General features: G+C 44.1%; 1 protein-coding gene across 1 annotated transcript; it reads right to left on the bottom strand.

The window, feature by feature from the left end:
• Positions 1-13,214: 13,214 nt before the first annotated feature.
• Positions 13,215-68,248, bottom strand: LOC310792252 (uncharacterized protein; the record flags this gene model as incomplete). Its single annotated transcript, XM_083653977.1, has 10 exons — positions 13,215-13,274; positions 31,573-31,677; positions 33,773-33,886; positions 44,434-44,547; positions 48,304-48,344; positions 48,491-48,613; positions 49,948-50,161; positions 52,399-52,463; positions 66,588-66,812; positions 68,239-68,248. 10 exons carry the CDS (start codon positions 68,246-68,248, stop codon positions 13,215-13,217), a joined length of 1,071 nt encoding a protein of 356 aa, XP_083510103.1.
• Between the last annotated feature and the right edge of the window lie 3,841 nt (positions 68,249-72,089).

The raw sequence follows: 72,089 nt of genomic DNA, 5'->3' as shown, positions 1-72,089 counted from the left end.
CATAGATTTACTCAAACCCACCCCCCCCCCCCCGCTCGCTCTCACCCGTTATATACGTGAGACAAGGAAGCGAGGCTTCATAGATTTTAGCCTCATTGGTAGAGCATTTGTCTCGTAAACCGAGGATTTCGTTTGTTTCTGACTCCAGGAAAGTTGGAAAAACTCAAATTCCCCCAAAATACTGTATCTCTGAACGATCTCTTTAACCAAATCACACACAACATTACGCTATCTATTCTATGTGCTCTCCTTTTGATGATAACAATGTAATAATGACGAATGATGAGGGACTTTCCCCCCTGTAACACTGCATTATGTAGTAGCCTAGCCTACATTTTAATGCAATTGCAGTTGACCCTGTGCACTAGACAACTGACAGACAGGCTAACAGTTGAATAAGAATCATGTTGTAAAAACACTCACGCTGTCTCGCGCTCAGCCCGTGTCCTCCTCCTGCTCTGAAAATGGAGGCTGTTTGAACCTAGTTTGAACCGGTTTGAAGTAGCCTAACTGCTGCACATTTTACTTTCACTTTCAGTGAGCAGTCTGCTCCGCCTGTAGGCTATAGGTTGAGGCGATGTCTCGTCATACACGCTGGGATAGCTGGCTCAGCCTGGCTGGGGGCGTGGTCAGATTGGGGTAAATCTCCCGTTCTATCTGTGCTGGTTCTATCCCATGGTTCTATCCATTCAGCAAAGTTAGAATTTAGCTGATAGCCCAGCCCAGGCAGACACGACCGGGGATTTGACCACCGCAGTAAACGCACATCTGAGCAGACGTCTTGTGTTCTGCTCTAGAATCCCCAAACCTGTAGTTTAGAGCCGCAGCACCGTCCTTTGGTGAGTCAGCCCATGAGGTATATCGGCGGTTTTACTTCGTTTCGAACTCAAGCTCTCACTAGTGCCTAACACGCTGCGTACGCAGCCCTATGGAAGACTGTCATTTTGCTCCAAAATTACTTTTCATTAAAACCGACCACCGTAGGTGGCGTGGATGATGGCGTGGATGATGAGTGGCTATCCCTGGGCTGACAGGACGTGACGTAGTCACGTCCTGTCAGCCCAGGGATAGCCACTCATCATCTCTTCCAGCCAGTGAGAGGATGTATTGTCTAAAGCTCCGTGTTAGCTCAAAGTTAGTGCTCTCAGTAGCTGTAGAATTAAGGCTTGTTCCGTCTAAACTTGCCCACCTTGAGAGGTTTGCGTGGACGGGGTAAAGCAGGCTTCGGGGACCCGAACCTGTTCTCTTCACCAGCGGCGTCGGATCAAGTCATCTAAAAGCTAAGAGTGTCTTTCTTACAGTTAACACCTGTATTAGCTACCGCCGTGTAGCTTATGTAAAACGTTTCCCCGGCTGGGGTAGCGTGTATCGGCTTGAGAGCGGACTAAGGTCCGCGCTCAAAACTGTCACTGTCACTGTCACGCTTGCTTCCCCGTGTTACTCAGGGTAGAGACTCGCTGCACCGGCTTGTGCGCAGGCTTGTGTTAGCGCACGCTTGTCTCTCAGTGCTTACGCTAGCTTAGCTAGTGGCTTCACGCCTGTTCTCTCGGGTTAACAGGTTGTGGGTATTGTTGCCTTCCCTTCGGGCTGGGCTATTGCCGCTTACGTTACCGTTGCACGCGCACGTTCGCTAGCCTCCGGGTTGCTTACTGTCTAGCCTGTGCTTCTTGCTAGTCTGCTAGCTTGCTTAAACGGTACTCCCGCTAACAGGGTGCGGCCTGCGGGAGCTTGCTATTTAGTGATTAGCGTCCTGCTTTCTCTTGCTACTGAGCAGGGAAAGTCAGCGAGGGGATGGGCCGTGTGTAAAACTACATTGGCCGAGTATGAACCGGCACGATAAATGCGTGTTCTGCCTTGGGCATGAGCACGCTGCACAGGCGCCTTGAACCCTCAGTCTTGCAGCTGCTGGGCTATCTTCACGAGCGAGCCCTCCAAGGGAGCAGTTTGTGGGGCGATGCCCAGGGCCGCAGCTAAAGCTCTTGAGAGCGGACCAAGGTCCGCTCTCAAAAGAGTGTGAAAGCTAGCTTGCATACGTGCAGATAGCATTAGTACTGTTTAGCACAGAACGATAGTATTGTTGCAGATAGCTGGCGTGCACCCGTGCAGTTAGTATCTGTGTGCTAAGTACATTATGCGCGAGCTACCTCCGCTACAATAGACGTACCGCCCCTTGCTGGCGCTACGCGTCCAGCAGGGGTTACAGCTCGCCAAGGTCTGGGCTCAGTGCCAGCCTTTGGCTTGTAGCTCTAAGGACAAGCCCACCGCCCTTGGTGTCCAAGGCCCGGGGTGGTTGGGAGCTCTCCATGGGTCGCACTCCCTTGTTGGGGCGCCCCCTGCAAGCGCAGGGAGCCTGGCAGGGGGCACAGCGCACCTTGGTCCATGGCCACGGCCTGGCCTCGGTTGGCAGCGCTCAGGTCAAGCTCACCGGTTGGCTCACCAAGGCTGGGCTCAGTTCCAGCCTGCGGCTTGTAGCTTTAGGCCCACCGTCCTCGGTGCCCAAGGCCCGAGTTCGGTCGGGAGCTCGCCCAGGGTCTCATACCCATCATCAAGGCTCGCCTTGGTCCATGGCTACGGCCTGGCCTCGGCTAGAGGCTCCTAGGACAGCCCACCATCAATGGCACCGAGGGCCCATTGCTGGTCGGGAGCTCGCCTGGGGGCCGCACTGTCGGACAAGTCCACGTGCGGCAGGACTCGAGAAAGAACGTTACCTCCGCAGTCCCCCCAGCCTGCGAAAGTCGCACGGCAGGGGGGGGGGGGGGGGTTACTTCGATACAACGCACCCACGGGGCGTGTCAGTAGGCGGAGCTTGCGTAAGAAGTTCTCCCCCAGCATGCACAGCTTCTACGGAACTGACCATGCGGCAGGGGGGCGTAGCCTCTCACGTCCCGCCCCCCCATCAGGGTACCGGATCAAAAGGTCCCGGTGCCCAACAATATGCTCATGACGGGTTCCGCTCCTTTGGCCACAAGAGACCATCTTGTCCAACAGGCTCGATGCCTGGGAGCATCTATGTTCCCCGTCCCCATTGCGGCGCACCCTCCAGAAGGGATACGCTCTACAGTTTGCCAGGCCCCCACCCACGTTCGACGGGACCCCCGATCCGGCCGTGGAGGGGGAGGCCATGGACATACTCCACAAGGAGGTTATTCGTTCCTCGCCAAAGGGGCAATTCGCTCGGTTCCCAAGGCAGATGTGCGCTTGGGTTTTTCTACCAGAGGTACTTTGTCGTGCCCAAGAAGGACGGCTCCATGCATCCAAAATTGGACCTTTCCCGTTCCGAATGCTCTCTTTCCCCACCTGTTCAACGAGCTGAGACAGGGGGATTTCTTACTTCCGGGGATCTGAAAGATGCGTTCTTCCATGTCCACGTGGTCAGGAGACACAGGAAATACCTGAGGTTCTCCTTCCTGGGGAAGGCTTACGAGTTCTGTGTCTTGCCATTCGGCATGTCTTTGAGCCCGCGAACCCTCACGGTGGCCGTGGAGACAGCCTTGGCTCCCCTCCGCGCGAGGGGGATCCGTGTCTTCCTATATCTCGACGACGTTCTCTTAGCGGCCGACTCGAGGGTCCGTGCCACGGAACATACCAAGGTGGTGACCTGGCTCTGCTTCAGGACAAGCCCACCATCAATGGCGCCGTGGGCCCATTGTTGGTTGGGAGCTCTCCTGGGGACCGCACTGCCGGACAAGTCCGCGTATGGCCAGACTCGAAAGAGAACGTTGCCTCCGCAGTCCCCCCAGCCTGCGGAGGTAACACTTCCAGCGGCTCACACATGGGCACCATGTTCTGATTCGCTCGGACAATATGGCAGCGATCGCCCACCTGAACAAACAGGGCGGTGTGCGGTCGGGGCGCTGAACCATAGCGGGGATTCACCTCTGGGTGTATCCCCGTCTCCTTTCAGTGTCAGCGGTCTATCTGCCGGGACGGCTGCGTTACGACCGACCTGCTGTCTTGAGGCAATCCCCGTTATACGGAGTGGTGCCTCCACCCTCGGGTGATGGAACAGGTTTGGGCCAGGTTTGGTCGCGCCCGCGTCGATCTCTTGCATCGCGGCGCGCGACACACTGCCCACTGTGGTTCTCGATCCAGGAGGACAGCCCCCGTTAGGTCATGACGAGCTAGCGCACGCGTGGCCGAGGGAGGGGCTCTATGCGTTTCCCCCGACCCCCCTGATCCGTCAGGTGTTGGACAGGGTGAGGGAACAGCGCCTCCGGCTCGTTCTAGTGGCCCCGTTCTGGCCCAGGCAGACATGGTTTGCGGACCTGGTCTCCATGGCGCAAGATCCGCCCTGGGCGTTGCCGGTACGGGCCGATCTCCTATCCCAGGCGGAGGGGCAGGTGTTCCACCCCTCCCCAGGCAGGTGGAAGCTAGCAGTCTGGTTCCTGAACGGGACCAGTTGCTAGCCCAGGGCTTGCCCGATAATGTGGTATGCACTATGCAGAGTGCTAGGGCTGCTTCGACCCCGAAGTAAGGGCGTGGATCCAGTGAACTGCAGTGTGCGACCAGTTCTCTGTTTCCTTCAGAGCCTGCTTGACGTGGGTCAGTCCCCGCAGTCGCCTAAGGTGTACGTAGCCGCGATTTCTGCTTGCCACATGGGAATTGAAGGGAGCCCCGTGGGGGCGTACCCTTTGGTCTCGCGCTTCATGAAGGGGGCGCGTAAACTGCGCCCGCCGTCGCGGTGCGTTTTTCCCAAATCGGACCTGGTTACGGTGCTGGACGGGCTAACGGGTCAAACGTTTGAGCCCTTGGACTCCGCCGATTTAAAGGTTCTGTCTTTAAAGACCGCGCTGCTGCTGGCCTTGTCGTCAGGAAAGAGAGTTGGTGACCTGATTGCCCTCTCGGTGCAGCAGGCCTGTATGGTTTTGGGAATGATGGGCGCAGGGTTACGTTGCGACCTAACCCGGCTTACCAACCTAAGAATATTAATGTCAGCTTTAGGTCTATGGTCATAGACTTATCAGCATTCTGTCCCCCGCCGTTCAGTTCGGGTGAGGAGAGACGCTTGCACATGCTGTGCTGTGCCCAGTTGTTGGTCTGCTTTGGGCAGAAGGCGTGCCTGGTGCGCGGTTCGCGCACGCGGTGCTGTCGGTGGCAAGGAAGTAGTATCGTTGCCACTCTAATATGTCAGACGGTCAGGCATGAACGTTGCCATACGGCCGTGGTTCACCGGTGCCTTTCGGGTCGCCCTGTGGGGTGCTCCCGGCAGCAAGGTCGGTTGAATTAAGGCACTAGTGAGAGCTTGAGTTCGAAACGAAGTAAAACGTTAGGGTTGTGCTACAACCCGGGTTTTACGAGTGAGAACGAGAGCTCTCACTACCCAGCCTTGCTGCGTCGATGCGTCACTGGGTGCGTCGGATCTCAGCTGGCTGGAAGAGATGAGTGGCTATCCCTGGGCTGACAGGACGTGACGTAGTCACGTGGATCCACGTCAGCCCCAGGGGGGCACTACGCCACCTACGGGTGGGTGGTCGGTTTTAATGAAATGTAATTTTGGAGCAAAATGACAGTCTTCCATAGGGCTGCGTACGCAGCGTGTTAGGCACTAGTGAGAGCTCTCGTTCTCACTCGTAAAACCCGGGTTGTAGCACAACCCTAACGTTTTACCCCACTCGCGTGCCAGCCATATAACATTTTGTGGGCGTTCCCACACATGCCAACTGTCTCTATGGACTAGTGTTTTTGTGGCATTTGGTCTAAGTTGGTAAAAGGAAATGCGATAGCCTATTTTGCACGTTTCCACCCACTACTGTTATGCGTAATATCAGGAATGGTGAAGAAGATTAAAACATTGCCAGAAGCCAGTCAAACCCTCAAATGGGGGAATTTAAACCTTCTATAAATGTGATGTAAGACAAAAACATCCTGAAGTGGAGGAAATCATGATGTGGGAAGCTCAGGGTTGCCAACTTTGGGTATCTGGATGAGTGAGATTTTGATATATCCCGGACCGCAGCCCCCTTAGGGGGATCTGGGAGCATGCCCCCCCGGGCGAAAAAATTGTACATTTTAAAGTAAAAATGAATCAATCTGGTGCACTTTGAGAGCAAAATGCAGAGACTAGAGAATAAGAAACACTGTGACTTTAACTAAAATAATAAAGTGCATTAGTTAAAATCTCCCCAAAACACGTGTGTGTTTGGGACGTGATGCTGTGTAACAACTTTTGAGAATTGGAGATTTGTGCGATTTTGACAGTGTTGACGATTGGATGACAAGCACTATTTTCTGAAAATGGCTCAGAAAAATACACTTCAATGTACCTGGACATCCCATACATGTTATATCTACATTCTGGGTCTAGAGAGTTTAACAAGGCTTTGATTATAGAGCTCAGCTCACAATAGGGCATTTTATATATGACTTGTATAAGGTAAAGTAAGAAAAAAAATCACATTTTGAAATGGTTACTATGAGGCCATATTTCATCACACATTAATGTGATTGGGCTCTTTGGATTCACAAGAGCTTTGTAGCCTTACCAAATGTAGGCTATACAATTCCATGACTTTCATGTTTTGGTCCCACAATGTGCAGAAATAGGGAAACCCACCATAGTAAAAGATGAACCACTTCAAACAAACTATTTAAAACAGTTTAATTTGATAGAGATATGCTAAAGAGTTGCTGTGTTGTTATAAAAAAAATCAATCAATCAATCAATCAAACCTTTATTGACAGACAGTCCATAGATGTAACATACACAATTACAAAGGACACAAAGCACGTAAGAGCACAATAAAAGAACAAAAACATGGTATCTCACAGTGCTTAGCCCAGGATCAGTGAGCAACATTCTGAGACATGTTCAATCTACAGATTAATCTGTACCTCAGATTTCTCAGGAGCGCCTGCCTTTAATAGGCATTTTATCAATGCAGGCTTAGACACTGTTTCAAGTCTCCCTGTAAATATTAAAGGCACTGTAGCCACCACTTTATGTTGCCCTCGAAATAGTTTTAATTTTCTCTTAATTTCTCCCACTCAGGTGTACAAAGCAAGGGTGTCAATTCAGTATGGCAAGTTATGGCAGCCGCCATACCTTGGCTTCTGCCCCCACCCCCCCAAAAAAATGCGCTAATTAATGATCCTCCTGTCCTCTCACCTGACAGCCCCCGACGCAGCACGTTGGTTAAATATGTCATGTCGAGTCCTGAACATGTTCTTATGTTATTATTCATTACCTGTTGTTGGTATTGTGTGAAATTATGTTTTATTATGGAGCAAGCCTCCCGAAGTGATTATTAATCCCTGCGTTTATATCGAGGTTAAGCTAAGATAGTTAACTGCAACAGGAAGTGTGGATTTTCACAATAAAAGCTTCGCTAGTAAAACGTGAGTTATAAATGACCAGTAGTTAATATGTTTGTGGAAACCTGTTATTAAGTGAATGGCATTTATTTCTGGCTCTGTAATAGTAAGGGGAATATAATTGTAGCATTTGATTTCATCCTGTTATAATTAATGTTATGGATCAGTAATAGTATATTTATGCAGATGGGGATATTAATGGGATTTATTTATGTTTGATCACTCATTGTATTTTTGTTATTCTTTCTTTATAGAAAAACCACAACTATCCACAACTGTTCACAACTATCCCAAACTCACAACCTGTATGTGTTGCTGCACAGTGCCAGTAAAGAAAGACAGAAACACCATCCTCTCTCAGCTTTTTACTCCTCATACCTGGAGGCTTTAAGTGGTGTCCTGGCCGACACACCGTCATGAACTTGGTGACAAACCCCTAACTAGCACCTATTCCATTGTTCTCTCCACTACACACTGTATAAATGCCATACCACTGTTTATTCAAATGTAACATATTCATGAACAAGTGCATGTCATGTCAATACAAACATGTTATATATATTATTTTAGTGAAAAACCAGACTTAATGTCACCCGCGATTGTGAAGTAAGCCAGCTATTTAACACTGCCAGGAATGCAAACTAGTCACCTTTAGGTGACAGACCCCTTTTTCATTCCAAAATAGGAAACTAAAAGTGAATGGTTTTTGAGTGGTTTTATGTCTGCCCTGCAGTGCCCTGCTGTCACATTTTTCACTGTCCATGGGTCTGCATCCCTGCAGTGCAGATTTGTTCAGCATTCATAAAATGCACTTGTTATATGTTAGTTTTACAGTGACTGGAATAAAGAAAATATGTTTACTACTTAGTTGTCTCCTTAGTTAACCTTATAAGGTTGACATTATGTCATATAAATTAATTGCATAGAAACAACTCATGAAAATTTACTATTGCACAACTGGTTTCACAAAAAATCTTCAAGCCTGGGGGGGAAACCTCCCTTCACCCACCCATCGTAAACCTTGCCATACCTTGGCCTTTACTGAACTGACGCCACTGGTGCAAAGCTCTATCAAGTCTAGATTGTAAAAGATCTGCTGGTCCTGACCAAATTGAGCCATATTTCTTAAAAACAGCTGCCAATTTGATTGCAAGGCCCATTGCCTCCATTTATAATCTTAGTCTAAGCAGTGGTGTGATCCCCAGCTCTTGGAAGTCAGCGTTTGTCCTTCCTTTATTAAAAGGTGGAGATCCTTCTGTTCTTGATAACTATCGCCCTATTTCTAGACTGTCTGTTCCAGCTAAAGTGTTTGAATCCCTTGTGAATGAACAGCTAAAGCATTTTTTGTCAGATAATAATATTTTAGGTCAAACTCAGTCAGGTTTTAGGCAAGGGCATAGTACTGTAACTGCAGCTATATCGGTCACAAATGATATTATTACTGCTCTGGATGATAAAAAATCATGTGCTGCACTTTTTATTGATTTATCAAAAGCGTTTGATTCAGTGGATCATGGTCTTCTCCTTCAAAGACTCAAACAGATTGGTTTTAGTGTCCCTGTGCTGAATTGGTTTCTAAACTATTTGACTGGGAGAACTCAATGTGTGTCTGTAGACAATTATAACTCTGCTCCCTCAATAGTAAAGACAGGGGTCCCTCAAGGATCCATTTTGGCTCCAATTTTATTTTCTATTTTTATTAATGATCTTGGTGTTGGTTTAAATCCAGCAAAGGTGCACCTTTACGTGGACGACACTATTATTTACACCCTGGCACCATCTCTAAAAGTGGCAATGGACTCCTTACAGACTGCCTTTAATTCACTGCAGTTGTCTCTTGTTAATTAAAAATTGGTTTTAAACGCAAAAAAGACAAAATTTATGGTTTTTACACGTTCCCGTTCATCTCCTATTGACTGTATGGTTCTAACACTAGATAGCGGTCAACTAGAGAGGGTTAGTTCTTATAAATATCTTGGAATATGGCTTGATGACAAGCTGACTTTTGGTGTTCACATTGATAGCCTCTTAAAAACACTTAAACCAAAGTTAGGTTTTTATTTTCGTTTAAAAAAATGTTTTCCTTTTACTGCCAGAAAGAGGTTGGTTCAAAGTACCTTTCTGTCAGTATTAGACTATGGTGATGTCCTATATATGCATGCTGCTTCTGCTCTTCTGAACAAACTGGATGTAGTCTTCATCATGGTGCCCTGCGCTTTGTAACTGATGCAAGTTTCCGCACACATCATTGTCAATTATATGAAATGGTTCAATGGACTTCTCTGAGTCTAAGGAGAAAAACCCATATGTTAATTTTTATTTTAAAAGCTTTATTAGGTAAGTTACCGCTGTATATTTCTAGTTTATTGACATATCGCCACAGCCGATTTAACACTCGGTCATCAGAGAAAATTATTCTCTTGGCCCCCAAAACCCGAACAGAGCTAGGTAAATCTTCCTTCTCCTTTCATGCACCACATGCCTGGAACGAGTTACAAGGTGTTTTAAACATGAAATCTTTACCCCCTCTTGACATGTTTAAAAATACTCTAAAATCTGTTTTTACAGAACAATGTCATTGCATGTGAAATGTGCGATTGTCAAGTTAATTTAGCCCTTCTTTTTAGCCTTTAATCCTTGTATTGATAGGTTTTCTTTTATATCAGACACAGGTTTGTGTTCCTACCTGACATGTAAACAACATCAGCTGTTAAAGACACGTCACACACCATCTAGTGACACCTCTGAAGAAGACGGAAGTATTACCGTCGAAACATGTCAGGTAGGAACACAAACCTGTGTCTGATATAAAAGAAAACCTATCAATCTAAGAAAAGTATAGACACTATGAACCTTTTTGGATTGTTTAATCCTTGTAGTTTGTGTTTGCTTGTTGTGTTTCTGTTTGTATTCTGTGATGTTATGTCCCTGTTTGTATTTTTTATATGAAACCTTTTATTTTTGCTGTCTTGACCAGGACTCCCTGGCAGAAGAGATATATCTCAATGGGACCTTCCTGGTTAAATAAAGGGTAAATAAATAAAATAAAAAAAGTGGCCACCCCGCCTTACAGAACAGTTCACTAGCACTGCTCCACCTGGGCTTTTTCAGCAAGATGCGCATGCAGTCAATAGGCAACCTGAAGTTTATGGATCCTCGCCTTCTTAAATTTTACCCACAAAGGGGCAGTGGGGGGGTTAGTTTCACTAACAATGAAACAAAAAACGGGTCTGCGATAAACATGTTTTAATAGAGTAGGGGTGACACCGTCAATGTGGACGATGCATGTAACCTGGTGGAAACTGGATACAGCATTCATATAAGGCAAGTACCTCGTGTCTCACTGGGCGCAGGGGAAAACAGGTAATTCTTCTACCCATGCGTATGTGATGGGGCCAGTTTTTGACTTTCTTCAGATTATTTGTAAACTTAATGCTTTGTATGTTGTGTCTGACTGTCCCTGAAGGCCACAGCTACCTGTGGCCGCAATTACAGAAAGTACCCTCACCTGTGCTCACCTGTGCACAACAGGTGAGGCATACCTCACCTGTGCAGGCAGCACTCACCTAAAGCAGCAGGAGACACAGACAATGGGGAGGCCAGAGGGGAAGGACGATGGCGTGCTGACAGCAGGAGTTCAGAGGAGGAGCGGCTGAGATGGGGAGCCGTGTGTAGCCCTGCCCGCGGCTTGGGTAAGATGCAGGTGTGTGCGGCTTCGGCTGGGATGGCCGCCCCCTCTCTCTAGGCGTACCTATGGGCGCACCGTGGCGGATTCATGGGGGAGAAGGAGAGAGGGGGAAGGCCCGGAAGCCGCTCCACCTGGAACTGGGAGCCGTGGGCGGGGTGGGGCTCCCCAGTCTCTTCAAAGCTGCCGTTCCTCCTCCAAAACTGAGAGCGAACCCAGCCAACATGAGGCGGAGGGAACCGACGGCCCGACGCAATCCCGGACGGAGGAGCCAGCAGCAGGAGACAGGCGAGGTGTGTGGCACCGTGACGAGGACCTGGGATCCGGGCGAGGTGTCGGTGGAGCAGAGCATCTAATCATCGGTGAAAGCCAGGGGGAAGCCATTGAACCGCAGCAGAGGGGTGGCGTTTCGACGAGCCTCTCGCTCGAGTTAAGTACACGTTTTTACCCCTGGCTCCTTCCTCCTCCTTCCAGCATACTGTTTCGAATATGGCGATTGCCAGATTTTAATCTCCTTTTAACGTTTTAATCTTAGACATTTTTTCCTTGTTTTACCTTAGTGGGCCCTTTTATCCCCAGCCACTTTTAATTGTCCCACCATCCTATTTTATTTGTTACCCCCTTGCCAAGGCCACCGGGACTTTTGTTGGGCTGTTAACAGCAGATCACCCCCTAATCTCGATCAGAGTGCTGTGTTTTACTGCATGTGTTTTTGAGCTTACTACCTACGGGTGCGTCTTTCACAAAGGGTGCAGTGGATACTTGTTGCAGTGGATTTTGTGTGAAGTGAGTGGCGGTGGCTGACGCTGTGTCTTGGTCCCTTAAAGGAGAATGGAGGACCGAAGCGGGAGGACCAAAGCGGGAGGACGGGACTAGCGGACTTGATTCCAGCAGTGGACGTGGGGCTGGGCCGGGACAACATTTTAATATTGGTGTAGTAATAAACATTGTTATTCCTTTTTACCTTGGTGGTCAATTTTTAACTCTGCTCACTCCTGATTTTAAAGAACCTGTGCAGCTTTTTTATTTGAGTCCTAGGCTCTACCAAACAACCTAGGTGGCGTTGTCGGACAACACTTTTATTGGTTGGACACCCTTGAACAGTTTTAATGTGGTAAAGTGGGCCACGTTACACGTAATTACGCACAAACTGGTGCAAAATAGAGAGCCGCAGGGATGACGTATTTTTGTATTCAGAACGCGGAAGTCCCGGACTTCCTGGTTTTTCACTGTTTCTGTCTATGGGATTTTTGAATGGGTTTTTGCCGCGATGCTTCAAATAAGGTCTCTGGGCAACGCAAGCTTAATCAAACGCGAATCAGTGTTCAGCCGGATAATCTTCACACATGAGGACCATGTGTGTGGCTATGTGTATATAGTGTGTACACGACATGTACTGCAACAGACGTGTATGACTACCACCTGAGTTTCCCCTTGTGGGATAATAAAGTTGACCTTGTACCTTGAGGACCACTTTAATGAGTTTTGAAGCGTAAATGCGAGCCCTATAATTAAAAAGCTTGTGCTAAGCTAATCCAGAACTACACACAGTGTCGCATAGGCTTCCACGTCACGTCACCAGTCAACCTGGACTGTTGTTGATGTGTGCGCTGCTGTGCAGGGCACTGATTACCCTGGGCTGAACCAGGTGAGGGAAAGATCATTTCCGTGTCCGTCCTTTGAAGTGATGACGTTATTGATGTATATATCCACGTCGACTCAACAGTGTAGTCTCATTTAGCTGTTTGCTAGCTAGCCGCCCTTTTAACGGCACGTAAAAGCTTCAAAACTCAGATAGATAGATATTTTTATTCTCATGCACACAGGGTGCTCAGCCCGCATGGGCTTATAAGACACTAAAGACAACAATCTTGCATGGTGTGTAAACAATTTGACACAAACATACAGTATGTATGCATACATACACACACAGTGTGTATGCATATATAAACATATCCACACTGGATACATATACACAAACGTACATATTATAGAACTCAAATCAAATATACAGCATATTTTTTCTCTTTTCCCAGGCTTTAGAAATGAAATTGGCTGCATGGAATGTTCCCTTTCTAAAACATAATCCAAATTTTTTGTAATCATCCAAATAAAAAAGAATCATTATATAGCAAGCTCATTTTCTCGAAAAGCACATGTCTAAATTCATCATACAGAGGACAGAAGAACCTAAAATGAATCTCATTTTCAATCTGTTCTAGATCACAGAACAGGCAAAGTCTCTGTTCCTCAGGTACACCGCTAAACCTACCTGTCTCTATGGCAAGAGGCAAGGTAGCTGGGCACAGAGAGATCTTTGTGTTTTGGATAGATTTTGTTCCACATATTTTTCTACTTCATAAGTATTTTTTATAAGACAATAAGTTCTTAATTTAGGCTTATTCCATATTTCTATAGTCCATTTTTCTTTATGTAATTGGAAGAAAGCTTTTTTAATTTCTTGAATATTACAACGTAGTCTATTGTGAAATATGAATGACAAATCAGAAATGTAAAAAAGATTTCACCTCACTGGCCCAGGGAGATAGTTTTGATGTTTCCCAATTGAAAATCTTTCTCGTCAGCCTATAATCAGGCATATTTACCAGTCTGTTCCATAAACGAAGCATTTCACATTTATGCCTGACATTTGACGGTTCCCAGCCCATGTCTCCACAAATGGCTGCTATTGGAGAACGTTTATGAACTCTCAAAAAGGAGCGAATAGCCCTGTATTGTACTGTATTAGATTTGGTCTGTTCGTTAAAGCCCCAGACCCCAGCTGCATAGTCTGAAACGGGACATACACAGGATCTATACAATTGAGTAAATGACTTAAAGCCTAGGTCTCTACAGTTTTTGACTTTGCTCAGTACAGAGCCCAAAGCTCTGCCAGCTGAGTCTGATAGAGTGCCTATAGCTAGGTTGAAGGTCAGGTGATCGTCCAATGTCAGGCCAAGGTACTTATACTGATTTGCATAGGTCAATGTGTTTGATCCAAAATTAAATACAAATGAACTTCTTTGTACAGAGTGTTTTCTGAAATAAACAATTTTCGTTTTCTCCTGATTTATCACAAGTCTCCATTTTTTACACCAATCTGAAACACCAATTAACATTCTGCAGATCTTGTTCACATTCGGCTAGTAAAACAATATCATCAGCATATAAAAAAATACCTACAGTCATCAATTTTAATACCCAAATTAGAATTTTTGATTTGAATAGCCAGATCATTAACATAAATTGAAAACAACGTTGGGGACAATACGTCGCCTTGTTTCACCCCGAATGGTGTAGAAAACCAGCCTGTTCTAAAGTCATTTAGCTGCACACAGGCAGTGGGTGCTCGATAGAGAGACTTAATTGCTGTATAAAGTTTACCATTTATTCCTGATTTTATGAGCCTGTACTCTAAAAGTTCTCTGTTGACCCAGTCAAATGCCTTTTGGAAATCGATAAAACATACAAATGTTGGCTTGTTTTCATGAAGTCTAGCTCTGATAATAGAAGTGACTGAATATATATGGTCTATGCAGGCCCTTTGTTTGCGGAAACCATTTTGCTCATCTACCAGCAGTCCAGACCTTTCTAAATGACCAACTAATCTATTGTTTAACAAGGCAGAATATAGTTTATAAACGTTACTAATAAGACTTATACCTCTATAACTAAGTGGAGATTTGGGGTCATTTTTAGATGATTTAGGGATAGGCTTTATAATAGATTTGTACCACTGAACAGGGATGATGCCATGATCAAAACAAAATTGAAATAACTCAGACAAAACTCGAAATAATCTTGGAGCCTTTAGGACTTCATAAGAAAGCTCATCTATTCCAATTGCTTTCTTTAATTTGGCCTTATCAATGACTGTTTTAACCTCCGCTGCGGTGAAATTCGCATTCAAATATGAAATTACGGGGTCATCCCTATGTTCCCCGGGTCCTATGTTCCCCGGGTCCTATGTTCCCCGCTTTTCCCAAATAGGGTCCTATGTTCCCTGCTATGTTCCCTGGGAGAGGTTAGGTTTTGGGTTAGGGTCTGGGGGAGGTTAGGTTTAGGCGTTGGGGGTGGGAGAGGTTAGGTTTTGGGTTAGGGTCTGGGGGAGGTTACGTTTAGGGTTAGTGAAAAACGGGGAATATAGAACCCGGGGAACATAGAACCCGGGGAACATAGACATGATCCCGAAATTACAACAAAAAGAGTCAATGTTCATTTCCTCCTCCAACTTTGCTTTTGAATCTGTTATAGTCTTAAGAAAATCATCATCAAGGGATGAATGATTAGTACCAGAAAATAAATCGCCAAAGTCTTTTTCCCATTTCTCTATTACCACATTGATGTCAGAGCTATACTCTCCCGTTTCTAATCTAACCTCCATGGGTATTTCCATTTTCTTCCTAGGGCCCATTTTGTTGATTTCATCCCAAAATTTCTGCGGGCACTGTGTTTGTAACCGTTCAATATATAGTGTCTGGCCACGATCAAATTTACTCATAAAAGTGGTCCTCATGTGTGAAGATGATATTACTAAACACTAGGGGTGTCACAATATATCGTCCCACGAAATTTCGCGATAGTAAAACGTCACGATATGTATCGTTGAGATGAAATCTCATATCGCAAAAAAAAAAAAAAAAAAAAAAAAAAATCTTTTTTTTTTTTTTAAATAGACTAAGAAACGTCTTTGTTTGTTGAAGTTCAATGTGTGGAAAGTAGTTCAGTTGAACAAGTCTCTGAAGAGACACATGAGAAGTTATACAGGAGAGAAACCATTCAATTGAGTTTCTGGCAAAACTGTTTACTTGACAGGAAAAACTGAAGATGCATAAAAAATAGATTAAGAAAAGTCTTGTTGTTTGAGTTTGAAGAAAAACTGAAGATGCATAATGAGAATTTATACTGCTGAGAAACCTTTTAGTTCAAAGTAAATCTAAGTGACGGTGTAACTCATTCTATTTCAAGATAAGCCTTACAGTATCTCCAATCTCATGTTTTTTCTAGTTGTTATTGTAATAACAATTTCCCACAACAGCATGTTTTGTATTTGTGCATTTCAAATAAAATACTACTTTTCCAGTCATATATTGTCATTATTCAAGTTTAAAAAAATATTGTTAAAATCGTATCGTATCGTATCGTTATCGTGAACCCAGTATCGTGATACGTATCGTATCGTGAACTGAGTGTATCGTGACACCCCTACTAAACACTGGTTCACGTTTGATTAAGCTTGCGTTGCCCAGAGACCTTATTAGAAGCATCGCGCCAAAAACCCATTCAAAAATCCCATAGGCGAAAACAGTGAAGAACCAGGAGTGTTAGCATCGATGATTTCCGGACTCGTTCCTGCGGCTCTCTATACCCCAGACCCAAGGGAGCGGGAAGGTGGGTGCTGAGGGTGCTGCAGCACCCCCTGGTGGCAAGATATGGGATTTTCGAAATTGTTGGATTTGGTTGTCTTGTGTTTATACCACCAACAAAATGCATTAAAAAACAGTTTGTGTTTCCCAGCTCTAATCTTATTTCATACGCTCTCTCTTCAAAAGTGTTTGATTTTCATCATAATCTGGTTTTCCATAATAATAATAATAAGTTCAGTGTTTATGCCTGTGTTGCTGTCTGTTGTAGTGTAAAACGACTAAAGGGAGAGCAGGTGCTTACATGAAAGTGAGTGAGAAAAGGAGAAGATACTGAATAATGACATCACAACAGTATAATCCTAATGTTAACTTAAAATTAAATATTCTTCTAAATATGGATGCAAGTCCAAAAAACGTCAAATTTTCTTTGACGCTGCAGCTTGCGGGCAGCGCCGAGATTCCATTCCTTACAGCACCCCCTATAGTTCCAGCGCAGCTGGACCAGACCTTGCCTAAAACATTATGAAATTGACAGGGGCTTCTTAACACATTGAGTGCCACAGCGCTTCAGTAAAATTGTCTGGAGCCTGTGCCAGGTTCACTTCCATTCAGTTGAAAACAGCTATAGAATTTTTTCTATTAGGGCTATATTGACAGGGCTGGACTCTAATGAAACATTGGACACTCCTGCTTCTCTCAAAGAAGAAATTTTGTTTCTAGACAGTTCCATTATGAAATGACAGCCTCTGAAGGAAGAGCACTTTCAAGGGTTTTCTGCTGTTTTTTTTTACTTTTCGAGATAAACACACTTTTATGTAAACAAAGGTCACAGAATGAATTCTGCTTCAAGTGTGATAAAATGCTATACCTAAATGAAAGGTTGGAATGTCTACTTTACCTTGGGGGAGAAAGTATGTAAAAAGAATGTTTCATTTATTTTTTACAAATATTTGAAAACAGCTTAGTCCAACTTCAAGACGCTGCTTTTTATGGCATCAAGGTGTATGTTGCAGGCCATCTCTCCATAAAGAAACATGATATCAACTTCTTTTTTTTTTATGATGAAAGTACACTTCCTAAGCTTTCATTTGGTGTGTAACAATCAAATATTCCACCACAACATTTCATGCAGTGTATTCTTTTCTTCAAAAAAACCTTCAAAGTAGTTTCCAAATAAAACACATTTTTATGCATAGTATTTTCATAATAGCCCACAGAATGAATTCTGCTTAGAGTTGAACAAAATGCAATACCTCAAACGAAAGGTTGGAAACTCAACTCAAGTCAATAACAAAAAGTATGTGAAAAGAATCTTCCATTTATTTTCTACAAATATTTGATTACAGCTTTTTTTTTTTTTTTTTTTCAAAAGAACCAACACATTTTATGAAAAAAAGGCATACACATGACTGATGCTATTACTGTGTTACAACTGCTACTATTCTTGTTACAGTAATGACACTGCTATTGGACGGCTTGACAACAGTCAGACAGCAGGCAGTTTGTGTTTGGAGGTAACGTTACTGTAGTCTTGAAGGACTGAATCCCGCTACAGCTTTCTCTCCAGTGTCTCTACTTTTCAACTGTCAAAGCAAATAAACATACTAAAGCTTGATGGACTGCCCACACACTCGTTGACACTAACTAAACTAAACTAAACACTGCATCACTGGCTGAAGCGGGGGTGGGGGGTGGGGGTGGGGTGGGTCGGAGGAAAGTATCACTGTGAGTGATACTCGAAGTAGCACGGGTACAGGCAGAGAGGTACGTGGTCACAGCTTGGGCAAACATACTTGGTCTCTTTTCGGAGTCCCTTGGATGCGCAGTGAGCACATTTGCAATACATTGTTTTTGTTTTGGTGGCTGGGTCTGCCACTGGCAGTGGCACATGCCCCGCGAAGTCCACATCCAGCCTCGCTGAAGCAGACCTTTTGCGTGGGTGGACTGGTGTTCTTCCTGGAAGAGGAGGTTGGGGAGGGGCTGGAGGAGGAGGGGGATCTGTGGTCCAGGATTTGACCACAGACAGTATGAAGTCTTTCAGGGTTCTGCAGCTGGTCGTTGGGTTGCGTGCCCTGTACACAATGAACGCATTGCTCATTGCGATCTGCATCAAGTACATTACAAACTTGGAGCTCCATTTTGCAGTCTTCCTGATGAATGGGTAATATGAGATCTTCTGGTCCAGGCGATCCACACCACTCATGTACTGGTTGTACTCGACCACGCATGCTGGCTTCCTCTGGGGGACTCTCTCACTGTTTCCTTTTTGTCTCACCTCCACAGTTGTCATCTCATCCTGGTGGACGTAGAAATCATCCGGATGATGCGTTTGTCTCGCCATGCCAGGACCATCACTGTGTCATTGTGACGAGCGCGTTGTTCACCTACTGCCAGGTCAGACGTGGTTACCTCGCGGATGGACGGCGGTTCTCCCCTGTTCACACGGAGTGTGCCAGCTGAGTGGATCTGGAGGCCGAGGAGAAGACGACACATTGACTCGCTGTTGTAGAAGTTGTCCATCCACAAGCGATATCCAAAACCCTCAAGGCCGGCAATCAGGAAGCGCACGGTGTCCTGCAGGGTACTGTGAGTTCCACAGTATGGCTTCATGGCGTAGCAGTAACCATTGGCTGAATCACACAGAATGTAGCTTTTGATTCCGTACTTGGTGGGTTTGGCAGGATTGTATACACAGAAACGTAATCGTCCTCGAAAGTGCAGCATCCCTTCATCCACCGAGATGTTTTGTGACGGCTGGTACAGCTCCTTGAATTTGGAGAGGAGCAGATCAAGGACAAGATGAACCTTGTGGAGCCGGTTGCTGCCATCGACCTCCCGATTGTCGCTGAAGTGGAGAAACCGCCAAATGAGCTGGAACCTGTTGCGTGGCATTGTGCTCCCGAAGTATGGTGTTTCAAGCGCCACATCAACAGACCAATACTCTGCCCAACTCGGCTTCTTGATGATGCCAGTAAGGAAAAGCAATCCCAGAAACCGCTTCAGCTCCACCAGGGTCAGCGGTTGCCAGGCGTTTACCCTGGAGTATGGCAGACACAGCTCATCTACGACAGCGATGCACTGTTCCGCGTACTTGTTGGTCTGATCGACAATGAGCAACAGCAGCTCGTCGCAGAGGAACAGTTCCACAAAGTCGACAGGCTTGTCGGACTCGAGTGATGCTGCCGCACTGGGACCTGGCACTGCGGTGAATGGCAGCGTTTTGGGGCTCCAGTCAGCCATATCCCGCCAGCTCGGAGGATCCAGGGAGGGACGAGACTTGCCCGCTAAAACAATGAAATAAAAGGTTTTTCTTCAGACAATTGTGATATGTAAACAAGCTGTCTTTTTGACAAAATCCAATAATCTTCTCACCTCTTTTGCTTGAAGATGCCGGCAGATGCTGCTCTTCCTCCTCCTCCTCCTCCTCCTCCTCCTCCTCCTCCTCCTCCTCCTCCTCCTCCTCCTCCTCCTCCTCCTCCTCCTCCTCCGACTCTTCTGTATAGTAAAAGTGAGTTTATAAAAATATATTGACATTTCTTGAAGGAAAAAAGTTTGTTTTCAATATCAGATGAATAATTGTAATTCTAAAATGGCCTTCATCTCACCGTCATCACTGGAGGTCAAGCGCGCACGACGTGTGAAGCTGGGGGGACGTGTGAGGGGACGTGTGACGTCGTCGTCATCTTCCTCCGAGCTGTGCTCCAACTCTGAAATTGAATATTTTACATGGTATTATTAGTATGCTAACTAATTGCAGGATCGTTATTCTTACCAAGCTTTGTGTTGACGAAAATAAATTGATGAATAATAAAAGGTGTGTGGGTGTGTGTTTATTTTATTTTTTACATTTCTACCTCCTCTATTTTTCTCCTGCTTCTTTTTATTATTAGACATTACATTACATTACGGCATTTGGCAGACGCTTTTATTCAAATCGACTTACAGTATCAGAACTTACAATATCACATTTTTGTCAACAATCGAGAAGTCATCTATGCATACAATCGTCTGGCATTTACAGCTTTAGTAGTAATAGTTTCCTGTAAAGGATCAATAAAGTAGGCTATCTGTAGGTTCTAACCTCTGGAAGCCGCCTCGTCCAAGAATGTTCGCCTCTTAGGTCCAGGGCCAGGGGGCTGCCATTCCTCATCTCTGGCGTCGTCAGGAGATGATGAAGCTGTCTCCTCGGGCTCATCGGTGTCCGTTTCCGGGAGATCTCTCTCCCGAACAGCACGGCTGAGAGCCTGTTCCAGTGTGAGCTGCCCAGGCCCTGGGCGCGGCCCACCACGTTTACGCTTGGCCTTGGGCATGACAGCTAAACTAACTAACGCTAGTCTAACTGTACACTAACTAAATCTAAGACTAACGCTAGTCTAACGCTAGTCTAACACTAACGCTAGTCTAACAAAACAGACACACAAGACAGACAGACAGACAGAGACACACAGACACTTTTTTTTTTTTTTTTTTTACACAGATCCTATCTACCCTGACCTAACGCTAAATGCTAAATCTAACACAGGCACACTCGCTAGCACACACTCACACACACCCGACACAACCCACCCACGCACTCACCTCACACCAAGCACTCGAATCCACTCACTACACAATCTCACAAACTAATCTACTAATCGCTATGTTACTAAATTCTACTAAATGCTACTAAATGCTATAAATCTATTCTCTGCTACTGCTACTGATACTGCTATTGCTACTGCTACTAACCACTCCTACTCTACAAGGAGGCTCTGAGCGCCGCAAGGTTTTAACGTGGCTGCGCTGCGCAGCTGCGATGTGATTTTTAAGGTGGCGCCGTGTGATCCCTTGAAGGGATTCATGCTCACTGGCTAGGTACGACCTTAAACAGTAGAATTATGGAATAATATGAATTATGATTTTAGGACGTCCACAGACGTCCTTGGCACTGAACGTTACTTTTTTTAGGACGTCCACAGACGTCCTTGGCACTCAATGTGTTAAGAGAGAACCCCACTGTCCCTCCTCCCTAAAGGGAAAAGAAGGCCGGGCACTTTACGCTTGCCCTGAGGCTCCCCGTTTTCACCAGGAGGTTTTTCCTCTCCCTTGAATAAATATTCACACAGGGGAAAGAATAGAGCACATAGGTCCCCAGGACCATAAAACCGTCCTCATGGGGGCTTATGGCTCTTCATAACATAACATGCTCTGGGGGAAGACCTCCTTCCCCAAAAGCATGATAATAGGCTAGGAAGTTTTCATTCTCCCTATTATACGCATGTTACTGTCTAAGGTCCCCCCCCCCCCTTCTCGGTAAACCACGCTTTGCTTTGCTTTATTGCTTTATTGCATTTAGCAGACGCTTTTTTCCAAAGCGACTTACAAGACATAAAATTACAATTTATGAACATATCAGATAAGAACAAATTAAAGAGAGAAACATGGGTAACAGTCAAATGTAAACATTAAGATAAGTTAAAAACAACAAATGTAGCAGTAACCATTAGCCATTAACCATTAAGGAGGACCCAGGTGAAGTCCAAACAGGTGGGTTTTCAGCCTCCGGCGGAAAATAGGAAGGGTTTCGGCCAGCACGACCGAAGGGGGAAGCTCATTCCACCATTGTGGAGCCAGAGAGGAGAACAGGCGGGAACGGGACAGACGACTACCAGGCGTCAGAAGTGGTGGAGGGGCGAGGCGAGCGGTGGAGGTGAAGGAGCGGAGGGAACGGTGAGATGTTTGGAAGGTGACGAGGGATTGTAAATAAAGGGGGGCTGACCGGTGGACTGCCCTGAAGGCCAAAACCAAGGTCTTGAACTTGATGCGTGCAAGGACAGGGAGCCAGTGAAGTTGACGGAAAAGAGGGGTGACATGGGAGAATTTAGGGAGGTTGAAGACCCGTAACGGGACAAGCCCCGTCTTTTATTGTCACACAAACACCACAACACATGCATGCGGCCACAACACACTCATGCTGATGGTGGCCGGTGAAAAGTGTCCTCTGCATTTAACCCATCCAGGCATGTCCTTTCCTCCGGGGGGCAGGCCAGGAGCAGTGGTCGCTTTCTCGTACAGCGCCCGGGGACCAACTTCGGATGTTGTCGTCACTGGTCGGATGACGATGACGATCTGATCTTCTGCATGTTTTTAGTGGGGGGGGTTATATACGGAGGAACCCCCTGGGGGAGCACGGGGAGAACATGCAAACTCCACACAGACAGAAAGGCCCTTACGACGAGATACCCCACCTGGGCAGTAGGCACTGAAGATATGGGGGGAAACACAACCACAGCGCCCACAGTGTCCCAGGCGAGAATCGAACTCAGGACCTTCTGACTGTGAGGCGACAGCTCTACCACTGAGCCACCGTGCCCCTAAAAGCATCTCTCCTAGACCAGACGGGCAGCAGAGTTTTGAATGAGTTGGAGGGGCTGGATGGCAGATGCGGGTAACCCCGCCAGGAGAACATTACAATAGTCCAGGCGGGGGAGGACAAGAGCCTGAACCAAGAGTTGTGTTGCCTCAGTGGTGAGGAACTTACGGATTTTTCTGATGTTGTATAAAGAGAATCTGCAGGAGCGGGCGATGGCTGTAATTGAGGGTGAGTTATAGCTGGTTGTCAATAAGTACACCAAGGTTTTTAACAAATTGAGAAGGATGAACTATGGTATTGTCGATGTTGATGGAGAGGTCAGTGAGGGGGCAGTTTTTTCCAGGGATGAAAAGTAATTCTGTTTTGCACAGGTTCAGTTTGAGATGATGGTCTGTCATCCAGGAGAGGATGTCTTTGAGGCAAGCGGCAAGACGTGTTTCAATCTGTGTGTCGGAAGGGGGAAAAGAGCCTACTCCCCAGGCCCAGCCTGTGCGGATGTTAGGTGACCAAACGGGGGTATGGTCCTCCCCCCTCTTGAGGGGGCGTGGCGGAGGACAGACGCTTACGTCACCTACCTGGGCTGCAGCAGCCGTCTTATGCTGCATTCGTTTATGGTAGGAGCTGGCAACTGGCAAGTGAGAAACGCGTCATCTCCGACCTACGTGCGTTCGAGCTTCAGGCTTCATCTCGCAAAACCATGGGATGCTAATAGCCGTTAGCTGTCTAAGCTAACAGCTAATAACAACATTAACGTTTAGTTGTATGACTTTAACCAACTATTGTATTGGTATGCTGATTGGTCTGAAAGCTTACTATTATTGAAAAGAAAAGAAAAATGCGTCAAAAATGTGTTTTAAATTCTTACAATCGTGGGCGCCATGTTGAAATGACGTCAAATGACGCGGTGGGAGCTACTGGGGGTTGAGAAATCATACCCAAGTTTGCGGGTAGGAACTCTGAGTTATAGTGGCGTTTTATTTGATTTTTGCTAGTAGCAACTGGCAACTTGCCACATCCCACTTATAAACGAATGCGGCATTAGCCACTGGACCGATTGTGTCACAGTGTGCGTTGATGAGATCGGCTCCGCCCTTATCCAGTAAGCACCGCCTAAATTTATTTAGCGAATGCAAGGTCCTTGAGCCAAGCAGTTGCCTCCTGATCTGCTGTATGGAGAGTGACTAGTCCTCCTTCAACAGGATGTGAGCTGCCAGAACTGCAAGGTCTGTAAACCAGCGGTGCCTCAGGAGGTCCCTGAAGATCATCAAAGACACAAACCACCCCCACAACAGTCTGTTCTCCCTGCTACCCTCAGGGAGGAGATACAGGGTCCCAAGAGCACGCACAAATCAGGGACAGTTTCTTCTCACAGGCCACGAGACTCCTTAACATATACAAATAGTGTAGTAGCCGTACTGTACTGCAGTGTAGATGCTACCATTATGTATGACTAATGTTCAATAGTATGTTTAATTAGGTATACGCTATTTGCACCTAACAGAATGTTATTATGTTTAATTATGTTTAAAGTATGTTCATGCCATTTGCACTATGGGCAGTGAATACGTGTCTTACTGCTTTATTGCTTGTTGCCTCTTGTTTTTTATTTATATATCTTTTATTTTTTGCAATATGTTGTAACGGAGCCTACAGCACAAGAATTTCACACGTGATACTTGTACTACGGAGTGACAATAAAAATCTTGAATCTTGAATCTTCAAGTCTTTGTAGAGGGCAAGCTTCGATGATATGTTGCATTGTCTGCTACTCTCCACAAGCACACAGTGGGCTTGGGCTGCTGCCCCACTTGTGAAGGCTGGCCAAGCAGGGGCCATGTCCAGTCCTGAATCTATTGAGGGTTGACCACTGCCTCCTTGGGAGGTTGGTGCCAGGGACCGGTAGAGTGGGGTCTGACACCAGTTGTTTGTTTGGGACATCCTAAAGGGCGGAGCTAATATAATATAAACAAAGGTTTAGAAGTAAACCCTAGCTTATAGATTTATAGAGTTTGTTAGAAAGTTTTTTTTGTCCAACAGGTTCAGGAATAAACACCACTACGGTACAACGGTCAGGTCATAAGGAGGGAGTTCCAGACAATCTGGTCAGGTTCAATATATATTTATTGTGACTGTTGCATTTGATTTGTTTTCCTGCGGTTGTTTGGCATTCACACACAGGTTAACACAAGTAGACGGCTCTTGGTGCAAGCAAGCTGTGTTCTGGCAAAGGGGAACAAACACTACTGCCATCAAGCTCTATTAAGCTGGTGAGGTGAGTGGCTGCTGCAATCAAGCTCACTCTCAGCAGCTTGGAGGGAACAGAGTGTTGGTCATGTGGGCGGGTGGAGGATCATGGGAAATGGAGTTCCATTTGGAGAAATCGTTTTCTACAGAGTTTATAGATTAGCATAGGCCTTTATGCTAGGCACACACTGCTCCACTTGTAATGAAGAAAACTACTAATCTGGGAGCAGAGCGCTGGGCACGCCCGCCATAGCACATATGCGGCTACGGAAAATGACGTGGTGTGAGCGGACATGCCCAGAGTGGCAAAACATTCAGCAGGTTCCTCCCTGAGCAGCAGGTGTCAGTTATCTAGGCTGATTACTGCATTCAAGCCAGTCTTGCTGCCACTCAGTGGGCGTGACCCTACAGTGACTTCTGCCTCTGTGACATCACGTGCATACCCTCTATTCACTGACGCGAAGGATACTATCCAGTAAGCACCGCCTAAAGGGCTATGCTATTATCTAAACTAGGCCTAGGGTTTACTTCTAAACCTTCGTTTTGTTTTTGTTGTTTGTTTGTTTTTGGGGGGGGGTTGTCTTTTTTGCTTGTGCTGGAGCCTGTACTACGAAGCTAGTTTAACAGATCCGCGATAAGTCCCTTTGATCTGGTTTGACTGAACAGGATCAAAGCTATCTAGTTAACTGATACTACGACGCTGGTTTTCTACTGTGTAAGTGGACCTGGGATCTGCCTGTGCACGCGCACGTTTTTCGCTCGTGCACAGGCGCGCGTCCACGCGAAAGAGGTGCACTAGCCAATCACATTATGAACAGCTCAGTTGATCCACGCCCACACCCATTTCCACACCCATTTCCTCATTGAATGAAAAAGCGCAGCCACAGTGGGATCAGAGATTTTAGCGGATATTTAATGTAACCTATGGCAGAATGAAAATCCGCGTTGGATATAGTTGGGGGAAGGACTGTCTAAAGCTGCCGCTTGTATTCACATCAGTCATTTGATTTACTTTGATCAGCGATTTCTGTCTCCTACAGCTTTGTGCGAGTGTAAATGTACATTAAATGTGTAATCTCAGTCTATAAATTTCCACAATCTGTAAGCCTATTTAGACCATAGATTTAGAAAGCATGCTCAATGAATAATGATCTCTATCACTCATTATGTGTGTGTGGTTGCACTGATCGAATAATTCATATATAGGCTATAATAATGATATCCTAATATAAAAGAGAAAACTGCTGGACTGAATTGAGACGATGCGGGCATACTTTTCATTGATAAAAACTAGCCTATTTTTGCTCATATATTGGCATACAGCCTACAGGACACAGTTCCAGCTGAAACATGCAAGAAGCCTGCATATTTAGTATTGGGGCTATCCCATATTTATCCCATCTATATTATATGTATAGGCTTTTCTGGCATGTAGGAGAATATCACCCTCACTCCATTTGAGGCTCCGTTTAGCCTATGATATGCGCTGCGGTGATTAATAGTGATCATATTTCTCCACGCATAGTTGAGCTGTTAAGACATAAAGTGGTAAGTAGGCTTAATTTAATTATGTAGCCTACAGAGCCACAAATGTTTTTCTTGTTATATTCTCAGTTGACTGCAATCTATTTTTCATATGGCGATCTTATATGAACGGTGAGTGACTCCAGAGAGCCGATTATATGGGTCTGTCATGGATTTTGATCTTATCCTCTGAAGCTAACCTGGTCGCGACCAGGTTAGCTTTGCAGCGTCAGTTGCCATGGTGATTGAAAGTTAACTTGCTTTGTAGTACGGCTAAACCAGGTTTAAACTCAAACTTACTCGGATAAGGCATTAAACTAGCTTCGTAGTACAGGCTACTGGTTTTAATGTTGTATTTAATGTTTACTTATCTGTATGCTGCCTTCTTGGCCAGGGCCCACTTGAAAAGGAGATCAAAATCTCAACGTGATTACCCTGGTTAAATAAAGGATAAACAAAACAAAATCCTTATGGCTTATGGATGTTTTATTTATGCTATAACACACAATAGCAAACAAACACTATACAGTACTGTACATGCAGCAGTCAGCACAGTAAGACATGAATTGACAAGAGTTTATGATGCACATACTATTTAAAAACAGACAAATGGAACACAACCAAATGTGCTGATAGAGACAGGAAAGTGGGCTTATTCTGGGTCTCTATCTCAGAAATAAAACCAATAATAATCCGTACAAAGCATACAAACAAGAGAAAACAAACAAGTAAACACTAAATAAGGAAAATAAAAGCAACAGCAAAAAAAGAAAAGAAGAGAAGGATGAGCCAGGCAATGCACACAATACAGACACTGCACACAAAACATTTATTCCACTGCTACAAATAAATGATGAAAAAAATACTAATACTAAATACATGTAAATGTTTTAACTAAATATATACATATATTATACAACAAAATAATGATAAGGCCCTCACAGCATATAATAAAATGATATCAGGCCAGTAGCCGTCATTCGTAAAAGATGGCTCAATCTAAATAGAGGAGCCTCTAACGTTATATTAAAAAGGGGTGTCGCAAAGATATCAACCCGTTCTCACTCTGAGCGCGTCGCATATTGACGCTTTGTCCTGTCCCTTGTGCGTCGCTTGTTACTAACATGGTACCCTTGAGCGACACATGAAACGACTTGGGCTTTCCGACTAAACTCAATGCAAACCCATGGAAGTCATCTTTGACGCTTATGGCAACTGCTCCCCTATTAGCCTAACTGCTCCACCATTAGTCAACTGCTCAGCCATTAGGGTCTGGAGGAGCTAACCTCTCCCAGACCCTAACCCTAAACCTAACCTCTCCCACCCCATGCCTAAACCTAACCTCTCCCAGACCCTAACCCTAACCTCTCCCACCCCATGCCTAAACCTAACCTCCCCCAGACCCTAAACCTAACCTCTCCCACCTCCCACGCCTAAACCTAACCTCCCCCCAGACGCTAATGGGGAGCAGTTGACTAATGGGCGAGCAGTTAGGCTGATGGGGGAGCAGTTGCCATAAGCGTCAAAGTTGACTTCTATGGGTTTGCATTGAGTTTAGTCGGAAAGCCCAAGTCGTTTCATGGGTCGCTCAAGGGTACCATGTTAGTAACAAGTGGCGCATAAGGGCCGGGACAAAGCGTCAATATGCTACGTGGTCGGAGTGAGAACGTGTTGAGGTGGGAGAGGTTAGGTTTAGGGTCTGGGGGAGGTTAGGTTTAGGCATGGGGTGGGAGAGGTTAGGGTTAGGGTCTGGGAGAGGTTAGGTTTAGGCATGGGGTGGGAGAGGTTAGGTTTAGGGTTAGGGTCTGGGAGAGGTTAGCTCCTCCAGACCCTAATGGCTGAGCAGTTGACTAATGGTGGAGCAGTTAGGCTAATAGGGGAGCAGTTGCCATAAGCGTCAAAGATGACTTCCATGGGTTTGCATTGAGTTTAGTCGGAAAGCCCAAGTCGTTTCATGTGTCGCTCAAGGGTACCATGTTAGTAACAAGCGACGCACAAGGGACAGGACAAAGCGTCAATATGCGACGCGCTCAGAGTGAGAACGGGTTGCCCACCTCCCACGCCTAAACCTAACCTCCCCCCAGACGCTAATGGGGAGCAGTTGACTAATGGGCGAGCAGTTAGGCTGATGGGGGAGCAGTTGCCATAAGCGTCAAAGTTGACTTCTATGGGTTTGCATTGAGTTTAGTCGGAAAGCCCAAGTCGTTTCATGGGTCGCTCAAGGGTACCATGTTAGTAACAAGTGGCGCATAAGGGCCGGGACAAAGCGTCAATATGCTACGTGGTCGGAGTGAGAACGTGTTGAAGATATAGACAGGAATCTCCTCTCACCATAACAGACCATAACACACATTTTAGTGATGGCAAAATGTCAAAGTCAAATGATTTCAATCTAAAACACACCAGTAACACATACAGCCACAAGATGGCAGCACAATCCTACATAATCACTACAGTAGTCTGAAGACGCTGTTTTATAACCTCACAGAGGTCTGTGGGAATTAATGCAGCTGAAGCTATAAAATATTGGACAAAATTACACATTTACAGATACATAACTGAAAGACTAAGTTTATAAGATGGATTATGAAAAGAGGAAGATATGAAGATTTAGTGTGAACCTAATTAGGAGACCTCCAGTGGAAAACAATGCTGAGAAAAAGATTCTCCAAAATCCCATTGCTAGATACATCTCCCACATATTAATCCAATGTGGTATACCAACCTGCACCATGTTCTTTAACTCAGCTCAATAACTGTCAACCTAAATGGTTGTTGGCTCTATAGGTGATATGACTGTATACTTATATGCTCCAAATGAGAAGAATGAGACATTCTTTAAAAACATAGCTAATTACCAGTGATGGAAAGGGGTTGATATTAATGGGGGGATTCAATACGTGCAGAATGGCAAATGAGATATATTGCCACAAGAACAATGACCAAGCACAAAGAGTATTAAATAATGAAGAGGAGTTAGGTCTTACAGACCCATTAGGTCTTACCGACCCATGGAGGAAGGATAATAATCCTAGACCTAGAGGGAAGTATTATATATTTTATTCTAATCCACATGTTATTCCAGGATAGATTTGTGTGTGTGTCACAACATATACATAAAGCTTTGAACTGTGGCATTGAGACCATACGTATAAGTGGCCACGCCCCATTACAATGACTAATTGGATAAGGAATCATTTTTTAAATACTGCAGCTAAAACAAACAAACGAATATTTTCAAATAAATGATCATGGGGAGGTATCACCCTTGATTTTACGGGAAGGGGGAAAGTGGTTATAAGAGGGAAAATTATAGAGAACATCTAGGTTGAGAAAGCTTGTCTATTGCAGCAAAATGGTTAGAGAATAAAATCAAAGAACTGGAGTTGGAACATAAAAGAACATCCATATTTCTTGAATTGAAAAAAAATTAATAGATTAGATGAACTAATAACATAAAGCAGAAGTAGTTCTACATTTTACGAATCAAAGTTATCATGAGATGGGCAATAGAGCAAACTGTTTATTAGCAAACAAATAGGATAATAAAAAAAAATAAGACGCCCCAATTCAAACGAATACGATAATTCCAAAAATAAGACACAAATTCCAAACAAATTATGGTAAAGCCAACAGAGTAATAATTAATATTTTACAGAGATTGTTGTTTCTGTTCCAAAATCTCAACTTTTCTCTGATTGGATAAAAATTGGCGGCGACCTCAAACTATCCAATCAGAGAATAGTTGACATTTTCTGAGAAACAGAAGGCCGGATTGCGATGTGTATGAAGGGCTATACGTTTTTTTTTTACCCCAAATCTAACGCCGCCATCCGTGAGTCTCTACAAGTTACAGTTGCGGAGATATGTCCGCCCTGCCTGCAGGACTACAGGAGAGAGATAAAGGACAGCGGGGGGTTGGGGGTTCCAAGTTACTGACCAAACAGTCTTTTTCAGTGATTGCTGTCAGAATATAGATCCATTTAACACTTATTTTAACACGAAAACATCGCTGAATGCAGCTTTAAGATGACATAATCATGAAACTGTGGCTGTAAAGCATAATACTCAAAATTTTAATTAATTGTTAACGTTACGAGGGTTTTATTTTGAAAGAGCTAAAGCGGATGACCTACTTATGCATTCTGGTTGACTTGACGCAGTCTATGTGCCTGCCACCTGGCGCTTGTGCATGCAGCATGAGAGAGAGATGCTTTGTTCTGTCGGTTTATTCCATCAATGTAAAGTAATTAACTGTTAAGAAAGTCAAATTTCAGCCTGTGGGAATCTTCTGGAAAATGGGCAGCAACTCAGGAGGAAGAGAAGCAGGGTCGGAAAATCATGCATTGGACCACCGCCAAGATTTATATCGCCATGGCGTGCAGAGCCGCCATGTAAAAACCCACCTCACTTGCAGGGTCGCTCTATCGGCTAAACGGCCCGGCTTGGAAACTTTTAGACTGAAGACTAGAACGACCGCACCGCGGATTTATGCCTCCGCCATTAGTTCATTCTTGAGTCCAAATCGCCATTTGAGGCAAATTGGAAGAAATGCCGCCAAGGCATTCCTGAGATATGGCGTTAACAAGTTTGAAAATGGCATTGGAGAGGTCACAGTGACCTTGACCTTTGACCACGGAAATCGAATCAGTTCATCCTCGAGTCCAAGTCGATGTTTGAGGCAAATTTGATGAAATTCTGTCAAGGCATTCCTGAGATATTGCGTTAAGCTTGAAAATGGTGTTCGAGAGGTCACAGTGACCTTGACCTTTGACCACCAAAATCTAATCAGTTCATGCTTGAGTCCAAGTCGATGTTTGAGGCAAATTTGATGATATTATGTCAAGGCATTCCTGAGATATTGCGTTAACAAGCTTGAAAATGGCGTTTGAGAGGTCACAGTGACCTTGGCCTTTGACCACCAAAATCTAATCAGTTCATGGTTGAGTCTAAGTCGATGTTTGAGGCAAATTTGATGAAATTCCGTCAAGGCGTTCCTCAGATATCGCGTTAATGAACATCGGACGGACGTACGTACGGACATACGGTGCCTCTAGTGATTCCCACCCATACTATCTGTTCTGTCTGACAGTAGAGTATGACTGGTCCTGATCCATGGTGGCTGGATTGAGGCTCTGGTAGGTGGAGTCTGGATTGGATTTGGAGGCTGGAGCAGACTTCTTATTGGTGGGAATCTGCAACAAACAATGTGAAGTTTAGCAAGGTGACAAGACATGACAGCACACCTCAAATACAGTGGTAACCATGGAAACAGTCCTACATGTTGAATGTACGGCTATCGCCGTTTCCCAGCAACATTTCTTACAGAAAGTTGGCTTGGAAACAAAAACCGACGGTAGCCACATAGGGCAGAGGTGCCCAAATTCTTTACTATCAAGGGCCAAAAATGTATCTGGATGGTGGGTCGTGGGCCAAAAATAAATGTTGAGGTTATGTGAAATTACATTACATTAAATGTATTATATTTGATGGACAATTTACATTCTAAATCTAAAATAAATTTTAAAAATAAAAACATTAGAACTTGTATTTAGTTTTTATTAGAGTTAGATTTAGAGTTAATTGGAAAAAAAGCGTAAATATTTTCAAAGGCAAAGATACCTTTCTGACAGAAAGTACGTGCAACTCAAGGTGTGTAATCCTAGAATCCATTCTCATTCAGATATCCTGAGGTGAGAGGTCAAGGGACCCCTTTGGAAAATACCCATCCAAATTTTTCCCTCGCCAAAATGTTGCCAAAATTTGGAGCGTTATTTAGCCCCCTTCCGGACTTTAGGTTAACATGGTTGGTCCCAATTGATTCAATGGGTCTTCTAGTTTCATATGGTATGAGGATCATCATGCTAGCTTTAAAAATGAGCTCGCTAGAGCCTCTAAAAGACAGTAATATCAGCCGCTGATGTTTTTTTCTTTTTTTCAAATCCATGGTGGGCAAAAACAAACGTGGGGCAGGCCAAAGTTGGCCCGTGGGCCCCAAATTGGTCACTCATGCACTAGGGCAGTGGTTCTCAAACTTTTGACGTCAAGGACCCCTAAACTGACACAGATTAGACTGCAGACCCTCAGTTGGTATAATTTTGCCTTTTAGATGTTTTATTACAGAAAGTGTATGAAACCCATGGCCAAAATAGTCATGCATTCTGCCATTGTGTTCCTTATAGTGAAAATAAAGTATCCCACTTTTTGCTGCGGACCCCCTGCAACCCCCTCAAGGACCCCTAGGGGTCTCCGGACCCCACCTTGAGAACCACAGCACTAGGGAGATGGAGCCATGGCAGCTTAGACCAGCTTAAGATGGTTGTGTTGATGAGAGCTCGCACCATGGGCAACCGTGCCTTCTGCTCGGCTGCACCACACCTCTGGAACAGTCTTCCAAACCACCTAAGAGCAGCACAGACTCTCGGCTCTTTCAAGGCAGGCCTAAAAGCCTTTTTATTTAGGAAGGCTTTCTCGTGCTAATGTAACCGAATGAATGTGAGTCCTCGTGAGTCCCGAGTGGTAGCAAGTAGGTTGGTTAAACTCACTCCCCCAGTATAAAGTTACGCAAGTTAAGCAGCTCCGCCAAGGGAGCTAGCTCTCTTGGAGCAATGGTTAGCGTGTCCGTCCAGCAAGCCAAAGGTCGGCAGTTCGAATCCACTCCTGGGCAAGCCCTTAACATGGGTTGCTGGCTGCAAGTACCACCAACACAATGCCGTTACACTAACTATTATCAGTAGTACTATCTGTTGTTATGTTTTTAACTCTGTAGCACTCTGAGATTCTCTGTGAATGAAAAGTGCGGTATAAATAAAATGCATTATTTATTAATATTATTATCTGCAGGCGAAGGCTAATTTGCTCTTGGCAGCCCCCCTCAGGCTAGGTGTAGCCTACAGGCTGAGGGGCCAAACGCTTGACCCTGAGATACCTGCTGAAGATGCAGAAGGTTCCTAACAATGTGAATGCTCTGACCACCCTTCACCAAGGAAGAGCACCATGAGGAAGAACTTTCATCACCATACAGACCACTTTGAATTGGCGCTTGCAGCCAGATCCCAGCCAGCTGCCAGCCAAAAATTAAGAATATCTATATTGTTTATTAAGAGGTTGAATTGGTTAAAGTTATGATTAGTTGAGTTAAGTATATTAAGTTAAGTTTTTATGTTATCTTTGTTTAATCTGCAAAGGACCTGTCAGGGATCAGCCGCCAATTCAAGGTAGCTACATCTGTATCTTCAGTAGCTCCTGCAGTTTTTGCTTGGAGCAAATCATCTCTGATGTTTACCTCACCTTTTTGAGAGGAGAGTATGACTGGTCCTGATCCATGGTGGCTGGATTGAGGCTCTGGTAGGTGGAGTCTGGATTGGATTTGGAGTCTGGAGCAGAGGTCTTATTGGTGGGAATCTGCAACAAACAATGTGAAGTTTAGCAAGGTGACAAGACATGACAGCACACCTCAAATAGAGTGGGAGCCATGGAAACAAGCAGTCCTACATGTTGAATGTACCGTACATCTGTCCTGCATTAACTCTACACACTATAAACAGTTTATTCAGTGGTTCCCAACCTTAGGGCTGCAACTAAGTGGGGTCGCCTTAAATTCAAATAGGGTTGCCTGAAATTCCTAAAAAACAAAAACAAACCCCCCCCCCCCTTTTTTTTTTACACCACACACAATTTAAAACTAGCGAAGATGATTAGGGTCACTTACGTTTTTTTTTTAAGTTCTGAGTTTAAAGTGAAAGTGATAATCTCTAAGATTTCAGTTTTGTTCTCTTGGGTGACACCTATGGCGATGAGTGGTAATTGCAGATGAGATCCAAACAGTGTCAATATCAGAGAGTGACTTATTTTAATGAAAATGTTTGAGATTATAACTTTAAATCAGGATTCGGACAATAAAGGCGGAATTCTGAAATAAAAATCTGAATTTTTAGATTAAAGTCAGAATTCTCAGATTTTTGATTTTTGATTTTTTTTTTTAACAACAATCCCCAACATTAGACATAGTACATCAAACATAAATAATTTAAAAGGAAAATACAGACAGACAAAACAAAAAAGGCACAGCCACTTTTTGAATCATATATCATACAGTCGGTAGCTCTTAATCAGTCCAGAGTCCTTTCTTATGATGAAGTGTCCTACGCTACATTAGTAGCCAGGTATGTCCCCCATTTCAAGGTGAAGACCTCCAGTCTGTTATGCATCCTATAAGACAGATGTTCATAGGACGCCACCCTTCCCAGTTCAATCAGCCATTCCTGCATGGAGGGTCCCCCTGTTGTTTTACACCCCCTCATTATCATTTGCCTCTCCACCATAACACTAGTCTGGATCCAGTCTGCTACCTCACCCTTACAATGGGCGAGCAGTGAGGGGTCACCCAAAACATAAAGTCTAGGACAGAAAGAGAAATCAAGCTTCACAATATCACAGATTTTCTTTTGAACTTTGATAGAGAATGAAATTCCACAGCCAAAAGGTAAACAGTGAACCACTTGAAGGAAACCAGTTGAAATGAAATGATGGAGCCAGGAGTCAGAAGAAGTCGTCTCATATGATGTATTGGACATAGATCTTGGCCAAGAGATGCACTCTTGTATATTCACGGATGGATACACAGGCTTACATACATTGAACAGATACTCAAAGATACTTATAGGACACACATCAGATTACATGTCTTGACGCACATCAGATTACATGTCTTGACGCACACTGGAAGGCCATTCTGTAGACTCAACCTATCTGTTATTCTGGCCCTGTAGAGCGCACCGTGGCAAGGTGACAGGGCACAGTGTGCGATAGAGAGGAGCTGCAAAAGTATGGTACAAGTTATCTAAATACGTCTGTCTGTGTATGTACACAGGTTATCCAAATATGATGTCTATCTGTGTATGTACACAGGTCATCTAACTATGAAGTATGTCTGTGTCATAACTATATGTAACTAAAATGGAAATGTATATGAATATATTAATAACTAGTGATTGTCCAAATAAAGGCTAATGTGATGTAAATTTTCTCTATCAAACTTTGTGCCAGAAATCTTGGAGAACAGAACATGACCATAATGCGTGTAAAAGAGTACCCTCTGACCTCTGACACCTCCAACAGTTTGCTGTGTCTTTCAGCCCCAATCTATGCAACCTTGATGGAGTCCAATAAAACCGATTGATTATTTTAAATTGAATTAATCTAATTCTAATATCCCTAGACATTTTCTTTGAGTTCTGACATATTCGGTCCCATTCCTTCTCATTAAATGAACAATGTAAATCATATTCCCAGACCCGTTTTAATGCCCAGTTCCCTTTGTGAGCTTGGTTGAAAATCATGGAATAATAGTGTGATGCCTCGTGACCCAGACCAAATGTTCTTATTATGTTACTCAGTAGATCCGAGTGAGACGGAGGGGTATTAATTGAACTAAAAGTTTTCACAAGTAAATGCCTTAATTGAAAATATTGCCAGTGCTGTGTCCTAGGTAAACTGAAATCTTGCATTAGGGTCTCAAAAGTTTTTAGAGTGTCTCTCTCATACAGGTCACCCAGCATACTGATAGCACTATTATTCCATTCCTTCCAAAAAAAGGGAGCTCGACCTATAGGGAGCTTAGGATTTAGCCAAATCCCTGATTCTGAGTTCAGGTATGGGTTGGTGTTAAAAATCAAAGAAACTTTTTTCCAAACCGTCTGAATGTGAGAAATAATAGCATGGGACCGAAATGTAGGTGACAGCTTAGCTGATATGCCAGCAAGAGGGGAGAGAGGGAGAAATCCCATTTGCTCTAATTCCAACCAAGGGGGCACCCTTTCAGGAAGGAGGTAATGACCACTGGGCCAAATGTCTTAACACATTGACTGCCAGCTGTTTTTTTTTGCTGTAGGTAGCTTTTGCCAAGCCGTTTTTTTGAGGATTCTGGCTCATTTTACAAGAGCCAAGGATTCTTTTCTGCTTGGAGTTTGTCAACACAAAGTTCACAAAAGTACTAATAGAATGTGTGCTTTCTCTGTCTAAAAGAGTTAGTTTGTAGAGTTAGTAGTTATGTAGATATTAGCCGTTGAGTACAGCATGGTTTTAGCGTCTCAGACAGGAAGCTGAGATAATCGCAGTTTTGTGAAATTCAATCAAACAGCCAGAACAGTCACTTTAACCATTTATTTTTGGCATCAGTGAGAGATCAGACATCCAAACAATATAGTTCCGAACGCCCTCTCCTTCAACTCCTCCCTCCGTGGGCGTGTCTAGTGGCTTTCAGCCTGCGTTTGTCACAAGTGAGTGCTCTGCTGCTGGGAGTTTGAGCAGCGTCGCTCCCTGGCAGCGAGTTTGAGCAGCCTGCCTCCCTGGCAGCGAGTGTGGATAGGTCTCACTCGTCTCTTGGGTTTGAGAGCCCCGATGAAGCCCCGTGCGACTCTAGGCTTTATGCTGGTCACCCAGTCCATTTCTGTAGCCCCCCACCGCAGCAGCGCGAAAGCGTCCCCGCCTACAGTATGAGAATGAGGCTCGTTCGTTTCTGACTGTAAAATCGCCAAGCCATTTCCTTGATTTCCTTCCTTGGAGGAAGCAGCCGCGGGAGGCGGCTGCTTTTGGTTGACTTTATCTCTGTCGGGAGAGGACCGTCGCCACCTAGCTGGTCGGTAAAATAGATTATACACATTCAATACTTCCAATATCTCCATAGGAGACGCGGGGGGCATTGATCCACGTAGCACCGTCAAAAAAATATATATATATTTTTTGACGACTCAACTCGTCGTTGGCAGTGAACAGCTGGATTGTGTTTGACGACTCAACTCGTTGTTGGCAATTAACGTGTTAAACTAAAAGCATAATTGGAAAAAAATAGTTTTGTAAGCCCAAGGCCTCCCTTGTCGACAGGCATCTGTAACTTTTCAAGTCGCATTCTGGCTTTTTTCCCCATTCCATATAAAATTATTACAACTCCTGTCAAATTTCTTATGTCATGGGGATACATAATGGAAGTGACTGTAAAAAGTAATTTACCTTTGGGACAACATTCATTTTTAACACATTTACTTTACCCCACAGGGACAAAAACAAAGAAGACCACCGCTCCACATCAGCAGAAATCTTTCCAAAGAGAGGATCAAAATTCACCTTAATTACATCATCTATTTTTGGGGGGGAAGAGAATTCCTAAATATTTTATGCCTTCAGTCGGCCACTGAAAGGCCCCATCTTTAAAGAGAGTACTGGGACAGTACGCAGTCAAGCGGAGAGCCTCAGACTTTGACCAATTGACCTTATACCCTGAGAGTTTAGAAAAGGAATCAATAGAATCTAGAAGAGCTGGTACTGATTTTACAGGGTCTGACACCAGTAAAAGTATATCATCCGCGTAAAGCATAAGTTTGTGTACTGACTCCCCAATGGTTACCCCAGGAAAATTAGGGTTCCTGCGTATAGCTGCAGCGAGCGGTTCTAGAGCTAAACAGAATAATGCTGGCGAAAAGCTTGAGCCCTGACGGGTCCCTCTGCTTAATGAGAAATAAGGCGAAATTAATCCATTTGTCTGAACTGCCGCTTGTGGGGGGATTATAAAGTATTTTCTATCCATTTTAAGAAGTTCTGGCCGAATCCAAAAGATTTGAGAGTAAGCAGCAGATATCTCCACTCGACCCGATCAAACGCTTTTTCGGCGTCGAGTGAAATGGCAGCCACTGGGGAGTCATGTTGCGGACTGACCACATGACATTTAACAAGCGTCTGATATTATCGGAAGAGTTTCTCTGGCAGATAAAACCCACTTGGTCTGGGTGTATCAGTGATGTGAGCACTTTATTAATTCTATTCGCCAGAATCTTGGACAGAATCTGGCAATCTGTAGAAATTAACGAGATAGGACGGAAACTCTTACAGTCAGACGGATCTTTACCTTGTTTGAGTATAAGAGTAATAATTGCCTGTGATAATGAAGGTGGTAATGTTCCCACATTAAAGGATTCCTCAAACATCTGTTGCATTAGTGGCATCAATTCATCTGCATAGCATTTATAGAATTCTGCAGTAAAGCCGTCCTGTCCTGGGGATTTACCTGATGGCAGACCTCTGATAACATCAGCTATCTCTGACCTAGAGATTAGGGCAGAATTCTCAGATTAAAGTCATGAATTCTGAGGGAAAGAAGAAGTACATGTGACATCACTGACGATGTCACTGATTATATTATCGACGGTGTACCGGAATTTGAATGTCTATTCACCTTATTCTTTGCCCATACAAGGATGCTTCTGCATGACGTCATTTTGTAATCGTCTTTCCGGTTTTAGACACGGAAGTAGATTACGCCTACCATAGTCATTTTTAGACTTGCCAAAAAGCTGTTTTCAAGCAAAACAAACTGTTTTAAAGTTTTAATATTTTTCGGGTGAGAACGCAACATATATGTGACCAGTTTATCAGAATAATGCCTATTTGGAAATATTTAACGAGCAGCGAGGACTGGGAGCGCTGGCTGTACCGACACCGGTCGGACTAGCTATCTGTCAAACCCTACTGTAGGCAAATGGCAGTGAGAAAACACTGTCTCAATGATGTTCATCATGTCTTCATTTATAATTATAGATGTTTGTTTTCTTGTATTCAGACATAGGTTTATAGATGTTTGTAGATGTCATACCCAGCTGTCAGTGCGACTGCTTCTGAAGAAGACGAGAGTGACTCGTCGAAACTGTCAAGGTAAATAAAAAACATCTATAAACCTATGTCTGAATACAAGAAAACAAACGTCTAGAAAACACTGTCGACGTGCTTTTGTAACTAATGTTAAATGCAGATCGGGTACAGCCATCGGCTCCTCGCAGCAGTAAGCCTATGAACATGTAGCTGAAGTTGGCTGCAGTGTAGCTTAATTCTGAATGTTGCCAAACTTCATTCATTATTATAGTGACGTTTTGTTTTGAAATTGGCTGCCAACTAGCACTAAACCGGAAGAACAAATACAATTCAATCATGAGAGACTCGTAATATAATTTTAACAAACTTTATTGAATCAGAATAGGCAGTTGAGTATGGCGTATGACTCCATGATGTGACGCTCCTCTTGCTTCTGGGAGAGGGAGATGTATACAGTGCTGTATGAGATAGGACATCCCCCCTAAGGGGATTTGTTTCCAACAGGAGTCATGACATTGGTGGTGATCTGGGGAGGTGGTGGGATGAAGCTTTTTGCTCTGGAGATGCTGGATGAATGCGTGATGCTGACACAAGGTGAGTGATGACTGCACAAGTGTGATTTAAGCTGTGGTGGTGGGGGCTTTATATAGTACCAGGAGAAGGGCATTTATGATGTCATAACTGATGTCATTTATGATGTCATAACTGATGTCATTTAGGAGAAGGGCATTTATGATGTCATAACTGATGTAATTTGGGCAACTGACGTCACACTGCAAAGGTGACGTCATAGAGAAGGTGACGTCGGAGATGGTGATGTCATTTAGTGACGTCATTTGGGCTGAGGGGTATGACAGCATGGGGTGCTTCATTAATGCCTTATTTGGTCTTCCATGATTGAAATTCAGTCTAAGACTACACTTGCATGTAACATGGAAGAGAGAAAAAGTGGGCGTGGTGAATAAGAAGAGAGAAAAAGTGGGCGTGGTGAATAAGGTGAATAGAGTCCCTAGATTTTTGTGATGTCAAAATCTGGTCACGAGCCAAAAAAGGTTGGGAACCCCGGTTTATATTATGCAAATCCTAAAGGATTTTGCGTCTTCCAAAATTTGATTGATGATGAGGCTCTTGTGAAAGGATGGTATGCAACCTATTCTCCATTGAAGTCGGCTGCTGCTGTTTTCCAGCAACATTGCTTACAGAAGGTCTGCTTGGAACCAAAAACAACTGAAGGAAGCCACTAGGGAGATGGAGCCATGGCAGCTTAAACCAGCTCAAGATGGTTGTGTTGATGAGAGCTCGCAGTTGGAACCTGTGACAAAGTGGGTGAGACCTCTCCATTGACTCACCACTATTGTCCCTTAATATTCAGATTATTCCTTCAATGTTCATTTAACGTCCTACAGATGTCATACATACATACAGATATATACATTGTTTCAGTTGGCTATAACTCACCTTGGCTTTTGTCACAATTGCACCACTTACTATCCTGGGTTTGTTTGTGTTGGCATTATGTTACAGTCACATCAAAGTACATGGATGAGTTAAAGCACACACAGAGCCATAAGTTAATTTAAATCACCTTTATTATTTTGCAGGTTAAAACATTGTTTCTTTGTTCATACTTACCAATTGTTTGTTCTCCTGCAGGCCCACCATGCTGGCCTTTGGTTTGGGTGGAAAAGGGCTCCGCCCGGCACTTCCTCCTTATCTATGCTGTCTGTGATGTCATCCTGACTTCATTGAATGATTCCAAGTAAAATGGTGTCTCCTTCACAGGAATGTGTCTTGTGTTGACTTTTTCACTATAAAGTAATGCTGTGATTGCTAACATTTTGAATATAGTCATTTAGTCATGTAAATGAGCTGCAAAGTTATTGTCAACACTGTATTTGTAAATCCTTGTAGTAAGGTTAATGGGGAGTTTACCTCCAATGACATGGTACAGGCTGAACAGAGCCTAGGTGTGAATTGAACCCTGTATAAAGTCAGTTGGGTTTTGTCTCTTCAGGAGAGAGGTCAGGCCGTGCTGTCAAAAACACGTGCCTTTGTTTAATTTGAAGTATGGGGTAACTTTTTGAGTTATTTTCTTTGTTTTTTGTTTGTTTTGTTTAAGTTGCACGTGTAATGGAAACACTGTAAATAAATCTGCACCTCTGAGAACTGGAAATGTCATCAGAGTCTGCCGGCCTGCCACCTTCCTTGACACTCTTGCTACACTCCCTCACAGAACCCATCTGCAGACGGAGGCTAATTTGCTCTTGGCAGTCCCCCTCATGCGAGGCGTAGCCTACAGGCTGAGGGGCCAGACGCTTGTGACCCTGAGATACCTGCTGAAGATGCAGAAGGTTCCCAACAATGTGAATGCTCTGACCACCCTTCAACAAGGAAGACCACCATGAGGAGGAACTTGCATCACCATACAGTCCACCTTGATTTGGCGCTTGCAGCCAGATCCCCAGCTGCCAGCCGGCTGCCATGCAAAAACTGTACTTTGTTACATCATAAGGGACATTGCTTTAGAAAAAAAAAAATCGAATATTGTTTATTAACTCATTCTCTGCCAGGGTCATTTCGGTCTGTGTGCTCCCAGTGCCAGGATTTTGAGCATATTTCCTGATCTTCCAGGACCCACAGAATATTCTATGCTAGGAATAAAATTACACAACATATCTCACAATAAAGCAGAGACTCTCTTCTTACCCCTTGTAAAAAACTGAAACTCTACCATGTTTCCTTGTTTAGTTACAAGCAGTGGAAGTTAGCTTGTTTTCACTAAAAATGCCCTCCTTGGAAGGGAAATAGGAGAAAAAGAGGTTTTTAGTGAAGGACACCGTTTCAAGCAGAACTCTCTTTTGAGCCTTTTATTTTTTGCCTCAGTGACACATCAGACATATACAGTATTTGTTTTCCCAAAAAAAAAAAAAAAAAAAAAAAAGTTTTTACTGACTTTTACTTCCTGGAACTTATTTACCAGATAGTCCAAGACTGGACGGACCTTGAACAATCTGTCACCTGGGTTTGCTACAGTATTGTCAGTAAAATGGAAGAACCTCAGAATAAGTTGGAACCTATTTTGAGACATGGTCTTTCCGAAATAGGGGGAGCCACGTCCCTTTCCATGTGGGTGACCTGTAAATTATAGAATAGAAATACATAATTACCATAAAATACATATAATAAAAAATACATATATTACAATACATGTATTTACAATACAATAACATCTTTTTTTGTATGTGGTAAGTGTGATGAGAAACTTTTTGTCCTTACCCACAGGACTGGGACTAGGACTGGACTCCATCGACTCAGAGTCTGAAAACACAAAATATCAAAGTATGATAAATATGTGCACAAAATCAAATAAATAATTTACTTTTACAGTTGCCATGTGGTTTTTTAGCTTAGCTTGATAAAAGCATAAACAAATGGAACCAAATGAACCGTTCTCTCTCTCTCTCTCTCTCTCTCTCTCTCTCTCTCTCTCTCTCTCTCTCTCTCTCTCTCTCTCTCTCTCTCTCTCTCTCTCTCTCTCTCTCTCTCTCTCTCACACACACACACACACACACAGGCAGCACTAGGCAACCAAATGGCCGCACATGATCGTCACTATAACGTATCGATCACAATAAAACAGTACATACCTTCTGCACAACGTTGCACAACACAGAGCTAGTCGAGTCGCTAAGTTTACACAGACGGCTGTGTGTGATCATTTCATCTCAAACGCGATACAACAAATAGGCTACTTCTTACCATCGTCATCGCTCTCTCGAAGTGGCACCCATTCCTCCTCCGATTCATCTGTGTCAGACGGATCAGAACGCTGTGAAGGGGAGCCTTCGTCGCCCTGGCGCTCCGTCGTGGAGCAACAACAAAAGAAACGCCCGCGTCTTCCTCGCCACGCCGGCCACCGACTCTCTTCATCTGCTACCTACTGCTAAATAGATTACTGCTAAATGGGTGACTATACTATAAATACTAAACGTGATTTAGCGGGTTCCTTTTATCAGTTTGACTTGAAACAATGTCACAGGCTGGGAAAGGGTCTGATCTAATGTAAACAAGCAAAACATGAAAGTACGTCAGGGTACGTCTTTGGCACAGAACGCCATTGTTAAAAGTACGTCCGGGTACGTCCTTGGCAGAGAATGAGTTAAGAGGTTGAATTGGTTAAAGACATCATTAGTTGAGTTACATGTAAGTTAAGTTTAAGTATATTAAGTTCGGGGGAGGGATGGGTACCGAGACCCGGTACCAAACGGGCCCCGGGGCCGGATTTCGGGATACTGGAGGATCAATAAGCTTTCACGTTAATGGTTCTCTTATCAGTACTGGAGTGGAGAAATTAAGAAAATAGATTTCCTATAGGCTATATAATTGCAAAATAAACGTTACGTTATCTTGCACATTTTATCTCACCAACTCCGTAAGACAGGCTTATGAATGTGTTTTTTGCGATTTCCGAATAAGAAAAGGGATAATGTTTTCCGCGTTGCTCTCCTTCAGACGAGAGAGACACAGCTGCTGCACTGCCAGCCAAGACGAGAGGAGTGAGGACTGAGAGAGGGGAGCGGAGGGGCTGGGGGCGTGCCTGAGAGCACCCACCACACACATGCACAGGGAGGGAACAGGGAAGGCAAGCAGGCAGATAGACAATAGGCATGCAACTGAGCAGAGCACACGTTAAGAATGGCTGAAAGAACGAAGCGATCTAAAGTGTGGTTGTACTTCACTCGAGTCGATGGTGACAATTCACGTTGTCACAAGTGCAATAAGTGTGCAGGTGCCACCACTGATACAGGGAAATGACTGGACCCGTTTCACACTTATGTCCCCTATCGCGGCATACCGGTCTTATCACAAGGTTAGAAGTGGTCAAATGTCCGCGATGACGGGGGCGCGCTTATACCGGAAAACAACTTTCACACATGAAGGCATTACACCGCTTTCTGGTAATTTCCCGGTATAAAGCGCATGTGTGAAAACGGCTATGGTCACAGGACTGGTTAATTATCAGCCACGCCTTCAGATGGCCCTTGAAGGTGGCCAAGCTGGAGCTTCCCCTTATAGAGGGAGGTAGGCTGTTCCATACAGCGCTTCCTTTAAAAGATAGCACATTTTGACCATACACGGTTCTTCTGAGCGGAACTTCACAATCCCTGTTGGTGATGGCTCTAGTTAGCCGGGTCGGATTGGCAGTATATCTATATTTAATAAAGGTTAAAAGAGGTGGAGGCGCTAGGCCATGCAGGACTTTGTATATCAAGCAGGCAGAGGTGAATTTCCTGAAGTTGTTACCTCACCTTTTTGAGAGGAGAGTATGACTGGTCCTGATCCATGGTGGCTGGATTGAGGCTCTGGTAGGTGGAGTCTGGATTGGATTTGGAGGCTGGAGCAGAGTTCTTATTGGTGGGAATCTGCAACAAACAATGTGAAGTTTAGCAAGGTGACAAGACACGACAGTTTGGGTGTAACCAATGGCCTATTGGCCTTGGCTACTGCCACAATGAGCAGCTAACCCATTGCAGCCCCGGTGGGGTCTAATCCCTCCTGTCAGCTGTCTTTCCATGCTGTCACTAGGTCTTTCCCTAGTTGTCAGCTGCACTATTCACAACAGTCACTAATACACAGGACAAGATGTTACTATCCCTTGTGCCAAAACACCTCAAATACAGTGGGAGCCATGGAAACAGTCCTACATCTTGCATGTTCCGTACATCTGCTCTGCATTAACTACACACTATGGGCTCTATCTTCCCACCGGCGGTAATTTTGCGTTAGCGCCCGTTTTGCGCTGGAATAGCGCCGCGCAAAGCCCTAATTGTGGGCGTGTCGGCCCGCTGCGCTTCACGTCATCTCAGCGCAAACCTCCATAGGCGTGTTTATGCCCATAAAGGATTCACAAGGTGAGATCACTCCCCTTAAAAGCCACAGCGTCACCGCCATCACACATCAGCTTCCTTCTTGTTGAGAGCAAACAGAGAAACAGAGAGAGAGAGAGAAAAGAGAGAGGGGGAGAGAGAGAGAGGGGGAGGGAGAGAGAACGAGAGAGGGAAGAGAGAGAGGGCCACCGCGCAATTACGTAGTGATGTCCCAAAGCGTACGCTTACTGTAATTAGACGTTTCGTTCATATAGGCTATAACATATAGGCCTACACATCTAAAAAGATTTGTTTCTTTAATCGGGTAGGAATGTGTGAGATTTTACTTCTAGCCTATTTCAATAGCCTATCATAGGCTATTGAAATAACAATTCTGACATAGGCTGCCTATGTCAGAATTGGCCATTGACTGCGGTGACGCCATCCGCGCTGTGGAGAAGCTGGTCTTGCATGCGTGCAATTGCAGGGAAATAGGTTACTGTACTGGCCGGCAGGGTTGGGTAGGTTACTTTTAAATAGGAATCCCTTAAAGTCACTTGTTACTTGTTAAAAATTGTACTTAGTAACGTAATCCGATTACCACTATTTAAAAGTAAAGTAGGGATTACTTTCAGTTACTTTTGGATTACTTTTTTTGTTTTAATCCAGGAATGTCCCATTGGGATACAAGATCTCTTCTTCCAGGGAGTCCTGGTCAAGAGTCCTGGCTAAAACCCTTATTTAACTAGATGAAGCATGTTTTACCATTGATAACCAGATAAGAATGTTTATACCAACATGAAGTTAAGGAGAATACAACAAGAGTTATTTTTAAGACCACTTTAATTTACGTAATGCAGATTTTCCACTGCCTGGCAGCTTGTAACGTTCAGCTGGCAGCCCCACACACAAGCGCCTTCCACATGGATTCTACTGAAAATATTGTAGCGATGTTTGTCAGTAAACATGGGTTTGTCTAGTTGTCACGTTAGTGTGGGGTTGACATGTCTGTGGGGATTTACGAGGTAGCATACCAGCCAGTGGGTGTGGTGGGAGAGAGGGGTTCACCTGTGATTGGCTGGGGGAGGGGAGCTGATGAACGAGAGTGGAACAGCTCGGGGTGTTGAAGTGTGGAGCCTGAGAGGGAAGGTTGTGTGGGTTGGGAGCTGCGAAGCTAGGAGAAGCTGGTGGAGAGTGTCTCCTGTAACCAGGGTGGGTCATAGCCGATAGTGACCCGGTGTAGTGGAATAAACGCACGGAATTGCAAACCAAGTATTCGCCTCTTCTCCTCCTTCATTAATGGTCCCGGGAGCGGATCATTACAATATAATTTTCAGTAGAATCCATGTGGAAGACGCTTGATCTGTCTAAACACTGAGCGAACGTAAAAGTGAAATGCTTGTTATATATCCATGATGTGAATGCACTCGTGGGAGGAGGCACCACAGGCGCGGGTGCCTCTGTCATCATGAATGCTGCCTGCAGCTGCTGCTGTTGCTCCGCCTCGCTCGCCACAGTAGGCTACACCGTTTTTTGTTGTTATTTTGTAAAATTAATGAAGAGGCAAGGGCGAATGTAATCCCGCCTGTAACGCCGTTACTATACCCCCGTTACTGTAATCTAGATTACACATCTTAAAATGTACTGTGACAGATTACAGTTACTGTTTTTTGTAATCAGATTATGTAACGGCGTTACATGTAATCCGTTACTCCCCAACCCTGCTGGCCGGACACTACGGGTCGGTCCCCTGCGTGTTTTGGGCCGGCCAGGGTGGGGAGAGGCAGCTTGGCACAACACCGTCACAACTTTCTCAAAAGCAATCTATTGTTACCTCACACCACAAACCTGTATGGTCGGGAATTATGTAGCCTAATAAAGCCATGACAAACGAATTCTCATTTTTAAATCAAGGTGTGTTTTTTCTGCAATGTAGGCTATAGTTGAAAATCAACGTGGCATTCCGAGGAGAGAAGAGTGTGTGCAGGCGCGAGTGGAGAGTGACATCCATGCTGTGCGTAAATGGATCCAAGCAAGGATTTCCTAACCTTGCTTGCAAGATGGATAACCTCGCGAGATCAAAAGAGATTCTCTCGACGTAATCCATCTTGTCATGCACAGGCAGTTAAGATGATTGGCTTAGAAACCCGAACCATGACCGGCTCGATGAATCAGCGGCAGCCTTAGGCGGGCTTAGGCTCGTCTGGGCAAGTAGTGGGTACATGGTCTTTGTAGTTCTTTTCACTCATCAACATGGCTGCCGCCGCGGAAGTGACAGGCAGTCTGAATGAAATTGAATGTAACGTTCCCAATTCTATGTATTAAATTCTAAAAAATGACCCTCAACATTTGGGAAGGCTAAGCCACACAACTAGTTCGTTATAATCTAACGTCATGCTTTGAAGGCGACTTTACGACGATGAGGACGGTGAGGACTCAATCAATGAATACCATGGAGATCAGGCACCTTCCTCCGGTCGCAAAAGTGACGTCAGGGGCATGGCGATCTGATTGGTTGAAGTTAACACGCACCAGCGGTGATAGACAGATGGGTCATCCAATCACCTGCCAAGTAACTTGGAAAAAGTGCCCGCCTCCGTCAGCGGGTCGGGTTACTGCATTCCCAGATCGACTGGTTTAGTGAAACGTAATGTGGAGCTAAACCGTCCATCTGGCAGCGTCAGGTTAAGGATTTCCTGCACTGCACGGAGCTGTGGAGACTGTCTACGCTCAGGCGTACGTCTGCGTTTGTGCTAAGACCAGCTAGTTCCTGGCGTTAAAATTGAGAGCACCCAAGGCGATTTTTTCTAACACATTGCGCTGGAACGCCTATTTTGGATCTGGCAACTCCCAAACCTCTTTGCCACAGCGCTAAATGACACTTGCGCAAGACACATGATAGGCTAGAGGCCCACGGACACGCCTGGGCCACGCCTACACCTGTGTCATCACAGCACAAAACTTGGACTGTGGAGGCAGACGATAGCTTAGACACTGGGAAGATGGCAATAAGAGGCGCACAAACGCAGCGCAAAGGCAGCGCAAACGATAGCGCCGTACAACGATAGGGCCCTATATATTTATATTATGCAAATTTTAAAGGATAGAAAATGAACGCATGTACTGTTCTGCAGTTATGCATCAATCAGGGAATCCATCCAACTTGTTTCAACACCTCAATAACCGGAATTCAACTCAGCCGACCACGCCCCTTTATGCAAATGTTACCAAGCAGTTTAGTTATTTATTGTTATTCAACAGGCTATCAACAATGACAGTGAAAATAGATACAAAGAAAAAAGAAAAACTCACCTGCAAATTTCTGCTATCTGAGTTTCCTCTGGGGTTCGAACCTGTGGACAGGGAGCACAAATGTTTGTGTGTGTGTGTGTGTGTGTGTGTGTGTGTGTGTGTGTGTGTGTGTGTGTGTGTGTGTGTGTGTGTGTGTGCGCGCATGTGCGTGTGCGTGTGTGTGTGTGAGAGAGAGAGAGTGACTCACTTTCCCTCTTCATCTTCCACTTGTAGAGCAGCAGCAGAATGACGGTCAGCAGTACAATCACCAACAGCACCAGCACCACCACCACCACCGTCACAAAAACAACTGACAATTCAGGGCGAGAGACTTATGGGGAGAGTGGGGGAGATGAGAGAGAGCAAGTGAGAAAGAGAAAGGCAGAGGATATTATCATTAGTGTTATTGTTATCATTATTCCTATTTCTATAGTAATAACGATAGTCTATTACTATTGTTATCATTATTACTGCTGTCACTGTGCATTATTATGTACTTCTACTATTATAGTTGTGAATGGTATCATTGTGATTGCTGCACTACTGTGCAACCTGGTCTCTCTCTCTCTCCCCCTCCCTCCCTCCCTCCCTCCCTCTCTCTTTCTCTCTCTCCCCCCTCCCTCCCTCCCTCCCTCCCTCTCTCTTTCTCTCTTTCCCCCCTCCCTCCCTCTCTCTCTCCCCCTCCCTCCCTCCCTCCCTCTCTCTCTCTCCCCTCTCTACCCACCTAGAGCCAGGTCTGTTCAAGGCTCCTCCTCCATTAAACGTCTCTTTACATGCAACCATCAAGTGCTGCTTTTGTTGGGAAACATCTCCAATTGGCTAGTGCAGTGCTTCTACCCACGGATGGATTTACAGCCCGACTGGTCACAGACTGGGTGGGTGTGTGTGTGTGTGTGTGTGTGTGTGTGTGTGTGTGTGGGGGGGGGGGGGGGTCCTAGGATTTCTATGAAATGCACCCCCCACCGCTTCTATGAAACACAATTTCTCTGAAAGCTGTGACACAGACGTGTGATAACGCCCATTATTCTATCAAACATCCTGTTTTCTCAGTTTTTTATTGTTTCCTGCCTGCCAGGCTCTCTCTCTCGCACACTAACATGCAAACATCACATCTTGCTCAAGCACACATATATATATATACACACATATACATACATACATACATATATATTTATATATATATATATATATATATTATATATATACTATATTATATATATATATATATATATAATATAGTGGGCTGGCCATTTATTCGTGTAAACGTATTTATGTATATGTTGTGTGCTATGTCTATGCATGTTAATGTTTTCCTGTTGTGTTGCAATTTTAGGTGTGGGTCTGCTGTCTTGGCCCACTGTGGTTATGTAACCCTATAGCACTGTTGCACAGAGAACACATTGGGATAGTCGGCTTGCCTCTCTTTGTATCAGTCGAAATTGTGATAACAATGATTGTGAATAAAAGATTATTTTTGATGATGAACCTAGTTTGACTGCTTGCCTTTTAGAGGTCCAAGACCTGCTCTGCATTTCTTTACAAGGTCACATATATATAATGTGTAGTAAGTATCTTCCTGTGTTATGTCACATTCTGGCTCACCTTCACAGGGTATGTTACGTTCTGGCTCACCTTCACAGGCTGATATGTTACGTTCTGGCTCACCTTCACAGGCTGATATGCTCTTGCTTGCAGTGGCATGGCTGACGTGATTGTTGACTGAGCAGACGAGCTGTCCTGACAGGCCTGCACTGAGAGTGATGCTGTTCTTCTCATGATCTCTGAGGAGCTGGGTGTCTGTCAGTGTCCAGCGTCCGTCCAGAGTCCAGCTGTACTGAAGACTGTCCCCCTCACAGGAGCAGGTCACCCTCATCCTTCCCTGGGGCAGACAATCAGAGAGCAGCACGGGGGAGGACACACGAGCTGAGGGAATAGACTCACATCAGTTTGAACTTTGCCAGAAGCAGCTTATACAATGCAATTAGAGTCATGTGGTGGAAGTCAGTGTGTCATCATTGTTGTGTGAAAACCTTCAAAATGTCTTAGACTTAGAGGAACAGCCTTGTTTTTAGCTTGACCAAATGTTTTTTCCCCTGATTGTCATAAAACCCCCAAAATGTATGGAAATGTATGTATTACAATGCCGACAGCCCACAATGCCGATGTTAGGTTAGGGGGTGGGAGAGGTTAGGTTTAGGGTTAGGGTCTGGGGGAGGTTAGGTTTAGGTGTGGGGGTGGGAGAGGTTAGGTTTAGGGTTAGGGTCTGGGAGAGGTTAGGTTTAGGTGTGGGGGGTGGGCGACGTTAGGTTTAGGGTCTGGGGGAGGTTAGGTTTAGGTGTGGGGGGTGGGAGAGGTTAGGTTTAGGGTTAGGGTCTGGGGGAGGTTAGGTGTGGGGGGTGGGCGAGGTTAGGTTTAGGGTTAGGGTCTGGGGGAGGTTAGGTTTAGGTGTGGGCGGCGTTAGGTTTAGGGTTAGGGTCTGGGGGAGGTTAGGTGTGGGGAGTGGGCGAGGTTAGGTTCAGGGTTAGGGTCTGGGCGAGGTTAGGTTTAGGTGTGGGGGTGGGAGAGGTTAGGGTTACGGTCTGGGGGAGGTTAGGTTTAGACATTTGGGGTGGGAGAGGTTAGTTTTAGGGTTAGGGTCTGGGGGAGGTTAGGTTTAGGTGTGGGGGTGGGAGAGGTTAGGGTTAGGGTCTGGGGGAGGTTAGGTTTAGGCGTGGGGGGTGAGCGAGGTTAAGTTTAGGGTTATGGTCTGGGGGAGGTTAGGTTTATGCGTGGGGGGTGGGAGAGGTTAGGTTCAGGGTTAGGGTCTGGGGGAGGTTAGGTTTAGGCTTGGGGGGTGGGAGAGGTTAGGTTTAGGCGTGGGGGCTGGGAGAGGTTAGGGTCTGGGGGAGGTTAGGTTTAGGCGTAGGGAGTGGGAGAGGTTAGGTTTAGGGATAGGGGCTGGGAGAGGTTAGGTTTAGGCGTGGGGGGTGGGAGAGGTTAGGTTTAGGTGTGGGGGCTGGCCAGAGGTTAGCTCCAGCCGGTCCACCGACACACTGCACGCCGCCTCGCTCAGCTGGTTCTGCTTGTGGGCTATCGGCATTGCGGGCTGTCTGCACTGCGGGCTGTCACGGCACCTGTAGTACTTCAGTCAAGGCAAAAACATGAAAATCACCAAAATTGGAGAAATATGTTTTTCAAACGACAACACTGATGTACAGCTATATTCAGGGGCAATGTTGTGTACACATAGGATAACGATTTATATGAATGTCAATATGGCTGAATTCGTTTCTACTAGGGATGTCACAATATATCGTCGCACAATATATCACGATATCAAAACGTGACAATATGTATCGTTGAGATGAAATCTCATATCGTGAAAAAAGAAGCTGAACATGGTGGCACTGATCTGCATCTGATTGCATGCTCGCTCTCCTTTTCATTGCTTTGTTTGAACAGACGAGGGACGTTACAGACACGGAGGATGAAAATGGTGAAATTACTCAAATTAGCGTGGATGTTCCCCCTCAATTTACAAATTGATCGCAAAAAAATATTGTTAAAATATCGTATCGTAATCGTGAACCCAATATCGTGTATCGTATCATATCGTGAACTAAGTGTATCGTGACACCCCTAGTTTCTACTAATTTATGTCTAATTAAAATTATATTATAGGCACTGTATTATAAATGACATTAATCACAGATATTATTCACAGTTAAATTACTAACATTGATACATTTATTTTTCCCATAAATCCAAACTGAGACAGCATGTCCTCTACTTTGTGCTGCAAATTGACAAGTGGCTATGAGATACTGGAATATGTAGCCTATAATTATTACCAATTTCTCCAACAGTTCATGAGAGTAATTATTCACCTTGAATGGACAGTTGCAGCTTTCGTTCTGCGATTATGGTTCCAGCATTATAGATCATAAGGGTATATTCAGCACTGTCAGTCCAGTTGATGTTACTCATCCTAAAAGTTCCATTACTGCGAGTAAAGGAGGATCTGTTTTTGTAATAAAGTGTAACCTTATTTCCCACATGGAGCATTTTTTTTGTTTCGTCCCTTTTCCATTCGTATCTATAGGATGTGGAAGTCTCATTCATCAGTTGGAGAACCACAGTTCCTCCCAGAGCTCCGAAACATTTAGCTTCATCCTGTCTGGCGTCACAGAAGGTTTCCACACCTACAGACATTCAGACAAATAAGACACAACAAAGTACATTTCACAATCAATAACCATTATCCAAGATTTGAGGTGTTGGAAAATATTCATGTATTGAATATGAAACAGTGTATAGTATTATGAGTAACAGGTTTGCTGTATCTGACTCTGTCAGACCACAGTCTGCAGACAGGAGGATCTTCTTGGCAATCAGCCACAACTCAGCCTGCTAATTTAACCTCTTCCACTCCACCCTGCCTACAGACACGATGTTTTGTCTTTTTTTAGGGGGGACAGAGGATCTTTAGGGTGAGATAGCAGGTCAACAACAGTACATAGAAGTGGGACACATCATCTGAAAGCTGGACACCTGAAGATTAATTTGAGAGGCCGCTCAGCACTATATCAAGTTGATACAAAGCTGTGATAAATATTATATTTTGGTTAGGCGTCTATTCAAATGTTGAAAGTTTAGTGGGTATAAGGGCTTCTCTTTATAAACCACCTCATACACCAGCCATCCCCATGCTCAATTATGTCTCAGAGGTTGTTGTACCAATTTTGGGGTACATATTTGTTACACAGATTTGGTGCAAGATTGAACCATTTTTGATCACTCAAGAACTGATAAAAAAAGGGTCAAACATCCCTTCAAAATACCACACTAAAGCCCAATGTCTCCATGTACGGCTCATGTGTGGCTCTGGTACAGCTGCTGGAACGGACTCTGACCAATGTAACAGATGGGCGATACCTGCGGTACGACAAAAATACACACCTGTTCTATTTTTGTCAGATTTGTGTCTGAAGATCACATGGGTCTTTTCAGGCAGCCGCATGGAGCCGTACCACAGCTGGTGGACATATAGGCATTAAGACACTAAGGGGCCATATATTACGCCCGGTGCAAGGGCATCTTGACTAGTTTCTAGCACTCAAAATCTCCCTTTATTCCTTTTAATTACCACTGGGTTGCTGAAACATGTCCTTTATAGCTACTGACCCAGTGGTCATTAAAAGAGAAAAAGGGAGATTTTTGAGTGCTAAAAACTAGCAAAGAGAACGCTTGCCCTTACCCTTGCCCTTGCACTGGGCATAAGATATGGACATGAGATCTTGAGGAACACCATAGAAAAATTCATGCTGTGATTTGGTATCAAAAACCTTTGAACATTTGCGCAAGATTTGCATGTCTCTGTGATTGGGTGGCGAGCACTTCTGTTCTGGACATTGCTCAGAAACTCCCTTATTGTCAATATACCTAGGAAAGCCACACATCCCCTGAACGCCCTATAGCTCTCTAGTTTGTGGTTGTAAAGTTTCATGAGGTTGTGAGTATACTCACTATGTGACTGAGACCTAGAGGTCACAATAGGTGATTTTATACAGTGAGGCCAAGTTTCGAGAAATGGTCTCACTACAATGAAACATCTACTATATGGTTAACCACACATGAATAGAGTATGGCAGGGATGACATATTTTTGTCTTCCAACTTCCATGACTGGGAGTTGGAAACCCTCATTAGTGTTTTGCTTGCACTTGTGTTTACCCTGCTTTTTCAACACAAAATGGCCCCTGTGAAAAGGGTCTATTCTGCTATCTCTGCCCACCTGAGACTGCAAAGAATACCAGCACTTCTCACACATCTGTGGTTTGATGTGGAAAGCCACACTTATTTGCAGGCATACATTTTCTCACGCTTCTTTTTTCTTAAAGTTATACCCAACTCCAAATTGTCCTTTAATAATAATAGTAATTAATAATAATAATAATAATAATAATGTAATAATCCCTTTCATCATTTCCTACACAAGTTGGGCAAGAAGTAAACCCATCTCGGCACGCATCAAATTCAAGACACTGGTACTGGCCTTCAGGGCAGTACACCAGTCAGCTCCCCTGTACCTGCAATCTATGGTCAGGTTCCAAACCTCTCAGCGCTCCCTTCGCTCCTCCACCAGTGCAGGACGCCTCGCCCCTCCCTCGCTTCGGGGGCTCAAAAGTCGCTCATCCCGATCTCGACTCTTCTCGTCCCTGGCACCTCAATGGTGGAACAAGCTTCCACCTTCGGTCAGGACAGCTGAATCACTGCCGATCTTTCGGAAAACACTAAAGACTCACCTTTTCAGGCTCCATCTGGGCCCTTCTTGATCTAACTTCTTTCTCTATCTTTCTAAAAAAAAAAAAAAAAGATTGCTCTATTGCTGACAAAAATGTGTTATTGTAAGTCGCTTTGGATAAAAGCATCTGCCAAATGACGTAATGTAATGCAATGTAAAAGTAAGCGCTCTTCTTGCATCTAGTTTGGTTTTTGCTTGTGTTTGCACTTCTCACTATCAGCCATGGTTATTGTAGTCTGATGTTGATGAGGCTTCTGATGGATACCTTACTGCTAATTGTTAATAAGCTGCCAGACATGTAAGAGGCTGACAACAAGTAGCTGCACATATACTTGACTCAATAGCCTTAGTAGTAGCCTATAGCCTAGTATTCTTTGTTTCATGTTAAATCACACACAGCCTACATTTTTATTTTACAATCTTTATTTGAATATGGCAAGTTTTGGCAACATGATACCTCCTACCTGGATCATTATAGTTTTATTTTCAATAGTTTTTATTTCATTTTTTAAACTTTGTTTTCAATTCAGAGTTAAGTTACGTTTTTTGTAAATTTATTCATTTATATGGGGGTATTTGTCAGGGAAAAGGTTTAATTCAGAATAGATATTACCGGTACAATGGAAAGACAACACTTTGTGAAGGCAGTTGACTCAGTCATGTAGACGCCCCACTCTCAATAAAAATATGTGCCAATGCCTCCTCGTGCTTGTTGTGTTGACACATTCGAGCAAACAAAGACAACGACTAAAGACATTTTATTTTTATTTTAGTTAGTTTTGTAAGTACACAATATCATTTCAGTTTGTTTACCTAAAGTCTTGTTTTTATTTTTTTAATTTGAGGTAAAAAAAAAATCCTAAATCCTAAATCCTAAAAACTACTTTTAGTTTTTAGTTTAGTTTTAGTTACCTATGATACCTTTGTCTCCTATGGTATTTCTATGATGACTTCACTGACAGAGACACAACAAGCCAAGTTTCATGAAACATGACATCATCCATAGCAACAGGGTCAACCCCGCCCTTTTTCTTATATAAGAGTTCTCCTTGTTCCTCAGAAAAAGTTGGTCCCAGCACCTTGTGAACAGGTTTTAAGAGGAAACTCTTGCTAGGAACTTTTAATGCTACTAGGCATCTCACGCGCTACACACACTCGATTCCTATAGGCTCGCCCGCTGCGCGGGCGAGCTAACTCGGATTTTACATGGCCTTGCCCGCCCTGCAGCTCGCATACGCAGCTCTCCCACTGCGCGTCGCATACGCAGCTCGGCCGCTACACGGCCTCGCCTGCTCTATGACATCACTGATGACATAATCACGGATGACATCACGGATGACGTCATCACGGATGACATCCCTGATGATATCATCACGGATGACATCACTGATGATATACACCAAATCGGCAATACGTCATTTTGTAGGCAGCTGCTGGTGGCACATGTTCCCGCCCCCTTTTAGGGGGAAAACACAAGCCTCTCCCCGTTACCCCTCAATGTAAAATAGCAACATGCTTTGCTGTAACGTTAATATGGTGAAACACAAGTTATCTCTTAATTATACAGAGAGGAATGGGCAAATGACATATGGTCTAAACCTAAGCTTAGATCAGATGAAGCAGCGTTTTGGTCCTGAGCCCTATGTCACTTCCTTTCTTACCAGAAACCAGAGGTCTTTATGTGCTCTATTGAGAATTGGTATCCTGCCTCTTGCCATTGAAGTAGGGCGGTTCACAGCTATACCAGAAGAGAACAGGATATACAATGTGTGTGATGTAAAGGATGTTGAAAATGAGTTTAATTTGGCCTGGAATAGAAGGCAAGCACAGCTCTTTAAGTAGGTTCAGGTGGTGGTTTTCATGCTGTACAACTTCACTGTATGTATTTTGGGTGTTTTTGTTGGTTTTATGTTTGATCATTGTTTGTTTAAATTTACTTAAAGAAAATCAATCAATCAATCAATCAATCAAGCACTACCAAAAAAATAGAAAAATAACAGAATCAATCTAGTTTATTAATGACCCCACAACACCATGACATGACAATATATTACAACTCGGCCGGCCAAACAATGCGCAAGATACATCGGAAATATTACTTTGGCCCATCTAAAATCATGTGACTCATGACCCGTCTCTGACCTAGTTCCGGTGTCCGTCTGTTGCTAATTTAGTCTTCTGACATCATCGTTGTAGGCTACTTGGCTCCGGACTGTAATGTAATTATGTGACATGCTACAGCTTTGCAACTTTCACCGAAATGTGGGCCCAAATGAGGAGAAACTTTTGTACAATGCAACCTATGCGAATTATGAAGTCTAAAGACAGCAAAACTGCAAAAACTGTAAAACGAATTAAACCCTACTCCTCCCAAATTTTTTCTTCAAACGACACCAAACTTCAGCATCTGCATCGTTAGACTGTCCTAAACAAAAGTATCAAACAGATTTTCGATTGGTCAAAAATTGAGCCCACAGTGGATCAACATGTTGAATTCTGCCCCCATGTATAGCCTAATTGCCTTAATTACCTATGGCAATTAGGTTGTATTTGTGATGTCATCAGTCACTCAAGCAATTGTGATGCCATCACTGATGTCACTCGAGCGATTTTTATGTCATAGCTCAAAGCCTTGAGACTTGCCCGGCCACGACTCATTGCTGCGCAGCAGCTATAATTTTTCTATTATTTTTTGGGGTAGTGCTATTTTACATTGAAGTCAACGGGAAGAGGCTTGTGCTTTCCCCCTAAAAGGGGGCGGGGCCTAATTGCCCATCTGATGTATCGTCACTGATGACATCATTGAACTTATATAGCCTCAGCCAGGAAGGATGACATCATTGATGACATCATCACTGATGACATCACCATCATCATCATCATTAGGTAATTAGGACAATTACCTAATTAAAAAATCTGTCTCTGTCAGGTCAGGTCACCCGCACGGGTGCTCTGCACACTTCCTGAAAGTTTCAGCCCGATCGCACATAAAAATGGCATAGCTGTGGCCCGCCAAAATTCTTGAAACAGACAAGACAGAGATTGCCCACATGCTCCCTTTTATAATATAAGGAGGATTGAGTCCTCCTAGATAAAATGCTTTATGACCCTGTGTTTTTTTTTCTCTAATTGAAGATTTGCCTCATATAATGACTCACAGCTGTGACACACAAACACAATCATTCTCATGTTTCATCAAAGTCACATAATATGATATAATGACAATAAGCAACATAAGCATTGAAATAACAGCAATGCACTTTGTTTCAGGGCCAACAGTTCAGTTGCCAATCATGGCAATACTCCTGCCCCCTTGGCTACCCCCCCCTATTTGTAATTACAGTATGTGAGGTCCCGGTTGTGGGTGGCTAAATGTTGACGCCATTTCGAGGTGGATTGCCAGCAGCCATTTTAGGATTGTTTGTGATTTGCTCTTAGTGACTTAGAGTCCTCTTGAGTTCTAACTTGTCACAGATTTAGGAGCTGGTTTTAGCGCTAAAACACTTTGTGAAATACTCTTAGACCAAAAATGTAGAAGTCCTAAAGTTAGGATTATTTTTAAGAGTCGATACGGGCCCTGGTTTCTTTGCACATTTTTCTCTTTGCTGACAGCAAATCAATTAAACATTTTGTGTTTTGTCTCCTGCTCTGTCTGTAACCTTGGAAATGTAACATTGTGTTAAAGGTATATATCACAATTCAGTATTTTTAAACCTGGACCCTATTTTCCTTTATTTATTATTATTATTTTGTATAATGATGTGAGCAGACATTTTTTTAATTGGTGCAGTACTGACCAAGATTGCAACCACTTTGCCCGCGTGCTCCTCCTGCCTTGGCAGCCTGTGCTTACGTCCACTAACCAAGCCTATTTTTGCTCAGATTGTTATTGTAAAAGAGACACCAGCATTACCTTGCAGGCAGCAGCGTGTGTGTTAACCCTCTCCTCTCTGCTTGTTGCTCCTCTCTCATAGTGCTTCTGTCTAGAGCTCAGGGGGGCCTGATCCCATTATGAGAACCTCACTCATCTTATTCATAAAACCTGGGTTATGTACATAACCTAAAGTTATCTCTGTATCATATAAGATATGATATAAGATATATAAAGATATGAGCCTGTGCATGGCCCTTTATAAATAAGCTCTTTACAGGACGTACATGCACGGTGCCCTGATGCCCTGTCTGCCTTTGTTCCACCTCGTTGCGCAGCTGGATCTCGCTCAACACTGCATCAGTTAAAAAAACATTCTGCACTCATTATTAGGCCTAGTTTAAAAAAAGAAGTAAAAAAAATATATATAATAATAAGGTCCAGGTTGAAAAATCCAGAAATTCTCCTTTATGGCTCGAGTAGTTGGATGATTCCTTAAACATTCTGCCTTACAGGTCAACCTCCTATTCTTACTGGACCGGTCACATTCATATTGAGTCAACAGTATGGATTACTGCTTCAACACAAAACAGCTCATCCACAAGAACTACATCAATATTATGTATGTGACAAATAGTGAAACAGCTCACCGTGAGAGACTCCGAGTAGCACCATCAACAGTCCAATCACAGCTTCCATGTCTCTGTTCACCCTCAGCTAAGCCAGGCACCTATAAATAAATAAATAAATAAATAAATAAATAAATAAATAAATAAATAAATAAATAAATATACATACATACATACATACATACATACATACATAAATAAATACCGGTACATAAATTAATTAATTAATTAGAGAATATAATAATTACTTGAGGCCACAACAATGATAGGTAAAAAAAATACATTATTCATTTCCATATAATTTTTTGTCAAAGCCATGGAGCCACTAAAGCAGTGGTTCTCAAACTTTTTCATGCCGAGGACCCCTAAACTGACACACATTAGACCACAGACCCCCATTTGATAAAGTTTTGTCAGAGATTCTTGCTTTGAGAGGTTTTATCACAGAAAGTGTATGAAACCCATGACCAAAATACTTATGAGAGAACTGGTGAGAACAAAAGTGTTAGTAGGCTTACCTTTTGGTCGCAGGCTCAGAGTGAAGGAAAGATACAAATAAAAGATGGGTGCAGTCTTGGCTTTGTTTTTCTGAGTTTTTATTAAAGTTAAGTCCACAACACAACAACGCCTGCCAGAGCGTGCAGCTGTCTAAGTAAAAGACAGGAAATGGTCTCGCTCTATCAACTACAAGACAGGAAGTGGTCTCTGTCTCTCTGCAAGAGAAGAAAGCAACACTTAAAAAGGTGTGAATTCTCTGTAGCTGCAACCCATACAATTTCCGCCACATATTGGTGTGAAAACTGTGGCTGCCAACGTGGGGACATGTTTGTGACCAAACTGACGTGACAGCGAGCTATTAGCTGCTGCTCGCAGCTAGCATCAGTAACAGGTTGGCTTAGCATGTGTCACTCTGAGGTGTTTGCCCTCTCCTCTAAACAAAAGACACAGAAAATATAACATTGTTACACAATGTATCACTTGTGTACAGAGGACAGTAATATATAACTCACAGACATTATGTCCCCAGTTGTATATAATTCACAGGCCCTTCAGTGTACTAAGTTCACAAAACCTCCATGACACTTTACCGGATCGGCCTCATGAAACTTTACAACCACACACTAGAGACTGAGGCCATTCAGGGGATGCATGGCTGATATATTGTGCAGGAGTGCGCCCCACCACATTGCCGGAAAATTGCGGAAGGTTTTTGATACGAAAACAGAGCATGATTTTTTCTATTGTGTCCTTCAGTGTGTTTAGTGTCTTAATGGATGAAGCAATGACATCAACCTTAAGCCAAGCATACACTGTATGAATTAAGTCACTTTCTGACACGATATGGGAGCCGCATGGCTCATTTTAGAGTCGGGCTGAATTTGAGCATGGTCGGGGGTGGTTTGCCGTCAGGGTACAGAGGGGAGAGAGGACCAACCAGCTGCTCCAGAACGGTCGTCAGACGCTCTGATAAATTTCTGACATGTCAGACATGTTGGTCGGCCCTCATCAGGCTCTCACACAGCTGAAGCAGAGTCACGTTCACATTCCCCGTTCAGCATCTTTTTCAACAGGTCGATTCCCCGCTCAGCGCCTTTTCTCAACGAGTTGATTCCCCACAGCTCCTTTCCTCAACGAGTCGATTCCCCACAGCTCCTTTCCTCAACGAGTCGATTCCCCGCTCAGCACATTTTCTCAACGGGTCGATTCCCTGCTCAGTGCCTTTTCTCAACGAGTCGATTCCCCGCTCAGTGCCTTTTCTCAACGAGTCGATTCCCCGCTCAGCGCCTTTTCTCAACGAGTCGATTCCCCACAGCTCCTTTTCTCAACGAGTCGATTCCCCACAGCTCCTTTTCTCAACGAGTTGATTCCCCACAGCTCCTTTCCTCAACGAGTCGATTCCCCACAGCTCCTTTCCTCAACGAGTCGATTCCCCGCTCAGCACATTTTCTCAACGGGTCGATTCCCTGCTCAGTGCCTTTTCTCAATGAGTCGATTCCCCGCTCAGTGCCTTTTCTCAACGAGTCGATTCCCCGCTCAGCGCCTTTTCTCAACGAGTCGATTCCCCACAGCTCCTTTTCTCAACGAGTCGATTCCCCACAGCTCCTTTCTTCAACGAGTCGATTCCCCACAGCTCCTTTTCTCAACGAGTCGATTCCCCACAGCTCCTTTTCTCAACGAGTCGATTCCCCACAGCTCCTTTTCTCAACAAGTCGATTCCCCACAGCTCCTTTTCTCAACGAGTCGATTCCCCACAGCTCCTTTTCTCAACGAGTTGATTCCCCACAACTCCTTTCTTCAACGAGTTGATTCCCCACAGCTCCTTTCCTCAACGAGTCGATTCCCCACAGCTCCTTTCTTCAACGAGTCGATTCCCCACAGCTCCTTTCCTCAACGAGTCGATTCCCCACAGCTCCTTTCCTCAACGAGTCGATTCCCCACAGCTCCTTTCCTCAACGAGTCGATTCCCCATACAGCTCCTTTCTTCAACGAGTCGATTCCCCGCTCAGTGCCTTTTCTCAACGAGTCGATTCCCCGCTCAGTGCCTTTTCTCAACGAGTCGATTCCCCGCTCAGTGCCTTTTCTCAACGAGTCGATTCCCCGCTCAGTGCCTTTTTTCAACGAGTCGATTCTGCGCTCATCGCCTTTTTCTTGACTTGCAGTTATATTTTAAATTGACAAAAATCATATGTGTACCTCATGGCACAATTCAAACGGGATCAAAATAAATGATTGTCTCTTGCGTTCACCACCAGTCATGTATTTCAGACGCTGGTGGGGGTAGGGCCTGACCGGAAGGGGCCTGACTTTTGCTCTCTATTCACCTTATTCACCACGCCCACTTTTCCTCTCTTCCGTGTTAGACGCAATTCTATTTGTTCTTCCGGTTCAGCGCTAGTTGGCAGCCAATTTCAAAACAAAACGTCACTATGAATTAGTGTTAATTTCGTTAACGAAAACTATGACGAAATATGCTCGTCAACGCCCTTTTTTCCCATGACTAAGACGAGACGATGACGAGACGGTACCCACGTGATTAAACACTAACTGTGACGATATCAACATCCAATATCGTTGACAAAAAAAGACGAGACGAAAATGTAGTTCACCAAATAAAAACTGTGCCAAAATCTGTCTTTTTTTTCGTTGACGAAAAAGGAGGAGACGAAAAATTTTAACGTTAATCGTTAATCTGTTTCCTGTGCTGCGCACACCAGTGTCAATAAGGAAACGTTGCTGCCAATCATCACAGCTGCACGCAGTCAGGACAGAGGAGGACTCGTCACCTGTTTTAGCCTCCATGGTTTTAGCTTGTTTTTAATGGTCTCGATTTTAACCTACTTGTTTTAGCACTCGATATGATTGGGGGGAATAAACGGCTGGATATCTGGGTTTATTTCTGTTACAATGACGCAGAGAAAAAAAACGAATGCGTTGCTGTATCACATGGGGAGCCGTGTGGCCATAAAATAGCAGGGAAAAACACTACAAACTTGAAGAGACACATCAAGTGTTACCACAAAGAGATTGAGGTAAGCCAACTAACGTTACTAATGCGGTGGTTTTGCACGTAGGCTGTGTTTTATACTATTAACGTAGTGAAGGAGCTTAAAATGAGCAGCGAAGGCAACGTAGCATTCAGTATTGGGCTAGCGTTAGCATCTCTCAACAGCGGGGCTGGGCTTTCCTAGTGACAAAAGGCCCAGCCAGCAAGCTAGCAAGCTAAAGTTAGCTAGCTTAACTTGTATCAATGCTACACTGTGCAGTTGGTGTTTCTATCGGGTGGGGGTTGCCGTTGCCTAAAGATGTTTAGAACTGTGTGAGAGCGAGGGAGAGAGAAAAACGTGTGTGTGTGTGTGTGTGTGTGTGTAACACTATTTTACAGACTCATACATTTTCTCTCTCCCTCGCTCTCACACACCGTTCTAAACATCTTAATTTGAAGAAGAATTAAAAGACAGCAATGATTTACTTATGCCTCAAATTATGGAATCATATACAGCAGCTGCTGATCCAATTTGGATGTGGCGCTCCAGCTAAAACACGTCCCTCTAGGGGAGAATGTCTAGTTTTGGTTTATATAGCAAGATTCTGATCTATTCCGTTGGCATCCATGGTGCAAATGCTTAGTGCAATACTTGATTTTCTTGATGTTGCATCTGTCCTGTCCTGACATTGTATTTATTCCTGTCCCAGCTTTCAGATAAACCCCCCGTATACCAGCCACCCAAGAAAGAGCAGAGGCCAGCTATCGCTGGGGCGTTGCTATCCCACACAACCTACAAACCAGACTCACAAGAACAACGTTCCAAAGAAGAGGCGATAGCTCAGTGGATAGGTCGCACAGCCCTCCCTCCACGGACAGTGGAGGATGAGGATTTTGTCATGATGATCCAAAAAATAGATAGAAGGCTCACAGTGCCAAAAGAAAATGACAAACCTTGTGGACAAAATGTACCTGGCTGAAAAGGAAAAATTCAAACACAGACTGTCCATGGCACACAAAATAACTATTGGTTTAGATATATGGACTAAAAAGGGGCTCACAGCATCCATGATTATTTTCTATATTGTACCTTTTATACAGATGCCATGCCTACCTAGACAGCAATGTGTGCGTGTGTGTACACACTACAGTATCATGGATTGTTGAATCATGTTGGTTCAAAAATAAATCTGCACATCACATTTTCCATGTCCAGTGGTCTTAATCATTCAAAATGTTTTTATCAGAAGGATAAGATAAAATATTGGTTTTGGTAGACTAAAATAGTTTGACTAAGAAGATACGACTAAAATGTTAACAGTTTTTGTTGACTAAAACTAGACTAAGATAGTTATTGTTTTCTTGGACTAAGATAAGACTAAAATGCTCAGACTTTTAGTCGACTAAAGTTGACTAAATAAAAACAGAATGAGGTTGACTAAATGTGATAAAAACTGACTATGACATTTTGAAACTGGACTAAGACTAAGACTAAATTCAAAAATTGCTGCCAAAATTAACACTACTACAACATTCAGAAGCTACACTGCGGCCAACTTCAGTTACATGTTCATAGCGTTACTGCTGCGAGGAGCCGATGGCTGTACCCGGTCGGCATTTAACGTTGGTTACAAAAGTACGTTGACAGTGTTTTCTCACTGCCAGTAAGCCTACAGTAGGTTGACAGATACTAACTAGTCCGACCGGTCAGCACAGCCAGCCAGTCCTCGCTGCTCATTAAATATTTCCAAATAGGCGTTATTCTGATAAACTGGTCACTATTTGGAATGTTAGGTTCTCATCCGAAAAAATCTTAAAACTTTAAAACAGTTTTTTTTTTTGCATGAAAACAGCTTTTTGGCAAGTCTAAAAATGATTACGGTATGACTTCCGGGTCTAAAACGGAAAGACGATTACAAAATGACGTTATGCGGAAGTGTCCTTATACGGGCAAAGAATAAGGTGAATACTAGGGGTGGGAATCACCAGATGCCCACGATATGATACTAAAACGATACTTGAGGCACGATACGATAGTATTGCGATATTGCGATATGCTAGTATTGCGATATATTGAATATTGCGATATTTCAATATATTGTCACTCCTAACTCCTTTTCCTACCTATTCCTTGACCTCACCGGAAGTAAAACATGCTGTGTTTTTTTGTTTTGTCTTGTTTTTGCCCCACACGTAGGCTACACTATTAAGCTTCTCTGGACTCAATACGCCACTGCAGGCGCGGACTGCACCATCGGGCGCTTCGGGCAGATGCCCGGTGGCTTGGCATGGCATGGCCTGCAAAAAAAATAAAAAAAATATTGATACTTGGCATCCAAATATCGATACAATATCGTCAGGCAAAATATCGCGATACTATGGTGTATCGATTTTTTCCCCCACCCCTAGTGAATACTGTAGCTTGTTAGTTTGTTGGTGCTGATTAAATTAGTGGAAGGCTGTAGCAAGGGCCAAGGAAGAAGCCAGTAAATGTTGTAGCCGCTACAACAGCCGCTACAATGTAACAGATCCCATCTGACTCGTGAGATTTGCATATCATAGCAGACTGGACTATTGGCCTTGGTGGAGGTCTAGTTATATTCAGTATGTATAGGTTTCTGTAGACCTGATGATCTGTATATGATGCACTTTGTACAGGATGTAAGAAATACATTGCAGATATTATTGTTTTAGTTTTTCACTTATTCAATTATCAAAAGGTTTTTTTGTTGTTAAATTGCACACCTTCGTAATGCTGTATAGGTCATTTTTTCATGCTTTTCATGCATTTCTACTTAAACCATTGCAGTATTTAAATTGTCAGTTGCATATCTTTAATACTCAATTTGCTCTATACAGTATATATTTATAGCCTTTTCTTATCCTGTTATTATTGGTTACTGAAATCAAGTTTAATCTGAATCTCTTCAGATTGTATCAGACGTTCTCAGTCTATCTGGAACAAAAAAAGCAGTGGTGGAAGAAGTACTGAAAGTTTGTACTCAAGTAGAAGTACTGTTACCTTACTGAAATATTACTCAATTACAAGTAAAAGTACTGGTCTTAAAAATATACTTAAGTAAAAGTAAAAAGTACTCTTCTAAAAAACTACTCAGAGTATTAGTTACTTTTTTAACCATCGATTTTTATTAGCAGGCTGTCACAGGCATTCACTCGAAACGGGAGATACACTTTCAACAAAGCATAGATAACCATTTTTCTCAAAGTTAAGGTATGTGTTGTTCTTCAATCCGCCACTGTTTCCACATCAAATTTAAGGACTTTCAACATCATAAATCATAATTCAAACAAACTGTTAAGTTATTTTACACCAGGCTACATGTCATTACTCATATCAGTCCATGAAACTAAACCACCTCAGACTATCCATGAATGCAGGGCTGAACTACGAGTGGGAAACCACACACATTTAAATATTTGGAAGCCATATTTACTCTCTCCAGTGTGGTAGCAGCAGAGTTAAAGTTGATCATGCCTGACCAGAATACACACTGCCTATAGAATTAGGGCTGGTCATATGGAGCACTAACCAGCTGATGTGCTTTTAATGTGAAAACTATTGTCTGGTGGTAATTGTATGCAGAGACTAAATTTAGCGTAACCTAGGGGGATTCATGTAATGCAGAGTAAAAGTGGGGGTAAAAATGTACTTCAAACTGGAAAAAATGGCAGAGTAATTAAATTTATATTAGTAGACTATCAACAAATGTTTGGCAAGGGCTTCTGGGTAAAAAAGTATAAGTATGCGATTTGGAACATTGAAAGCATACTAAAATGTGTTTTTTAACATTTCTTGAAGAACATGTACTTGGTATAAAGGTCTCCCAATGCACTGCGAACAAACAAACAGCCAATGCCAACACTATTGGACGTGACACAGTTCACTTTCGGAACCTTTTGTTCAGTTTCAGCAGGAGCTGATTTTCCAAGTCCACAGAGTCTATCCGGGCTCGTTTGGATGTGAAAAGTAGACCAGCACAGCTAAAAAGCCGTTCACATGCAGCAGAGGCGGGCAGACCTGTGTTCAGCTTGAGGGAGAGCTTCTTAATGGCTGGGAAGGAGTGGAGCAGCTCCATACCGTCTGTGGCACAAGCAAGATAACCGTCGATCTCAGATGGACCTTGTGATCTTCTGGGGGCTGGTCTGGAGAAGAAATCGTCGTCATCAGATGACGATCTGGGCTGCTGCTCATCCTCAGGGGTCACGGTGGTGGTTTCAAGATGTTGTTTCACGTATGTCAAGCCTGTAATTGCAAGCAGACAACACAATTTTGGTGCTTTAGCTAATGTTATTTCAATTTCAGTGAATATCACACACACACACACACAAGCTAAATCACAAAACAGATACTTTGGTATTATGGGAAGCTCAGCAAGTAACAACCTTATAGGTCCTCCTTGCACACCGAGCATTTAATTTGCACGTCAATAATATCTTTCGAGCCTATTATCAGACAATGCAACTGTGCATACCAATGGCGATGTTTTGCTGATCACTATTGCTGCGTTTATTTTTTCAAACCAAGGTCGATTTTTCACATAGCCATTTGGCCGGTGTACAAAAACATAAATTAAATTTTGCACACTTTTATAAAGTATATGTGACCAGTGGCCAACAGGTGTTACAACCACGAGCTACATGTATACAAGTGGGGAGCCAACCAGAACCATCAGACAGGACACCAGCTGGATACACAATAATCTTTATTACAAAGTAGGAAAATATTAGAAACCCCAGCCCACAGTCCAGGTGTAGTAAGTCCCACAGTGTCCTCTGTCCGCTCCGTTCGTGTTCCGAACACCTCCAATGGCCAAAAAAAAGGAAGGAAACAGCACTGCAAAATATCACTGCAAATTCACACGTGATTTAAGAACCTCTTGGGTATTTAGCTTTATGCTATGGAAAGTTGAAGGGGGCAATGCTCCGCGCTCCACAGTAATTGCACACGTGATTATAACTTCTTCACTTATCAAAAGCACGCTTTACACCGCGCGTCAAAAAGGGACAGCTATAGCTGACATAGCAGGCCGTTCAAGTGGCTAGAGGGTATGGGCTTTGTTTAGACGGGGCTGCAGTACAATAAAATGGCGCTCAAAAAGGTAGGCTACAGTGTCAAAGTACAAAATATAAAAACAATGTTCATCTGGTCAGGCGTGTACACTAATAAAAGGTGGTAGGAAAAGGAGGACAACATGAAGGGCGATAGCTGCAGGAAACATAAGAGGGGCACAATAGCTGTAAGAGGGACGTGCGTCGTGACTACACCCCTCTACATTCCAACGATGCTTCCCCTCCAAGAAAGCCGTGTCGTGCAGTTCCTCTGGCCGTCAGACTGCTGGGTTACATGCTGCCACTCCGACGTGCTGCCACTCCGACGTTCTGCCACTCCGAAATATCGGCACTCAGAAAGGGGGTCTATATTCCCCGTTTTTCACTAACCTCTCCCAGCCCCCACGCCAAACCTAACCTCCCCCCATGCCTAAACCTAACCTCCCCCAGACCCTAACCCAAAACCTAACCTCTCCCACCCCCACGCCTAAACCTAAGGTCGGCATTGCGGCTTCTAAGGTGAACGACCGCCAGTCCGAATAATGGAAGTTAACGTTCGGAGTGGCAGCATGTCGGAAAGGCAGAGGAACCCCAGACTGCTGTATGGTGGGTCTGGATACCGTGCGCCATCGGGAGTTTCACTACTCGTATTCGTAGCTCTGCCCGTCTCACAAGCGTCCCGTCAACCTCTGGTTTGGCTTCTCTTGCCCGGGACTGCGTTGTTCCTGCGTCAGGTCTGCTTCACCGCACCTTGGCCAGCACGGCAGCACCCTCCCCACTTCGAGGATCCCCCTGGTTCTCCACCACGTCTGCCTTCTCTGCCCCTCTCTCACCTCCACGGCTGCCTTTAAAAGGAGGGAGAAAGACGCCAGCCCGCTGCCAAAGCTCCGCTCTGCTAATCACCCCCAGCTGTTTCCAATTTGGATCCCCTTTCCCCGCATCATTCAGGTAGCCACGTCACTCAATCCACTCATGTCTCCTCCCCTTGAAGTTAGTTTACAGGGACATAAAGCATTTAAAAAACTGGCTTGTGACATATATCCTCGTGTGCACAGTCAACAATACACACACAAATGGGATGATGCAAATCTTTGACAAAATGTCACCTTACCAGCTTCAATCACATCTGCTCTGTCAGTCCAGGTGGTCTTGAACTTGGGTAAGAGGACTGCAGCCGCAGCCAACTCTGGATCGTCCATCATCTTTCCAAAACGCTTCTGTAGGCCATTTTGCAGGGCTCTGATGAGTGGCAGGCAGGTCTTGCTTGATCTCTCCAGCTTGGTAAGTTTGGATTGTAGCTGGTCGATTACTGGCAGCAGCCATCCCATGCAGGTGTTGAACTCTGATTGGAGGATGTTTAAAGCTTTCACCAGTGGCTTCATGGTCGTACAATACTCCCCGAGGAAGGCAACTTCGGCAGGACTGAACCTGTAAGATACAACATGTACAGTGTACAGTGTACAGTGTTTAACCCTGATGAAGACGCGTTGCGTCGAAACGTTGGTGCACTTAGCCTATTAAAAAGAAACCATCTCACCAGTGACCCGTGTGCTCCAGATTCTTCCTTTTCTGTGATTATCCTCCTGTTCTGAGAAGCACCGTCCTCCCTCTGCGGGGGAGCTGAAGCGCAAGAGATTCCCTTTTTCACAACATGTACAGTATATGACGTACAAGAACTAAAACTATCACCACTATTATAGAGCTGAACATTCAGTGACATCTCTTCCCCCGGAAGTGGGTTTCCCATTCATTTTCTCCATTGACACTTAGGGAAAAGTCTGAAAATGAATGGGGAAACTCACTTCTGGGGCAAGAGATTTCACTTGACTGTTCAGCACATTGTCTACATGTTTGTTTACATGATCTGTTTGCACCTTTTTCACTTTTTATATATTTTTCATCTTTATTATTATTTTTGATCTGTTATTCTTTAATTTTACCAGCTATGCGCTAATCTAGGAGGCCTTAAAAAGCATTTAACTGCACAATTGCATTGTATGCTTTGTATATGTGATGTGACAGCCATCTAATTTTACTCACATTTTCACCTTGAACTCCTCACACACCTCCCTGATGGCATTTTCCCCCTTCTCATCGATGATGCGCATCATTCTTTCAACGGCAAGGTAAGTTGAATTCCACCGTGTTGCATTGGGGCGAATGAGCTGTAGCTCACACTTGTCCTCTACCACTTCACTAGCCAAATGAGATCGGCCAGTTTTGTTCCAGATGCCCTGGCATTTTGCAAAGGCTGCACGGGAAAGCCTCTTGTAGGTGTCATTCATGCCGTCTGCCAGGGCAGCATCTGTTGTTGCTACAAGATTTAGCAGGTGACATGCACACCGTTGATGGGGGGGTAGTTGATATTCCAGACCAGAGTCCTCATCAAGGATCGCACTTGCATCCAGGTATTCAATATGGGGAAAAGCATCTGGTTCTTCATCCTCTTCTACCTCAGTATCATTCTGTGGCTGTGCCCCAAACACATGGAACGCTTTGATGAAATTAGATCCGCTATCAGTTGTGGTCCTCACAACTTTGCCTCTTAACTTGTATTGACAATGGATATCATCCAGAGCCCCAGCAAGCATGTCAAATGTGTGAGACCCTCTCAATCTTTTGCACGCTAGTGCTGCAGATCTTCTTTCCAGGGACTTTTCCTTGATCCAATGGCATGTAATGCCAAGGTAGCTTTTCTGATGGGCTGACCAGCAATCGGTGGTGGTAGCAACAAATTTGACTTCATCCAATTCTGCAATCATCGTCTTCTTCAACTGATCAGCAGCATTACTGATCCGAGCACGGACAGTGGTTCTGGAGATGACTTTGGCATGAGGTTGCAATGTGGTAACTAATTCTTTGAAAGATGGCTGGTCCACTACTGCAAATGGCTGTAGACCTTCACATATGAAATTGATGACAAGCTTGTCAACAGTTCCTTGTGGGACCCGTTTCCTTGCAGCTGCAGCTGCCAACATCACATCTGGCAAGGTGGCTTGCTTACTTGATGAGAGCTTGTTTGGTGTGGCTGGTCGTTTACGTGTTGCCTCCATGGTGATGTCATTGTACTGGTCAATCTTCGATGGATGTTTCCTCTGTAAAGATAAATATTGTCTCAGTCAATGGCATGTTCAAGCATGACCTCACATCACTGCTATTATCACCCAAAAACCCAATGAAAAACTGAGTACCATTCAACCAGAGTAATTATTTAAGTTAATGACTAATTGTTTAACATGAAAGTGGGGGTAATGGTGGTTTAACCTATTGTAATTAATTGTGGTTATATAGTGGTTATTTTGAGATAGCATTTTAAGAGTTGCATTTTTTTTTATTCACGTGGCAAAATAAAAAGGTAAAAATACGTTTCACACACAATGGAATTTTGTGAGTAGGCTAAATCATCATCTGTAGCTCAGGTAGATTAGGTTATATCTATTTTTCTACAGTGACAGTCTATGGGGGTGAGGCTCGAGGCATGGGGCACAGGTGCAACTGATGTAATCATGAATGAAGGGGACGGCTCATGGCTTTACTGCTCGTACGCTTGTACAATAACGTTAAATGACACTCCCCACAACCAAAGCCAGGCCACCCATCAATATATAACGCTAGCTAAGTTACATGCATGGCCACATGGCAGAGCCACACATTAGCTAAATAGCTCTAGGCTAGCTCTGTAAACATTAGCGTGCTGCTGCATTAGCTAATCCCAGGCTAACCGAGTCGTATATCTCCCACCCAGCACATAGCCGCACCCCAAACACATTGCAATTTACGTTTACAATAACATACAAATAGCTGTAAATATTCTTACCTGGAGGTGTTTTTTGAGATTGGAGGCTGAATTCTTGTAGGCCGATATTGTCACGTTACGTGGCAAACAAAGTTTGCATCCCATATGCAGGCTATCTCCTTTCCTGTCTCCATATGTGAAGAAAACTTCAAGGTGCGGCCAGGGGTTCTCATCTTCCCCCGCCTCTTCGTCTTCTTCAACCTCTTCCACTTCGACTTTGTCTCTGTTTTCAATGCTGTCGTCTGTCGTTTCCTCCATTTTTAATTTTCTCCAAATCCCAGCTCTCTGTTAATCAGCGTCAGCGTGGTTATCGACAATATAGCCTACGAGCGGCGCCGGCTTGACATGCCCGTCTCTGGCGTGGTCATCATGTCAGTCACCTCCAAGCCGGAAAACAACATCTAACCTGTGGGCGTCTCCCCCCCCCCCCCCCATTTCATGGTTTTAATTGGCCCGTTTGCGATCACTTGATAGAGTTTATTGGCTGCGTAAAATGCCGATCATTCAAAGGTTTGGATGTTTAGGTTTAATTAATTAAAATTGTACTCCGTACTCAGTATGATTTAAAAAGTAACGAAGTAGATTACATGGTGCAATCCATACTCAAGTAAGAGTAAAATTACAGACTTGAAAAAATTACTTTTAAAAGTACAAGTACCCAAAAAAAGTACTTAA

Source organism: Poromitra crassiceps (assembly GCF_964638095.1).
Source record: "Poromitra crassiceps genome assembly, chromosome: 17".
NCBI classification, from domain to species: domain Eukaryota; kingdom Metazoa; phylum Chordata; class Actinopteri; order Beryciformes; family Melamphaidae; genus Poromitra; species Poromitra crassiceps.
The sequence above is the reverse complement of the archived record's forward strand: the minus strand, read 5'-3'. Positions and strand labels throughout refer to the sequence as shown.